The 72,089-nt window shown below is 38.4% G+C and overlaps 2 protein-coding genes and 2 long non-coding RNA genes across 10 annotated transcripts; 2 read left to right on the top strand and 2 right to left on the bottom strand.

The window, feature by feature from the left end:
• The first annotated feature begins 14,734 nt into the window (after positions 1–14,734).
• LOC147504701 (sodium/calcium exchanger NCL2-like) lies at positions 14,735–18,520 on the top strand. The gene is made up of 9 exons (XM_086557480.1): positions 14,735–15,150; positions 15,671–15,889; positions 16,082–16,266; positions 16,716–16,861; positions 16,942–17,197; positions 17,278–17,405; positions 17,510–17,738; positions 17,814–18,119; positions 18,203–18,520. The coding sequence occupies exons 1-9, from the start codon at positions 14,769–14,771 to the stop codon at positions 18,449–18,451; spliced, it is 2,100 nt and encodes a 699-aa protein (XP_086413606.1). The 5' UTR covers positions 14,735–14,768; the 3' UTR covers positions 18,452–18,520.
• A 1,120-nt stretch (positions 18,521–19,640) lies between these two features.
• Positions 19,641–36,733, bottom strand: LOC147504700 (Tetratricopeptide repeat (TPR)-like superfamily protein). 7 transcript variants are annotated; one of them, XM_086557476.1, is made up of 5 exons: positions 34,828–36,733; positions 34,615–34,716; positions 21,166–21,336; positions 20,480–20,838; positions 19,641–20,109 (listed from the first exon to the last, which is right to left on the bottom strand). In XM_086557476.1, the coding sequence occupies exon 1, from the start codon at positions 36,515–36,517 to the stop codon at positions 34,946–34,948; it is 1,572 nt and encodes a 523-aa protein (XP_086413602.1). In that variant the 5' UTR covers positions 36,518–36,733; the 3' UTR covers positions 19,641–20,109; positions 20,480–20,838; positions 21,166–21,336; positions 34,615–34,716; positions 34,828–34,945. The 7 variants fall into 7 exon arrangements, 5 of the variants coding, with proteins under 5 accessions (XP_086413602.1, XP_086413601.1, XP_086413604.1 ...); XM_086557475.1 differs by having other exon boundaries at positions 19,641–20,106; XR_015193090.1 differs by lacking the exons at positions 34,615–34,716; positions 34,828–36,733 and adding an exon at positions 22,008–30,199 and having other exon boundaries at positions 19,641–20,106.
• A 5,491-nt stretch (positions 36,734–42,224) lies between these two features.
• On the top strand, positions 42,225–43,966 carry LOC147504699 (uncharacterized). Its single transcript, XR_015220439.1, has 3 exons — positions 42,225–42,956; positions 43,538–43,624; positions 43,715–43,966. It is a non-coding gene; the product is annotated as an uncharacterized LOC147504699 (long non-coding RNA).
• Positions 43,967–45,173: 1,207 nt separating this feature from the next.
• Positions 45,174–46,001, bottom strand: LOC147504698 (uncharacterized). Its single transcript, XR_015220438.1, has 3 exons — positions 45,728–46,001; positions 45,347–45,569; positions 45,174–45,268 (listed from the first exon to the last, which is right to left on the bottom strand). It is a non-coding gene; the product is annotated as an uncharacterized LOC147504698 (long non-coding RNA).
• Between the last annotated feature and the right edge of the window lie 26,088 nt (positions 46,002–72,089).

Below are 72,089 nucleotides of genomic sequence, written 5' to 3'. Positions count from 1 at the left end.
CAATGCCTACAATCTTTGAGACGCCCTTGTTACCCATTTTTACCTCACCAAACTCACCACAGTTGTAGGTAGTGAAAAATTCCCTGTGCGGTGTGACGTGATAGGATGCTCCTGTATCTATCACCCACTCTGTATCCTGGCATGAGGTACTAAGACAGCACACACCACATTCTGACACAATTCCCACTAGACCATCATCGACTAGTGTGGTAGTGTATCTGCCTGTGTTTTCGTTCCTCTGTACCATGTCTTCATGTATACAGTTATTCTTCTCATCCCTTTTCAGTGTTCTACACTCATACCTGACGTAACCCTTAGTGGCACAATAGTAACATTGTCTCTCTACCTTAGGAGTTCTAGCATCCACTATACCATAATAGGCTATTACTAACAGTCAAAAACCGTTACAAAAAATATTTGTAACGCTTTTTATCCGTAACAGTTTGGGAGTGGGTAATCTGTTACAAATATTTGTAACGGTTTAAAAGCGTTACAAAGCATTATTTTGCTAACGATTTTTTCCGTAACTAAAAATATTTGATAACGGTTTTCTTTGCTCAATTGTATTACTATTTAGTAACGGTTTTATAACGTTAGTAATGCTTTCTTTTGTGTTACTCTTTTTCTAACATTAGTAACAGTTTTATAAAATTAGTAATGCTTTTTTGTGTTACTCTTTTCTAACATCAGTAACGGTTTTATAAAGTTAGTAATGTTTTTTTGTGTTACTGATTTATAAAATTTGTAGCGGTTAATTTTCTTTTGGTAACGGTTTTGCTGCTTCCTAAGTGTTACTCATTGCAAAGCTTAGTTACAGTTTTCCACCGTTACAAAACTATTTCATATGTAAAAAAAATAATTTCCCCCAAAACCACCCTTTTTGGGAGACTACTGAACCTGTATAAAAATACCCCCACTTACTAGGTATTCTACAATAGTCCATAACATAAACAAGAAATTAATCTCACAAGTACATCCAATCACATAATCTTTTATTAAAATAATATCACAAAAACATCTTTCATAAATAGGACTTGCCACGAATGAAATACATATTATTTTCCAAATCAATGGGACTTTTCCTTAAACTCAAACTCTCACGTCATTTGTATAGAACTAGCACCTTTAGTAGTTACAAGCATCAAGGGATGATTTTGGGATGGTATCATCAGAAAAGTCCCTTTCATCCTATACACCAATAGAAATATATAAAAATGAGTCAGGCAGTAGAAAACAAATATGTATAGATATATACTTATATCCTATTCTTAAGTAGTAGCTCCTTATACTCAAACTACGGAATTCAGAAAAGAGAATATGGTAGCAGGCTAGTAGCAATAGAAGCATAGTATAGACATGAAAGTTTATGTAACACCCTAAAACCCTATAACCTTGTCAGACACATTGACGAAAGACATAAAAATTTCGACAGAATCTCCTAGGTATTTTCAACATTTCATATACATAAATCCTGTCATAACATGAAAATCAAATAATATTTTGATTCGTAAAACTAGCTACTCAAATATATATTGATTCGTAGACCCAACTACTTAACCATCTCGATAGCATTCATATATTAAATACTAAAATCAAATAACTAACACAAAGGGCACTACCGATATAAAAAAAATGGCACTACTAAAAACATCAAGGTTTAAGTATCTAGCTATTTACCATTCAAACTATCATGTAAGAGTTGTCATGAAAGCAGGGTGCACCTTAAACCCATTCAAGTAGCTAGGAATTACTTGTAATTACCTAATTAAAAGGAAAAGGATTATAACTCCATTCTTTAATTTAACACTATCACATGAAGGACTTGAGAAAAAAAAATGTACAGATTCAAGATGATATAATTCTCATGTTGATAGAAACTTACCCGTTAAAACTTGGGAGTCTGCGAAGATATGAAACCTTTAAATTGTGCATATTAAGAAAACCATCGTTGATATAAAGCCATGAGCTAAGAAGGATAGGGAATCCATGATTCTGATCACAATTCATTCAGCATCCTCTCATGAGCTAGGAAGAAAAGCCAAACATGGAAATTAATGATAAAGAACCATTGCTTACCGTTAGAAACAACAGGCTGGGAGAAAATACCTTCCAAAAGATCCAAATCCATGGCCTTTCTTGAGATCTTCCAGCTACTCTTCCAGATCCAAAATATCTTTCGGATCTCTGTCATGCTCTTTCTTGAGATCTTCCAGCTACTCTTTCAGTAGGTCTGATACTTTTTCTGCATTACTAGCTCTGCATTCCATCCGTTCAAGCTAGTACAAGAATAATCAGCTATAAATAATGATGAATAAGATAATGTTTGTAGTTACTCACATTTGCACTTATTCTAGAAACGGAAAGCTTCGACTCTTTCTTGAACTGTGAAAGCTTGTTGTTGAGATGTCTTCTTTCCCTCTCTATGGTGGCACAAATATGGTTAAGTTTCTCCTCAATACTCTACATTCTTGCAAAGGTGAACTTCTTTTTGGAACTTCACCTGTACGTCGAGTTATAAAATCACCATGCCATGTGCATGATATGCACAAACTTGTGGATTAGTGTAAATAAACAACCAAAACTATACTTATATTAGTGGTTGTGTGAATGCTAAACCATTTGTAAATCCGTGGTTATTTGGCATGAATTGTCGTCGCTGATCATGTTCTTGTCAGAAAAATAAGTAACGAATCAAGTACATTGATACATAACAACTGACTCTGCAACAAGATTAACCTTTATTTCGCTGATATAAATCCAAGTTCTTTATTGGACGGCAAGGAATAAACTGAACTTCTGTGAGCTTCTTAATGGGTTGGCTTATGAAGAGGGTTGAGGAAAAACATTATGCAAATCAATAGCCAAAACAAAACTAAATTGGATAAATATACTTTCTTCCGGTTTTGGCCCATTAAGTCATAAACAACCACAATATGCATTGAAGATAAGCATATCTTTTAACATTGGTTCCATGTAATCAGAGGGGCCAACATTTCTGAGGCCAATTTAATATGTATCCTTAGAGGTCACTTGAGCTGAGTTGAGATTTGCTCCTCCACCACCTCCAGCTAAAAATAACCCCTAGAAAACCACCAAATTTCGATGAACAAAAGCATTATTAGTTGTTAAACACAATAAAAGAATTATTTCATTTTCTCAAAACTATTAATTTTGAGAACCTGCGATCTTGCTCTTTGAATATCTTGTTCTAACTGAGTAAGCTTTATTCTACTAGATTCTAGCTGCTACACATAAGCCTGCATGCAAAGCACAAAACATAAACAAAAGAAGTATCCAAACTTTAGCCTCTATCTATTATTTTCTGATAAGAACATGCTGCTGAATATGACCCACCTTTTTTCTCAAGCGACTCTTCCTTGCTGCTTCTCTATTCTGAGCTAAACGTCTCAATGTCTGAAACAAACAGTTCACAAACAAACAAAAATAAGAGTCTTTCCAACTTGACAAATGGTTCATTGAATCCATAAAATATTACGAATATTTACGACCAATCATAAAAGTAATACTAGTAAACAACTTAACCACTAAAATATATGAAATATCGGTAAATACTAACATTAGTACTACACGACTCATTACCAATTAGTATATAAACAACAACCTATAAGAACTTCATAACATTAGCTCACATGGGTATATAATAGACTACTCACACACCATAAAATACAAATGGAATAATAAATAGCAAACACACTTATATGTATAACAATCAACGATATCAATATAGCAATACAATGAAGGGGACATACCGTTATTAAAAAAAACATCACAAATCGCACGTTTCAAAGTAATAGCCAATATCGACGTATAAAGTTAAATAACCGACACTAAAATCGACATCATATAAAACAAAGTAAATACCAAAATCTATTCCAACATGTATAACTAAGACTTCAACCTAAACTAGTCCTAATTTATCACTTAATTAATATGTGAACATAGTGTTTCAAGCAATAAAAATTATCCTTAATCATGGGAATACAACAAGTCAATATGAAACATGGAAAATACCCAAATATTTATACAATCACAAACTCAAGCAATAAAAATTATCCTTAATCATGGGAATACAACAAGTCAATATGAAACACGGAAAATACCCAAATATTTATACAATCACAAACACTACACTCAAGTAAGAAATGAGGCAAACAAGTAGAGAAGACTTGGCAAACAAGTATAGAAGACTTGCCTTGGTTACCAGAAAATAAGAGTAAGAAACGCCATGAAAAAGTTCCCAAAGAATTTATCAAAGTCTCCCACCAATTATAGTTTCTACTTCACTTCGTCATCAATTTTTGCCCATAAAAGATCTGAAAAACTGTAACGTCTCCCTACAAACCACCTCATGAGCCATATATCAACGGAAAACTCTTTCAATCTATTTTCTAACAGTTCAAACGGTGTCTAAAACCAATCACTATAGAGAAAGATACAACTGTTTTGGTGAAAGGCGTCAAATCTGCTCCAAAACCGATTTCCCTCTCATTTCTTCTTCTTAGGTGTTGATATACCATAGATATTATAATCAAACAGCCATGAATTCAGGGTATTTGAGGTTCCCATCATCTTCTCCATTTGTTAGTTGTGATTTCGGCCAAAAGAAGGAGATAAGGATGAAGAGATTTCGATACTTAGTGCTGTTTTTTGATACTCAGTGATTTCCAGCAGGGCAACTCTGAACACACACGCTAGTATATCTCTAACTTGTTAAGGGGGGTGGACTATATGGGTAGAAGAAGTGTGTTCATAACTTCATATTCTTCTTAATTGTTCAAGGACTAATCCTACATTCTATCAGCTACTTCAACTTTCAAATACCATAGAACTTACAAACAAACTTCACTAGTTCGTTTAACACTTCCATCCCTTCTATTTCTAATTCCCTGATTCTACACTTCACTCCGATCCATTTCTACGCTAAACTAAGTAAGTATTCAGAGGCTCTTAAAGTTAATAGTTTAATGGAGTGTTGAACTTGATACAGTAGCTTCTAACTTGAGTTTATCAGATCGGAGTCACAAGCTAGCAAATACCCATGCCCAGGGCGCATCCCTAAACATTCATGCTACTAAGCTAACTTTAGAAAAGTCACCAAATGAGCAGAAGAAGTTTGTTAATTATTCAAGGCTATATTTTCCCTAATATCTCTATGAACAATCCATAGCTGACAAAGGCTCACTAATTATACATTCAAAGTCTTTCAAATGCTAATAACAATTGAGTCCCATGTTACAGAACCCATAAACACACATGCCCAACTAGATATAACATAAGAAATCAATACTTTATTTCGTTAACATTAACAAACAATTATTCCTAGTGAAAATACCAATCATTTAACAAATCTGACCTGGCATAAGAGCATTTTCTGAAACATAAGTGGTCTTAGCAAGAAGGGGCAGGAGAAAAAGTGTCAAAACACCTGCAATACAACAAGCAACATTGAAACAAAAAAACAAATAAAAAAAATGTATTAGTAATCCTTTCGTAAACACAAAGGCAGAAGAAGAAATACCCTATTGTAAACATAAAAATAAAATAACAAAGAAATGAGAAAATAATCAAAATTGAAAAACTAGGAGAGACAAAAATTACATTTGAGAAAGCATTCACATCACCATGTCTCCTTCGCATCTGAATGCACCACCACCAAACAAAAAAAAAATGCTCTCTTGAGAAGAGGGTTTGGTGAGAATAAGATGGGATGAGTTAGGGTTTAGGTTTTGAGTTAAGTGTTGGATGATAGAGAAAAATTAAGTTTAAAATGGTTATTCTTCTATTCCAAATTGATCCCCATGAGATAATAATACTTCTTCACCCAAATTAAGGGATTATTGGGCGGCTTCAGCTGAAAGGCAGAAGATGAGTTTTTAGGTTGAAGTGAAACAAAACACGGGACCAAAGAAAAGGGTATTTAGGGTGGCGACGGAAAATGCTTAAGTTAAGACGTTGAGTTTCGTGTTTTTTATTAAGACAGGTGTTTTCGTACCAAATCTTTGAAGAGTCCTACACTTTGTACCTGCGACGGGGTTTTGAAGAATGTACGACGGGTATACAAGTAGTTAATTAAGGATGGTAGAATTAGTCTTATAGGTTCGTCCTTAATCAACAATTCTGGTGTAGTGGATGGTTTCTAAGGAACCTAATATGATGGTATACCATACCAAGTGAACACTGTGTAACAAACTAGAAACTTTAATATCAACACAGACATTTTTTACACTGTATCTAAATAATCCATACTAAGACTAAGCTTTCTCAAGCAGCAGAAACAAGTAGAAAACAAATTGGACCAAAATCCACAAGTGAAGAAGAATCCACAAGCAAGGAACAATCTACAAACCAGGAAAAGAAAACATATCAGCACTAAAATCTTGAACTCTAAGGGGTCTTTTGATTTTAATAAATATATATTCTTCCTTTGGAATGTTTCTTCATGTCATGCAACTTAAAATGAAGTGCAAAAGATAAAAGAGCAATGGTGATTCCTTTAGTACGTAAGGTTGTTAAGACTTAAGACCATTACCAATGGACCTCATTAGGTCATCTCCAATCCAAGTTAGTGTAAAATCTTTCAATTGGTGTGAACATATTTAGCCTAACAATTTAAGCTCTCAACACAGACTATGATAATAGAATATTTATGAATTTCTACCGAAACCTGATCATATGCAAACATCGATCTACTTCCTTTCTGTTATGTTTCCTCTTGAACCCAACCTCAAGAGATTGATTATGTATTTTATGTTCATAACTCAACAAAATCATGCATCATCACTTAAATACTCAAATTTCAATTTTCAGCAAAATAAAAACCTAATTAAAATTGATTTCTCAAAAGAAATTGCTTTTGATTTTTCCAGCAAAGTGGAAGAAAGACTATATAGACACCCAAAGATCTAGATATGCTGCAAGTGGCGAATTGTTTCATGGATGTTAAAACTTGGAAGCTAGAAGGTTGATTCAAGTGATATAATGAAGATTAGGAGATGTAATAATTAAAAGGTAATGCTGGGAATCACAAAACTTTAGCAATTTAGTTAAGCAATCAACGAGACATTTAAGTCAAAATACTTAAACCATTATTTGCCTTTGAATTAACTAGAACATAAAACAAACAATATATATAGGCTTTGAACAATTAAATACTTGATTTCATCGGTGCTTAATGCTAAATATTTATAAAACAAACAACCCCTAACATTCGCCAAAACATGATACCAAAACAGAAATTGAATTTTTTTCATTGAAGAACACAATATATCAAAACAAAAATCATACTTTTGGTTATAACTGAAGCAGCTAGCACCGAAGTTAATATCAGTTGTGAATTGAACACCTAATAGTGTGAAAATAACTAAAAACTATAAATTAGATAATTAAAATATTCAACCCCTTGAAGAAGAAAGTGAGAGAAGAAGGAAGTACTACCTGCAGATGGCGGCGGCGGCAGAAGTATTGAGAGAGAGAGAGAGAGAGAGGTGACATAATAAATAAAAAAAAAACCCTAATATTACTCTATGTATGGGGTGGAGAGAGAGATATAGACCTAGAGTTTTATTTAGTTAGAGTGAGAAGGAGAAATAGAATAGCGAGAGCTTTTATTTTTTTCCCTCTCGCCCAAAATTCTAATTTAGTGATTAATAGTATTCTTTTCACATTTTATTTTCTAATATTTTATAAACCTTTACGGTTTGCTGCCAAAACAAAAAAAATTAATTGCATTACAAATTAATTCTCAATACAGGGGAAATTAATGTAACATTTTATATACAAATATAACGCCTAGAAAACGTTAGAAATTTAGTTATGCCTAAAAAGCGTTAGGAACCAAAAATGGTGTGGTACTAATATCCTATTTTGGTGTAGTGATCACCCCTAGATTTGCTTCTGTCAACACCTCTAGAATGAGATGGTTTTCTGCTCTTTCCTCTCCCCCGCTTCTCTATGACAAGGATCTCTGAGTGAGAAGAGCTGCTTCGTGAACTACTACAGAATGACACTTATACCACTATTTTTAAGTGTGGTATAAATATATTTACCACTGTTATACAACCGTGACAATAGGTGGTGTGGTATATAATAATAGCAAAACTGTGGTATATATGTTTAACGGATACCACGGTTTTTCAAAGATCCGTGGTTTGTAATGCCCATTATATACCACGGTTGTCAACATAACCGTGGTATATAAGCTATTGGAACCGTAGTTTATATTAGTGTATATGTTATAATACTGTGGTATATAGTTATACTAAACACTACGGTTTATGCCTATATATATATATATATATATTTTAATAATAATGCTAGTAACAGTCTTCCACTTAAAAATCAAACCTGCATAACAAAATTTACATAGCGTGCCTACATACAACATTTCCATCTTCCCAACAAATTCCAAAATGTACAATAAACTATCAAACATTGCAAAAAAAGATAATAATAATAATAATAAAAAAAAAACTTCCATTAATTTTTTGAGTGCACTAAGAAAACAAACTTCAAATTCCTTTTCATAAATTAAAAAGGTAAGACTCATAAATTAAACTGGAGGGGTCCGAACATAGCTAAAACTCATCCTCATTCGCCCGAATTTGAAACACCCCATTTTCTGGATGAACTGAATAATATCGAAGTCGAACACCGTCAAGTTCATCTTATGATATGTCTCCTTCAGTTCTAAATTTGTTATCTGGATGAGTCAAAGCACAACATGTGGAGTTACTATATAAGAATAAGGCGAAGTCGTTGAGCCAAATAAAGTGTTTGTCAAAACTTTCGAATACCTTATTTTCAAATAATCCAGTTGAACAAGCTTCTACTATTTCCCTCATAAACTTCATTGTATAATACCCACACACTCAGGCGACCTGGTTGATATGGGCCCTAACATATAGACTCACAACATATGTAAACATATATTTTTCAAAGAAAAAGACAATAATGTGTAGGATTTGTTTACCTTGATCTTGTCCCAACTTCAGCGGAACTCGTTTCCCATCAACCCTTTGCAATATGAGGACCGCACTTCACAATAAGATAAATGCAAAACATTTAATTCACAAGGTTTAGAGACAACCAATAGAACCTAAGCTACGTTCTATTAAGCGAAACATGATTCACTCCCACATAGTTTGTACATACAGGTTTTAACCTCACACATGGCTGCCAAGAGGTTTGAGAATAGATGCATTGAAAGAGAATCGAAGAAACTAGAAAGATTAAAGCAAAACACCACCAGGTAATAGGGGTAAACAAGTAGGTCCCTCATCAGACGATTTACTCCATCCATAAATTAACATTTTTTTATGGTAAGGATGATCAATGATAATCATCAACTTGACACATTATGAAACAAAAAGGAATAAGGTGGTTCGCAGTATCTTCAAAACCAAATTAATATGAATGGAAAACCAGAAAAAAAAAATATCAATCATTTACTTCCTAAGTTGCACTGCAATAAAAAAAAGTAATATCAAAGAGGGTGTCCTTACCGGAGAGTTGATGTAGCTTGCCCCTTGCCCAAAAGATCCCTGATGAGTGAGCTGTGAAATTCAATTACCCGTATTTACAACAACTCTTTAAATCCCAAAAGACATTGTCACAAATGCTTAGACCCCAAATCAATTCAACACAAACAATAACTATTACTAATTGAAAATAAAGAAGGGAACAATTGAAGAAGTTGTCAAAAAGATATTTTTTACTTCAAAATCATTGAGTAATAGAGCAATACTATGAGGAATTTGCAAGTGATTAAAGAAACCACGAAATTAGTAAAAGATCTCACCTGAAAAATTCCTCGCCAATCCCCCAAAAGTTTAATGAGGTTGAAGTTTTTTGTTTATGTTCACTACCTGACCAAAATAAGGAATATGAAATCAAATCAAACACACTACTATATCAAGTGATGAAAGAAAGAATATTGAAAGGGAGGACGAAAAACTAACCCTTCTTTGCGGGATCATAGAAAGATGTGATGGTACATCTATAATTGCTAAATCAAAAACTAACAATAAGAGGATTGGTTTTGCGTGAAGAAAATTATTGGTTATTTTTACTGATCACTTTGCGTTCTAGATGATTAAATTTCTCAGTTAGATAGTGACAGAAATCATCAGGATATCACAAATTCTAACACAACTTTAAACACTTGAATGAGTGCCAAGCATATAGATATGAACTACCATACAAAATTTTGGATAAAGAAGCATTGGATCCCAATACCCAAGAGTCTAATCTTGATGTCCATCTTTCGAATCAGCTCAAGCCTCTCTCTCTCTCTCTCTCTCTCTCTCTCTCTCTCTCTCTCTCTCTCTCTCTCTCTCTCCTGCTGCGAGTAGAGACATATTCTAGTACAAAAGTACTTACCTCAGTATCTCACGCGTCTCTATTGTTCCTGCTTCACTCAGTATGTGAAAACTTTGGCATTGAACTAATCAAAACAAACAATTTGAACACCTTGCTCCTAGTAAATGGCGAAATACTACACAACATATGGAAAATTTTCAAATACACTCTTAGGTTTCCACCAAGGAATATTAGAGACCACAACAGTTGATCTCTAGTTTATGACCTAGGACAAACCACCATTATAAAGAGATAAGAATTGAAGTCAGTATGGAATAAAGAAAATCAATTGTAGTCTACGTATAGTGTGAGAAATTAACTAAGGAATAAGGAGAAAGAAGTGAACTTACAAACAATGTTATTTTAACTAATAAATTTCGTTTAATGAATAATTAGAAAGTAAATAAAAAGGTCGGAGGGGGATCGGAGTTTACCGCCCTGCAGAGTCAGGCGGTCTGAGTGACTATGGCATGATCACGAACTTGCCGATTTTGGGGTAGTCTACGACAGCGGTTGCTAGCTCTTCCAATTGAATTGCATTTCTCATATGAGGCCCCATATTCACTTCGATCGGTGAGAACAATATGGGTGTTGCATATAGCACCTGTAATATCCTTCAAGATATTCCTACTGAAAAAATCAGTGATATCCTAGCAACAAATTAGTCTGAAATAAGCATTGATATATAAATATCATAGTGAATGTCAACATTGTGAGTTCTTGGTACAATTACGGTTGACTTTATCACAAAGGTCACAAAAAAAGAGTATAGATGAAAACATTTCATACCCGTTTAAGGTCTCCTTCAATGGGGGCAGGACGAAGAGGTGCTCCTGTAGCTATCACTTATGCATGTGTCACATCAGTTTGCACCTGCCATCTCTTCCTACTATTTGGTTTAAAATATAATATACCCAGGTTAGAGATGCTTAAGCAGAATAATCAGAAAACGTTAGAAATGATGCTAGGAAAACTGTAGAAATAAGAAACATGGCTAACGTGAACACCTTCTATATGGTCAAAATTCATATGTATACTTGTTATCATTGACATAAGACGATAAGGTTGAAGCATCTAAGCGTCCAGTTATGATCTACAATAAAGAGATAAAGAATAAAAAGTAAACATTGTTGCTAACTGTATAAAAAGGATTGCCCAGACGGTGTCATACCTTGGATCCCTTTTTCTGATAATGGAAGGTATTGTATCTCCTTACTTGGTCGGTGCATATTTGAGTCACTGGAAATACAGAGAAATGTCAAACTTTGTTGTTTCGGTCCCATATAAGGATGAATGATATAGAAAATCCATAACACAACATTTGTAAACTACATCTGTTAAAGACCATTTACTGTAAAACAATGAGCATCTAAAACTAAGATTAGTCTTCACCATCTTCAAAAACCATTATGGTTACGTTCGATAACGACCCCTACTGACACACTTGAAAAGCACTTGCTCTGAACTTTCACCCTCCTCAGAAAATCTGTATCCAATATCTGTTTTTCCATCATCAAGTCGATTTTGAGACAAAAATATTATTGTATAGGATTGATCTAACTGACCCACTGCAGAACACTAAGTGCACTTATAGTTAAGAAGCAAGTAAGAAACATGCTTATTATTATACTGGGATTCACTTTCGAATTTGGGCATAAGTCCTAGGGACAATATGGTTGAAGACCCATTGTGGTCGTTCCAAAAGTCGAATATTTGGCGGCTCCTTAAAGCCCCACAAACTTCAAACTTTAAAAGAGCGTAACCTAAATATGTTAAAAAAGAGTTTTTCTGAGAATAAAATACTATAGAAAAATACATTACACATTGTAAAGGATCATGTCTATCCATTTCATCTTTAATTATGAAAATAATAATAGAAGTTATAGAATTGTGAATACAAACGAAAAGTTTCCCGATTCACTAAACAAAAACTTTCACTATACGATAGTGATTAAACTGAACTGTAATATAATTCTCTAGAACTCGAATGCTTGGTGAGAACATATAGATAAGTGAAAAAGGCGGCAGTAAAATCTTCTTAGGCATTTTCATAAACAATATCATATAGTTAATAGAGAAATGCGGAAGTAAAGTGTTCCTAAGCATTTTGTCAAACAACATAGAGAAAACGAAAGTGTTAAAGAAAAAGAAGAAGAATTCTCAAGAAAGAGTTAAAGAAAAAGAAGAAGAAAATAGAAGAAGGGCGCACTTGAAGAAACCGTTTGCTAATTTGCTCGATTGGTGGGAAGAAATCATTTTAAAACTGATGATAAATTAAGGAATGGCGATTTGAAATGAAAGTGTCGCACTATTTGCAAATGAAGCAGCTAGGTGAAAACTCAACGTACAATGCAATTTCCGCAGAGAAAATTAGAGATTGGGGATCTACAGAGGGGATAAGCCTAAGAATTGAATGGAGAAGACGAATTGCTTCTTCTTGTTTTAGTCTTTGGAAATGGAAAAGAAGCCCGAAATGATTTATATTTCGTGAGATAGTTTTTTTATTTCTTCGAGGTGCTGGAAATGTGCACCTTTGATTCTGAAAATGAAATTAGGGTTTAAATTTATGTTTCGTTGGTTGGGGCAAAGTGTTTGGGAATATCAGGAACGAAGAAGAGTAACGAACGGTTTACACTTTTTTTTTTAATTTTAATTGGGAAACCACGAAACGGTATCTTGTTTTCTGAAGACGTTGAGTTTTATAGTTCTGGAAATATTTAAATTATCGATTTACCCTTCGAATGTGAAGTGTAGAAAATTTCTTTTGATTTAAAAGATTGGTTTAAAATGGAGAATACAGGGACTAATAAACGGGGGCAAGTTTTCCCATTATATATAAGATAAATAAGTCATAAACCACGGTAGAAAGTGGAAAATTTATATACCACTGTTTATGTTTAAGGTAGTGGGGATGTGGAGTACTCTCATGCTGAAAAAAAAAACTAACCATGGTATATGGCCCAACTTATCCTACGGTTTTCATGTAACTGTGGCATATACTAGTAAACCAATGACCAAAGAAATTTCCGCCCTGGTATATAAGTATTTCCCACGGTTTTTGGAAGAACCGTGGTATAAACATTTTTATTGACCGTGGTATATGTGTCATTCTGTAGTAGTCCCTTCTTGTCTCCTCATTCAACAATGCCCCAGTAGTTATCTCCATGGAAATAACTCCATCTTTAGCGGCTCCATTAAGAGAAACTGCTAACGTCTCCCAATTGTCGGGTAGAGAGATTAATAGGAACAAAGTCTTAACTTCATCTCCCATATTAATCTTCATCAAATACAGTTGATTGATGATATTTTGTACTTCATTAAGATGCTCAGGCATTGAAGAACCTTCTTTGTACTTCGTGTTGAGCAAGACCAGTCTGAGCGCGCGCTCAGACTTCTTCACGCAAACAAAACTTCTTTCTTTTTCTTCCTAATATGAGGGATAACTCCAACACTGCCTAACTTATAAACTCTTACCCCCCTCTTTTTCAAGTTGAGTTAAATACTCCTTGTCGGTAACGTGTAGGTTTCAGTATTGACAAATGTGCACGCGATTATATATCAGCTGCTAATATAAGATAATATAATCAGTTAGACAGCTTCACCCATGATGTTGTACCTAAGTAAGATAAACTAATTAAAATATTTAATTTGGAGGTAAACTCGTCGTCAACTACTATTCAATCGAAACGCAAGCTCTAAAATTTCAATTTGAACACTATTAGCAGACAGATCAGCTGTTTGCGCTTACTGTAGAGAAATTCAAGTAATTAAGGAGTTGGTCCGACTAACATTTGGTGTGATCCCGACGTAATTAATTATGGAAAAAAATGATCATACCCAAAAACAAAATACTTGTACCAACTCACCAAGATTCAAATGGTTTCTTGATATGTAAAAAGATTTAGCATATTTCTGCAAAAGCTTACTTTATTTTCAGCTTGTAGAATGTCATACTGGATCAATTGCTGATCCACTTTATAATTCACATATAAAGTTATAAATTTTACGTCGAGGCCGTGTATATAGTATAGGCGCCACTATTTTAAATGATTAATTTCTGCGTCCTTCTTTAATTCCATTGCGCTTAAACTTATTATTTTGAAATTCTTGTGCATGTTCTTCGTGTTGAATACAGCCCATCTGTTGCATGAGCACGTTAACGATTTTCTTGGACATGATTTCAGCTGACTTGTTGGACTTGGGAGTATTGTGACCTCATCACTTGGGAGTACTGTGACCTCACCACCTCATTCAATATTTTTTTTATTTTTTTTGGAAAAATCAACTATACAATCACTTACAATTATGCCCAGTGCATAGAGGCAATGCTATATATATGTTCATTTCAACGTTCTTTGGTATGAGATCCTTGTCTCTCTAGCTCAGAGTTAATGGCGAAATCTAGAGATAGTTTTGCCTTTTTTCTTCTTGTCCTTATCATACAAAAGTGTCAAGGCCGGTATCTGGGTTCAAATTCTTCTTCTGAATTGGTTTCAGATGGATTACATGATATAAACAGTGGCTCACCATCTTTATTGTTTAAGGGGCTGGATTCTTCGGAGGTTTGTGAGCATATGTTTGGGTTCTTACCATGCACGGATAACCTGGTGGGACATTTCTTCCAAATTGTTATGTATGAGTATCTTTTGTTTCATGGTGAATCATATATTTCTGGTGGAAGCGAACGAGTTTTCAAAATCTTGGGCCCTGGTTTATTCGGCGCCTCGGCATTCCACGTTCTTGGTGCACTTCCGCAGTCCATGATTGTTCTAGGTAAGGTCATTAATATTAATCCATATATAGGGTGATGACTGAAAATTATTGATTAAACAAATTCTAGCGAGCTATGGCACTTGTCTTGATAAAATTATATATCTCAAGTCCCTTGTAGCACTCCTGTAAATTTAAAGTGCATTTTTGTTTGATTTATATCAGTCTCTTTTTCACTTCAACCATTGCTCAAAATGGTGTCCAAATAGTGAGAAATACGTAGAAATCAAGTTTCTTTAATTTGGCATGCAACTCATATGTTTGTAGTAAGTCATTGGTATTGAACAACTACGTTGAAGCTATCAAATCAATGAAAAAACACTTCTGTATTACAACAAGGTCAAATGGAGCCTATGCGCTAATCACCATAAGAAAGCGCATTATTTTTTAGTTAAGGTTTGCCGAATTATTGAAGAAGGTGCAGAGTGCAAACTACGTACACCTTGTGTGACTTGTCACTATTGCTTCAAACCACACTCTCTTATGTTTATTCTAGAGTTATGTGATTAGGTCCTTATTGCAGTTTCAGGACTCTCTAAGAGTAAAGAAATTGCTCAAGTGAAAGTCATGACAGGGTTCGGCATGCTCGCTGGATCAACAGTTTTACTTTTGACTCTACTTTGGGGAACTTGTGTCATTTTTGGACGACGTGATTTCTCCCAGGATCATGTCATACTTGAAGATTCAAAAAGCTCCATTTTGAAAGAACCGAAATTTGAAAGACGCTTATCATGGTTATCTGGTTTGTTTTTCTACTTGACCAGTCATTATCCTTATTGAACTTGTAAGTTTCCCTTATTTTATATATAGGTATATATATGGACCAACGAAATTTACAAATACAATTAATATATTTTGACAATCATTGGACTAATCTTTTTTTTTTTTTTCCCGATAACTTGACTAATCCACATTTTACTGTTATATATTACAGGCACTGGTGTCAATATTGATGAAGAGACTAGCTATACTTCTATGATTATGACCGTATCAGTTGTGCCTTTCATAATTGTTCAAATGCCAAGAATTTTCAAATTTTCTTCAATGGCGCGTTCTATACTAATGTTGGCTTCTCTCATTGTCTCGGTTCTATTTTTGTTTAGTTACTTCTTTTACCAGGTAAGGTATGTTTTCCACAGACTCATACTGTGTACTTGACATTATCAAAAAAATAAAATAAATATTGTGTACTTGAACATTTGGTCACGTCAATGCTGGTACCTAAACTCGAAAATTTGGACTCGATTACTCCGATTAGTGATGTTTTCAAGTTAAATATTATTGCAAATTATTCAGTGTGACACTGGACTGTATAAATGTAACAATTTTTGTTTATACGTATATGTGGTGCTTTCACTACGTGCAAGTTCAGTCGGTGCGTAGAAGATTCAAATAGGACTCCCTCTTTCAATATTTATTATTCAAATACATCAGATAAAGTTAATAACCTGAATGTAGTTTCTCCTGCCAGTAAACTAACCTAAACATTTTGGCTCGTTGATTTCTCAAGTCATATAATGATTTACCAAAAAATGTGTGCTTTAGTACTTATCTTTAAATTTTCACAGGTTTTCAAACCATGGATCCAAAAGAGGAGGCTAGAATATGTGAAGAATGATCATCTGATGGTGGACTTTTTGAAACATATTCAAAGGCATGCTTCGGGAAAACTCCTTACAAGACAGGGTGCGCCAAATTTTTTGGCTATACGAAGGTAAGAATTTTTCTTGCTACACACACTACTGAGTTTTTAAATTGCCGTGCCATTGATTCATCAGTTCATTTTGTTACCAGGCTATTCAGGAGCATTGATCTTGACGAGGATAAAACTATTACCCTACCTGAACTCAAACAAGTAGTCATTGAAACGAAGGCTGAAGAGATACAGTTAATAAAGAATGCAATAGTAGCTATAATGAATGAATTTGATCTAGACCATGATCAGAAAATTACTGAAGAAGAATTCGAAAATGTGTGCATTAAATGGCTTTTAAAAAATAATCATGCGATTAACAAGGAGGAGTCCTGTTCTCGAGATGAATTGTACCAGGTAATATGGTTAAAACATTTGCATTTGGTAAACATTGTCTCTTTTTTCCTTATATGATTTACATCTTTTTTGTATTGCAGCAAATAATGAGAGAGTATGTTTGGAGTAAACATCTACTATGTGAGATTTCGAAACATGTGGAGAGCAATATTGCATTAGGAAGCCTCCTTACAGATGATGGTCGACCCAGTATACCTAACATAAAAAGGTTAGTTCATTCATTGAAGAGGATATAGTTCTCATTATTTTGTATGTATGCAATAGTTATAACATTCTAATGAACTTGTACTTGGATCATTTTTTGCGTTGCAGGTTGTTTGAGAGTTTCGATCACGATAATGACAATTATATATCACATTCAGAGTTAGAACAACTGATACGAGGTATGAAGATTGAAAAGATAGGATTCAACAGGGAGGAAGTGGTAGCAGAATTAATGAAAGTGCTAGATAAAGATGGTAATCAAAAGATTGATGAGAAAGAATTTGTCGATGGAGTTGCTAATTTGCTTGGCTTGACGACTGTAGATGACATATTCCTTGTAAGTATCTTTAACTATATGTTTTGGTTTCCAAGACCGTTTTTGTATCTTAACATCTTTAATGTACATACACAGGAAACATGGAAAGAAACTGATAAGGTGTTGGATGATGAGAAGGAAACAAAAGGGCAGAAATATGATGGGCATTTATCAGAATGGTTTAACTCCATTTTGTTGCTATTGGTTGGATTTATTTTGTTATCCTTACTTGCAGAACCCCTTGTAGAGTCTGTTCAAAATTTCTCAGAAGCTGCGGGCATTCCTCCATTCTTTGTCTCATTTGTTCTAGTCCCTCTGGCGACTAATTCAAGAGAAGCAGTTTCAGCAATCGTTTCTGCAAGTCATAGAAAACCAAGAACCACATCATTGGCCTTCTCTGAGGTTTGTCTCTTTTTGCGTTTTTAGTTTGTCTTACATAAGTTGTTGCGAGAAATACTTTCTCACTATTTACATCTTGTTAGCAGATATATGGTGGGGTATTCACAAACAATGTACTTGGTTTGTCTCTGCTATTGTCTATTGTCTATGGACGGGGTTTGACATGGGATTTCTCAGCTGAAGTGTTGATCATCATCATCATTTGCCTCATAATAGGTCTCATTGGTAGCTTGCGGACCAAGTTTCCAGTTTGGACATGCTTCATAGCATACCTTCTTTATCCATTCTCTTTGATGTTTGTCTATGTTCTTGATTACGTTTTTGGTTGGTCTTAAGAAATTTGAAATTGTCTATTAGTCAAATATTTCCTTTCTTTCTCAATAGCAATTGAAATGTGTGATACAGGCTGTACATTCTCATTTCCATTTTGGTGTAACTGAGATCATAACGTCAAATAAAGACACCAACAAAGGGCTTCATATACACTACCTTAAGGGTGGTGTGTTTGGATTAATTTTTCGTCAGGGTGGTGTGTTAGGATTGGAAATACGTTCTTGAGTGTCGAGTACATAAGCGACAGCATAAATATAGCATGCCTTCTAGTTTGTAGGGAGGAAAAAGAGTTTAGAAACGAGTGTCCAACACAACCGCGTAGGTGAAGTCAGTGGAGAGCTAAAATATCTCCAGGTTGGCACTTTTGTAAGTCTACGTCGAGGACTGTCAGAAGTCTATGGATTTACACCTGAAACCTAGAATGTATGTTACTTGCAGAATCTCCAAGTTAAAATTCTGCATTGAATGAAATTACAGATTGCAACGTACGTGCTTAGACGTAAGCTGTTTTGTAGTCCAATTACCAGTGACTGTCTGCAAAAACCTTTGGTTCCACATGTTTTTTGCTAGAGGACTAGAGGTGATGGTATCATGGTAGCTAACTTTATCTCTTGGCTCCCTTCTGAGATGGTAAACAACTAAAATCCCAATTCCTCTGGCAGTAAACTTTTACCTTTGCAAAATAAATACATCAAGTATTAAGTTTAACCGCCACTCCTTATAAGGAGTTGTCTGGTAAATGAGTAAAATCCTTATGGCTAAGTAGCTATTGTTAGACTGTGTTTCTAAGTTTAATCCTTATATCTTTGCTTTGACACGTTTATTGTTGGGATGTGTTTGCGTTTTCTGTTTCTGTATCAATATTTTTGGTCCTTTAAATCCTTCTAAGTAGTCTGTTAAATCTGTTTCTGTTCCAACATCCCCCTCATGATTTCTTGTTCTGGCTACAAACATGCTCTGACTTAAAATGCATTCTAGCTCAACAGTCGTACTACTTCTGTAACTTTTGAAGCCTGAAATTCAGTAACAGAATTCTTAAGGTTCCACACATGTCATATTTGGTTTCAGATAAAATAGAAAAACCTTTTCTGGGAGTGGAGTGGAGCGGAGCGGAGCGTTTAGTGAATTTGAGACGACCCTGTGATCTAGTAAGCTCAGGGGAAAACATTTTGTAGTTAATGGATACAGCTATTTCTAAAATCGATAATAACATGGATTTATGTCTTCACCTCCTCAATTGTTTATTCTTTCAAAGAAAACAAGTAACACGTCCTCTGGGGGATTTGTAGATGTCCAACCTGTAGGATGATTTTTATAGGTACATGTAACCCGTGTCCTTTGCGAGATTTTAGTGAAATTGAGACTACACTGATCTATTAAGCTCAGGGGAGAAAACTCTGTGGTTAACTGATACGGCTATTCCTAAAATCGAGAATAACATGGGTTATGTATTAACATTCTCAACTGTTGATTCTCTCAATGAATATATATACAAGCATAACCCATGTCCTTTGGGGGATTTATAGATGCACCAACCTCGTCATCATTGAAGATAACCCATCTCCAATCTTTATGCACGTGAGCTACATAATAATGTCCACATTGTGCAGAGGTACCAATGTGGTTCACCAATCCCTTGAGCTTGTATCCTGCATTCCTGCTTAATGAAGATGAAATGAGATATCAACAAGTGTTATTTGATAGACTGAACTCATAAACATAAAAAATCAGCAAAGAAACAAGAACTAGTCGGACAGATCAAACCTATTCAATTGGACGCCAGACTATAAGTTTCACTCATTAAACAGGATTTCTTTATCAGGTAATGACAAATAATAACACTGCCATAAGATATAGTCTTTATTAGTGTACTCTGCTTCACTTTATTCTTGAAGTTCGTTTTAGGTCTTGTTCGCATTAGGATGCACAGAAAAGGCAACCAACAGAAGTACTAGCGACCCGCTTCAAGAGCCATAAGAAATTAAGTATATCCAGTTTAAATTAAAAAAGGTAAAAGTGAAGAGACTAACTTCCTGCTCCATCAGGTAGTCCTGCATCAGCTGCGCTCGAACTGCTAGATGTAGCATCCACATTTAAGTCAGAAACTTCTGGATGGGTAAATATCCAATCTGTTCCTTTCTCAATATTCCCACCCTATATATAATTCCATAAAGGAAAAGCAGTTGTTGTGTTTCAGCAAAGAAGTTCCTCGTAGCTACTCACATAGTTGGGGAAATGCTTTTTTGAACAAACAAATATCTCACAGATGCCCCTAATGCCTTCCGAGCAATCTCTCTTTGAAACCAAAACAACATATCAAGTTTTGATTCGTCAACAAAAGATAGATGATCTGCAATTTGCTCCTCCAAAGAGATAGGATCATTTATATCTGAGATGAAAAAATGAATGATTTATAATTAGATTCTCAACTAAAATAAAGAAACAAAGTTAAAGGAAGTATGGCAGCTTTTCTCGTAAAATGAAGATCATCACTGATACACTTAACAGATAAACCCTGAGCACAAATGCATAAATAGTGTGTCCGTATCTGACACGGATACTAAGTATTTGACACGGCGAAATATAAAAAATTAAGGTATATCACACACAATACAATGTGTCCTTGTGTGTCTGACATGGACATGTGGATACGTATCCGATATGGATTTTTTTTGAAATATGGTGTCCATGTAACATAAATAAATAGGCAGAATACCTGGATCTTCCATGTGAGAGAACAACCAATTCGTAGCCTCTTCTACTCCAGAACTGGAGGTGTAAATGGCAGCTTTCTGACAATGTAGATGGCTAAATCCCATGGAAGCAGGTTGAGAAACATTATCCTCATTTGCGTATGGTGTCCGTATCTGACACGGATACTAAGTGTCTGACACGGCGAAATATCAAAAATTAAGGTATATCACACACAATACAATATGTGTCCATGTGTGTCCGACACGGACATGTGGATACGTATCCGATATGGATTTTGTTTGAAATATAGTGTGTCCATATAACATAAATAAATAGGCAGAATGCCTGGATCTTCCATGTGAGAGAACAACCAATTTGTAGCCTCTTCTACTCCAGAACTGGAGGTGTAAATGGCAGCATTCTGACAATGCAGATGGCTAAATCCCATGGAAGCAGGTTGAGAAACATTATCCTCATTTGCGTATGGTGTCCGTATCCGACACGGATACTAAGTGTCTGACACGGCGAAATATCAAAAATTAAGGTATATCACACACAATACAATATGTGTCCATGTGTGTCCGACACGGACATGTGGATACGCATCCGATATGGATTTTTTTTGAAATATGGCGTGTCCATGTAACATAAATAAATAGGCAGAATGCCTGGATCTTCCATGTGAGAGAACAACCAATTCGTCGCCTCTTTTACTCCAGAACTGGAGGTGTAAATGGCAGCTTTCTGACAATGCAGATGGCTAAATCCCATGGAAGCAGGTTGAGAAACATTATCCTCATTTGCTTATGGCATTTCAGGTACTACCACAAAACATGAATAGTATTTTCTCAGTGACAAGCCTACCTAGTCAGCTAGTCGATGTCGACTCCAGTCAACCATTCCACCTTAAAGACACATCCGAAACAAAATCCACGGCATTGTCACAAATTCGGATTAAGAAACAATTCGGTAAGTGGTCAAATTGCAAAATTCGTAAAAGTTCGGTAAAAAGTTGGATGAAATGGTGACAACTATGACTAATTAAAACATCTAATGTTGTGCAGTGTGTGATTGCGTATCATGTTACATGACACTTTGAGGATGACCAGTGGAACTACATTGGTTTCAAATATTCTGGCAAAAGCTTATTATTCTTTATAAAGTCCAATAAATATTTGAAATTATACACATAAATTACTAAAATACGTGTAAAGAAAGCTATCCAGTTATAGAAATTGGTGAAAATCGAGAAAAACCATGATTTTACTATTATTACCATTTATAGATTTTAAAAATCGCTAACGAGTCAATTGGGAGACCTTTATTGAAAAAATCGGAGATTTTTGTGACTACGATCCATGATATATGTCTTAGGTGTAGTACGCTGTAATCCAAAATTAGGATAGAATTTTCAACTAGGAGTGCTATATGTTCACTCTCTTGGGGTTTTACTGCAAACTTACTAGGAAAGTTCATATTTAGATAACCTCACTACTCGGTGTTTAAAACTGATGAACCACATATGTCATGTAAAAATGTGGTTTCTGCAAGTAATTTTTTGATATATCATCTTATGTTCAATAGAAATAAAGTAGTCAGGTGACGAATGAAAATGCAAAATAAATAACACTTTGCCCAACATTTTTTGCATACTTCCTGCCAAAATCTAAACTAGTATAAACATGAATTAGGTCGTATTGGGTAGGAAGTCTAACATACAATTGGCAACTAAATCAGTTGTTGACCAGTCAAGCATATAATTCAAAAGAACATTGTTGACAGAATCTTCGAAACTAAAACAAAGAGGACAATGGTCAGACGTAACACCCAAAATTTCCTCCAAAAAGCAAGTAAGAGATTCCCCCCTCAAACGTCGAGATAATTTCGTGGCTATCATCGAATTTCCACTAAAAATAGATGGAGTGAATGTGCGCCGATCCTTTTCCTTAGGATCAACTCTTAATATCCCCGTCAAACTCTATCGCACTCCGACGGGGAAAGATCGCAATGGATGGACAATTAATGGGTTAAGTTTAGTCCAATTTTCTGATGATTCTTTATTCCTTACAGACTTTTCAACTTGTCAACTTCTAATGATTGAAATGATCCTTACACTATTTGAAGCAGCGTCAAGACTAAAAGCAAATCTACGTAATACCTCTATTATGGGAGTGAGAAAGGTAAGTAAGCTGAACAGATTGGCGAGGGCGATACGCCATTCGATTGGTACACTAAATTGCATATACCAAGGTTTACCTATAGGAGCAAAGTTGCAATACAACGTAGTATGGGACCCGATTATTGAGATATTCCAGAAGAAACTAGGCCGTTGAAAGAGGAAACTACTATACAAAGGAAGTCACCTCGCTCTAATGAAAGTACGTATCCAAACTCCCAATTTATCATGGTACTGGAGTTCTGGTCCAACAAAATAAGAGGATACAAAAAAGGAAAAAATAAAATATACAATACTATATATATTAAGTTGAACTATATACATATCATTCATCTGTTAACAAAGTATCTTCTTACCTAAAAGTTGATATTTCTTATAATTTCTCACTCATTTACAAAGCAACAATCAATTTATCATTCACTACTGTGTGGACCCCATAAATGGTCCACATGGCATTATCTGATCCTTCTCATCTGTGGCCTCGTTGAATTGATTTGTGTGTAGTGAGACATCCAGCTCGATGGAATGCTCAGCAGCACAATGCCTCTATGGACCCGCTGGGCATGTTCTCGGGACATGGCACCTAGACTAGACCCTTCATATCTGCAGGTTTAGCCCTGGTTCGTAGCCAGGGCACAGCATGGCATGTGGGCCAAGCCTCACTGCAAGCCCGAAATCAGCTGAAAACAAGGCCCAGCCGGATCCCATAGAATCCGGAGGTTATGACTATTCAATGTACTTGAAAACTAGGGATAAAGATCCAGAGCCAGAGATTCTCTCGGGTTTCGGGTGGTTAAATATTGAAGGGTCTTTCAAAAGAGAACTACATTAGAAGCTCTATACGCTGTGGACTTTCAGAGACTTGATCCCTCTGGGGTATGTAGGTAGCCACCGAACTAAAAAGTGGTTCAGTCTCAACATCAAAACAAACCAATTCACCATCACTTTGAATATTTTGTGCATCATTCTGTGGGTTGTGATATTTGGAAGGTCGGTTTCTTAAGAGTATCTTGGTAGATCTGTAGCTTACAGTTTTTGCCCCGACATCTTTCGGCGCCGCCTGTGGGGAGCGAACCCACGACCACGTTCTTCTCTTTTATTGAATATCACGATCAATGGCTACTTGTTGATCGAAAAGAAATCCAAAGTTGGCTGACACCAATCAGGCTCCAGAAATTGCGCAAAACCTTCCTCCTAATGCTGAAACAACACAGCACACAGTTGCTGACGAGATTCATGCTCAGCATCAGCATGCGCATCAGATTCCCCCACAGAATCTGGACGCTCAGCATGAAGAAGAAGATTTGGTGGAGAACCTGTGAATTACTGTTCCAGCAGAGGAACAAGATGCAACTAGGGATACTCGAGCCGTCACACGTGGAGACGGATTTGCACCTACTAGGGCAAGACCTTCGATGCTGCCTCAGTGTCTGCAGCAACGCCTTAGGCCTAGGTCGGGTGCTATTTTCACCAAATCTGGACCATCCATATTGCCTAGGCGTTTGCAAGAGCGCCTTGGGCCTGAATCGGGCCCTCAGGATATGTGCCACGATGCTCACCCATCTGATGAAGAAACTCTAATGTCTATGTTGCTCAGGCGAAAACGATCAGCTTAGGAGAAATGACAACAAAAGGCCTAGGGAAGAAAACTTTCAGCAGGAATCTTCCGTGCCAAGGGAGAGCAGGTTTCCACAGAGGAGGCATCATCCAAGGGGCCACACCTCCAGCCGCACCCAAAACCAGGGATTTTCCAATGTGGAACGTTTAGGTGGTGCTAACGCAGTACTAGGACGGATTCGTAGCCCACAGCGTCACCGAAGCAAATCAGTATCAAGATGTTCCTAGTACTCCAAGGAACGTTCAATGTTAGTTTCCGAATATTCCTCTTCGGATCAAATCGATCTAGAGCGTGGCATGCAACGCTCTTGCAGCCCGGTACCACAGAGAAGACAATGCAAACCAACTCGAGGTAACAGAAGATTTGACCGTAGTCCTGGAGGTTCAGATTCCTCAGAATCCGGATACAATGGTTCGAGGAACACTCGCGGGAGAACCAATGGAGAGCTGGAGATAGAAAAAGGTAGACAACAGTGAGCCGAAAGCCACAGAACTCGAGCCTGCCACAATTCTGGGGGTGGTTACGCTGGAAGCAACAGAACCGGAGCCCTCCGTAATTCTGTGGTTGGTTACGCTGGAACCAGAGAGCTAAACCCACGTAAGGCTGAAGCAAATTTCAGGTGATATAGGCACGACTCTGCTGAACCAGGCTGGAGCCCTAAAAGAAGAAAGCCTATCCACAGAGTCGGCACGAACAATGTCACTCTGCAGGAAAATAGCAACAACTTGAATGAGCAGCGAGTCCAAGAACTCATTAGAAATGTCATGGATTCCAAAGCTACTCGGGAAGATAAGCGATATAAACTGGCAGTCAAAGGACCTGAAGAATCTCCTATTATAGACGAAATCAGAGATTACATTTCCCCTAGTTCTTTCAAACAACCTTCAGTTCCAACCTATGATGATGTAGATGGTTGTCCAAATGAGCACTTGATGAAGTACAAATCGTTTATGGCTCTTTTTAACAACAATGATACGTTGATGTGTATAGTGTTCCAAGCTACCCTCAGCGGAGAAGCTTTGACATGGTTTAACAAGCTCCGTCCTCGTTCAATCCATATATTTCCGCAGCTGGCTAACAAATTTTCAAAACATTATCGCTACAATAGGAAGACCATAAAAGGTTCTGGAACTCTTTTCAACCTCCACATGGAGAGGAGAAAGCATTCGAGACCTTGTCAGAAAACTCAGAGTGCTACTCAAGGGGGTCAAAAATGTCCCAGATGACGTTGCGCAAGCTTTCAAAAATGCTCTTTCTTTTGATAAGTCTAGGCTGTACAACTCACTAACTCTGAAGGCTCCAGAAACGGTACAGGATTTGCTGGTGCGAGCAGATAGGTATGCTACTATTCAAGCAGATTCAATGTACAAGCAGCAAAAGGAGTTTGCAAATGATAGAAGAAAGCAGGAATAGCCACAGCGTGACAAAGACAGAAATAAGCAAAACAAAGATGCCAAAACTGGCGTCCCATAGAGTTAGAAGCAAGATGACCGCCTGAAAAAAGATCTTACTCTTCCGGAGCTTAGCGTCAGTCTCTCAGAATTGAATGACAAGCTCAAAGGAAAACTCTCCAAGTCGTTCCCTATGAAACCTGATACTGAGGGAAAGAGAGATAAGTCAAAGAAATGCAAGTATCATAATGATTTCGGCCATACTTTGAATGATTGTTATGCATTCAAGAAGGAGATCTCCAGAATGGCAGATGGGGGACAGCTAAAGGAGTATCTAAAGGGTAGTCAAAAGCTAGCTCATGTAAATCTGGTCGAGCACGATGTGATAGTTGTATGTCATGCTCAGGCGGCTGCTTGCTCATCCAACCGTGAAAGAAAATGGAGCATGAAGCGCAAGATTCAAAAAATTGGTAATTGGAATCATGTAAACAGTGTCAACTTTAAGTCTGGGTTCAATGCTAAGACTATTGTTGAAGGAGGCCTAACGTTTATTGAAGAAGATGAGCGAGGAGTATACTATCCTCACAATGATGTTGTGGTGATTACAACATGGGTTGGCATCCGCATAGTCCAAAGAATTTTGATTGACACCGGCAGCTCGGCCTGTATTCTATTCTCTGGATGCTATTCTGTCATGAATCTCGCCGATGATCTTATTCAGGAAGATGATACTCCAATTATCATCTTTAATGGTGCTCCAACTAAAAAGGCAGAGATTGGCTTCATGAAATGCATGTTGTGGTGTCCACTTATCACCAAGCTATTAAGTTTCCAACAGCAGAGGGAACTTGTAAGATTCGAAGTGACCAGATCACATCTCTGAAATGCCATGAGCATGCGATGGATAATTATAAGTTTAAAGTCAGAGGGCCCACCATTCTCAACACTGAGCAGAAATAGCAATTACAGCAGGGCTAGACCAGAGCACCGTCGAGGGCAGCCAGAGCACCTTGGGAGGCACCAGCCAAGGGACTTCCAACAGTCGATAAGCTGAAAGAAGTGCAGATAGGAGAAGAAGAAAGTCAGACCACCTTCATCTCTGAAGAACTTTTTGAAACAGAGAAAGAGGCTTTGGTGGCCTTATTTAAAAGCAACAGAGTTATCTTTGCTTGGAATCCAGCAGATATGCCCAGAATTGACCGCAGCGTAGCTTGTCACAGATTAGGCACCGACCCGAAAGTCAAACCGGTAAGGCAGAAGCCACGGAGAATGGCCCCAGACAGGAAACTCTTAGTGAACAAGGAGATTGACAAGTTATTGGCGGCTGGATTTATTCGACCAGTTGAATACCCAACTTAGGTTTCCAGCATTGTAGCAGTACCAAAAAAGAATGAGAAGCTCAAAATTTGTGTCAACTTCACATACATGAATAAAGCTTGCCCACTGCATCCTTATCCTATACCCAGAATTTCAGATATGGTGGATGCAACATATGGTTTCAAGAAACTATCTTTCATGGATACAAGCTCAGGATATTATCAAATTGTACTGCACATTGATGACTAGGAGTATACAACATTCATCACAGACAGAGGCCTATATTGCTATGTTGTTATGCCGTTCGGCCTAAAAAATGCTAGGGCAACATACCAAAAGCATGTTAATACTATCTTTGCTGATCTTATTAGGGTTATTATGGAGGTTTATATTGATGACATGGTTGTGAAGTCAAAGGAAGAAAGTGATCATCTTGCTGACTTGCAGAAAGTATTTGATCGACTAAAGAAATACAAAATGAGGCTTAACCCTGCCAAGTGTTCATTTGGCCTATCTTCAGGCAAGTTCTTAGGGTTCATGATGACCCACAGGGGAATTGAAGCTAACCCTGAGCAAATTAGAGCTATTCTTGAAATATCACCCCCTACCTGCAGAAAGGAAATACAAAGGCTTTTGGGCCGTCTTGCGGCTCTCAATCATTTCATATCTCGATACTTTAACAAATGTAAGCCGTTCTTTTAGATTCGGAAAGGTGCATCAACCTGGAATGAAGATTGTGAAAAGGCTTTCGCTGAAGTTAAAACCTACCTTACTTCTCCCCCAATTTTGGTTAGCCCAAAGGCTGGAGAACCTGTGGAAATCTATCTTGTTGCAACTGACTCTGCAGCCAATGCTGTCATTTTTGTTGATGATTTCGAAGAAAAACCGGTTCATTTTGTTAGCAAGACACTAACTGCAATAGAAAGTCGTTACTCCAAAATTGAGAAAGTCGCGTTGGCCTTAGTACATGCAGCTCGGCGATTGAAGCCATCTTTTCAGGGGAGAACGGTGAAGGTCCATACGGAGTATCCTCTACGAAAGACCCTCAGCAAACAGGAGGAATCAAATAAGTTGATTGAATGGTCAAGTTACCTCAGCGCATATGATATTGTTTATGAGCCAAGGATTGCAGAAAAGGGGCATGCTCTAGCCTCTCTTATGGCAGATTTTCCTATGGATGACATCCAATTGAGTCCAGAATTAGTAAAAGCTGAACAACTTCCTGATCATTCTGTTCAGTTCCCTGCACAAACTGAGGAATTCTCAACTAGTACATCCGATTCTGGGGGCGAGCACAGATTTAACAATAATCAAAATCTTTGGACCGTCTTCACTGATGGTTCAAAAAATGTATCCGGGTCTAGTCTAGGTTGTGTCCTTATCAGCCCTGAAGGACAGAAAATTGAAAGATCAGTCAGACTCGGCTTTCCTGCCTCTAATAATGAAGCCGAGTATGAAACCGTTATCTATGGTATGAACTCGGCTTTTCTACCTCTAATAATGAAGCCGAGTATGAAACCGTTATCTATGGTATGAACGCTGCACTTAAGCTGGGGGCAAAGAACATTCAAATGCTAACAGATTCTCGCTTGGTGGCTAATCAATTTGGTGGTACTTTTCAAGTAAAAGATGAAAGGATGGCAACATATTTGGAAATCATACACAAATTGGCTGTGCAATTTGACAAAATCTCTATCAGTCAAAGGCCAAGGAATGAAATCAGGCATGCTGAGGCACTAGCTTACCTCTCTGCAGCTGTCCAACTAGATGAACCAAGAGAAATCTAAATTGATTTCCAACAGGAGCCGAGCATCAATCTACAACCAATGAGACTTCATGAGGCATATGTTATAGAGTGTAACGCATTACAAGTCTATGTTGTTAACACTCGACGAAGAAAAAGAGAACAGGTGGATCGTGCATCTTCAGAATCTATAGATCCAGTTGATGTTGAGGATCGCCAAACTTTGGCATCCTTACGCAAACAACTCAAAAGAAACCATCGCACAGTCAATGATTAAGATCAAGGAATGAACCCTGGTAACCTTGGCAGTATTGGGAGCGACCATGAAGATACTAGGGGCAACATCATCCCCACTGAAAACAAAAAATCTGAATCTGAAGCAAAATCTGAAGAGGAAACTCTTGATGATTTAGAGATAATGGACTTGGAAATCTTGGCACAGGAAAAATCTGACTGGAGGCTACCCTTCATCGAGTATCTGAACTCAGGGAATCTCCCCACAGAAAAAGCTTTATCTAAGAAGGTTAAACGAGAGGCTTGGAAATTCACAGTATTGTTCATTAAAGAAAGAGTCGCTCGACTTTAAAAAAGGCCAATGGGGTTCGGCCCACAGTTAAGATGTCTTACCCCAGAGCAAGGAGAAATGATACTTAAAGAAATTCATGCAGGTGTTTGTGGGAATCACTCGGGAGGTCGCAGTCTTGCCCACAAGGCGTTAACGCAGGGTTATTGGTGGCCATACATGCAAAGAGATGCAAAATGAAACACTCAAATTTGTGTGTCGTGCCAGAAACATGCTAAAGTTGGAAAACTCCCGCATACCGCGAGAATTGCCCAATTCTCACCGGCGGCCTTTTCAAAAATGGGGGCTCGACATCGTGGGACCTTTGCCTAGGGCACCTGGAAGACTCTGTTTTTTGTTGGTGGCTACCGACTACTTTACAAAGTGGGTCGAAGCCACAACTTTGGCTTCAATAACTACTGCAGATGTAAATTGATTTGTGTGGCGTGATATTATTTGCAGGTTCGGAATACCTTCAGAATTAGTATCAGACAACGGTTCTCAGTTTGGCTCCACAGAGATGCAACAATTTTGTGGGTCTATGAGCATAAAGCACAACTTTTCTGCTCCTTACCATCCTGAAACAAACGGCCAAGCTGAGGCTAATAATAGGGTAATCTTAGATACCCTTAAGAAAAGGCTTACTGAAGCTAATTAAGGCAAGTGGGTTCGTCAGCTGTCTGTTGTTCTATGGGCATATAGGACTACTCCTAGAAAGTCCACAGGTTTTTCACCATACTTTTTAACATATGGTGCAGAAGCAGTACTCCCAACATAAATCATGGCTCCAACAACCAGAATTGAAGCAGTAAAATCCGGAATTGAAAATGAAGTCTTAGCTTATGACAAAGCTCTTATTGATGAACGTCGAGATACAGCTCTTCAGCAATTAGTCAAATATCAAGAAAACATGAAGCGCAATCATGATAGAAAACTCAAAGAACGTGTCTTCAAACCTGGTGACTGGGTCCTCAGAAAAGCCAAGAACTTTGATAACCCGAGCGCAGGTAAGTTTTTTGAAAATTGGGAGGGGCCATTCATTGTGGATAGGCTGGCATCTAAAGGTTCTTATTACTTAAAATCTTTAGCCGGCGATGTCATGAGTAAAGCATGGAATGTTTCTTATCTTAGGAAGTTTTTTAAATAAATAATGTACTGAAATCATTGAATAACACCATTAAAATCTTTAGCCGGAGATGTCACGAGTAAAGCATGGGCTTCTCATCTTAGCAAGTTTTTTCTTTATATCATGTACTAAGATCATTAAATAACCACCGAGTGAAATGATCATTTGCTTTCGCTCATTATCTGCCTCATTAAAAGTTAATGTAATACTCTTATTTACATTGCTATGAATTTTGAGCACAGCTACACTACAGAAATCCAGGTAAAAGAGCACAGCGCCTTGTCAAGTTCGGACTGGTGGTTAACCCCTCTAACTAGACGCTTAGGTTAAAGCCTAAGAGAACCTAGGTGGTATAGAAGACTTTGTGATCAAATCTCTATCAACTTTACAAAACCATGTTCAAATGCTCAGCATGCCCGGTCAAGTGAAAAACTCTCATTTTTACTTGCAAAAATTCCAAGCTCCAACATTTTGCACTTGGAATTGCATGGAATACTTCATGCACACTCTGAAGCCCAACTAAATGGCATCAATTGTCTAGTTTGGTACATACCAGAGTGTCCTTCTTGCCTGTTAAAAATCCTTATAATTGACTGAGGCTGGTGATAAGGCAAGTGCTGTGAGCGCGTCAGGCTTGAAAAATGTCCCGTACGACTAAAGTATCGGGTCCAGGTATGGCTTTGACACTCTTGCCTGGCTTCAGCGTGAAACACAAATCCCCAAAGTTCAAAAAGCCAACATACAGAAGCGCATTGTGCGTTAGTCCGAGTAAATTGTGTCGACCCTCTGGCTCAGTCCTATTTGTGAACTGGGTAACTCCAAACTTTTAGGACTTTAAAAACCCAAGTGCTGGATGCAATCTATCCCTTAAAGGCGTTGCCAAGTTTGGATAGAGAACATCGCTTGGTATGGTTGTATGACATTGACCCTCTAAATTGAAGACAATATGCATAGAATTAGACTCTGTGCGTTAACGTCATATCTGAGCTTCACAGCAAAAAAAAAAAAAAAAAACTCAACCTAGCTACGCTTCAAGCTAACTGGGATAATCTTTTCTGATGCTGTCTATGATAACACCTCCAAGGGTTCAACTATATAGACTTATTTATATCTGAGCATTACTACAAAACGCCAACCGGTCACGCAAACGCCAATCGGGTTATTCTTTGAGATCTGATCCACCGTCATTCTAAATATATTCTGAGTATGGCAACATGCTCAGCCCGGTTGTATCTATTCAACCGAGTTATTCTACAAACACTCTAGGCTATTAAATCGTTGAGTACTCGCCGAGTAATCGGTGAATACTCGCTACTCTCTGTTTAGCCGACCGACTAACAATTTAATCCCTGATCACAATCAGGCTCAAAAACTCCCCGAGTACTTGGCCGATTAGGCCCGATTAGCCGATTAGGCGAGTAATTGTGTTCACTATTTCAACTATTTCAATGTTAAACATTGAACTCGACATTTCGCCGATTCAACGAACCCTCGATTCTGTAAAGTTTTGCACTTTAATCATATTTATTTTAGTTTATTTTAGTTGATTGAGTGTTTTAATTGTTTATTGATTGATTGTGTTCTTCATTGGCTTCATTATGTTGGTATTTCAAAGTTTAATATATTTAATAATTATTTGTAAAAAAATATAGTATTATGAAAAATCGTCCGATTAATCCCCGACCAATTACACCTACTCACTATTCGCTCTTCAAACGAGTAGCAACCGAGTAGCGATTTAACTGCACAGACAAACAGAATATTGGTGAATCACCAAATTTCTGAAAAAATCTAGAATTACGGGTATATCAGCGCTGGCATGCCTATTCAAAACAACGTTGTCAGATTCTCTTTCTCTTCTCTGCCATGTGGCTGCTCCGCGTGACAGAGAGGGGCGATGTGTGGACCCTCATAAATGGTCCACATGGCATTATCTGATCATCCTCATCTGTGGCCTCGTTGGATCAATTTGTGTGTAGTGAGACATGCAGCTCAATGGAATGCTCAGCAACACAATGCCTATATGGACTAGCTAGGCATGTTTTCTGGACATGGCACCTAGACTGGACCCTTCATTTATGCAGGCTAAGCCCTGGTTCGTAGCCAGGGCATAGCATGGCATGTGGGTCAAGCCTCACTGTAAGCCCGTAATCAGCTGAAAACAAGGCCCAGCCGGATCCCATAGAATCCGGAGGTTATGACTCTATTCAATGTACCTGAAAACTAGGGATAAGGATCCAGAGCCAGAGTCTCTCGTGTTTCGGGTGGTTAAATATTGAAGGGTCTTTCAAAACAGAACTACATTGGAAGCTCTATAGGTTGTAGACTTTCAGAGACTTGATCCCTCTAGGTATGTAGGTAGCCACCGAACTAAAAAGTGGTTCAGTCTCAACATCAAAACAAACCAATTCACCGTCACTTTGAATATTCTGTGCCTCATTCTGTGGGTTGCGATATTTGGAAGATCAGTTTCTAAAGAGTGTCTTGGTAGATCTGTAGCTTACAGTCTTTGCCCCGACAACTACACAATACTTTTAAGTTTAAAATTATGATATTTGACCACCACATACATCCAATTTTTTATGCCCATATAATGTGATGAAACTTACTCGCAAAAGCGGGAAGTCAGATGAACACCAATGATTTAAATAAAAGACTAAACTTGAATTTAAAGAAAACACTAACAAACAAGATTAAAAATACTCAATTTGAAATAAATCAACCCAAGAATCATCAATAGGAGATAAACAGAATTCAACCCACGGGAATTAACCCTCAAACACTCAAGTTTGTAACTCATACTAATGAACTCTATGGCAAAAGGCCCTATTTATAACATCCTATGGTTTCCAAATCCAAATAGGAAACTAACACTAATTGGCAACTAACATCAATCCTAAGCCAATGAGGAATTACTAAATAAAAGATATTTCCTAAAACTGATTGGACTTCTAAAAACAATTAAATCAACTAAACCAGAAATAACTAAAAATAGTAAACACAGAATTACTATAAAATATAAATAGCACGTCCGAGAGTTAATAAAAATAGCAATTGCAATTTACAGCATATGGACACTAATTTCAATAATTTGTTAAACAACACAAAATTTAATAAGTATGAGGATGCAGGTGTTGGTACAGCCGTACAGGTAAGAGAGTGAGTCCCCATGTACTAATGAAATTTTGCTATTGTCAATATAATTTTTTATTTCTACTAGCACTAATGTGAACGAGTATCCTGGGCATTTTGGGCCCATGTTGGCGATGTGTCCCAGATATCCAACAAAAAAAGGACACTTATTTGGAGTATTTGATACATATGCAAGGAGTATCTGAGTATCCAAGTATTGGATACGGCAAGCCTCATTCGTGGTATGTTGAGTATCAGTGCTTCCTAGCATCTAGATAATTACGTCTCCTATGCGCTCTAAGTTATTAGCCCGAACTATAGCACTCAAAATGTACCAGACAACTAAGGAAAGTAAAAATTTGAAAGAAATCAAACTCAGAGGAAATGGAAATTTCTATATGTTACCCGCCTGCATCTGGTAACAGCTCTTCGCCTGGTTGCAGACCCATTGTGGACATGTGACCAATAATCTAATATCAATTACATCCGGCATGTCTATATAAAAATCTACAGAATCATACAAATACAAGTAAGATATAAGAAACTGAAGTTGCACATAAAAAATAAAAACAGCACAAAATGTTACTTTAGTGGAGAAGAAAGTAACAGGATATGTACCCAGATTTTTCGGAACCCAGCCTTCTGCCAAGTATGTGTGATGGCTTTCAAGACCACTAGGAATCAGAGTGACAGAAAGTGATGAGTTTCATCCCTCCTTCACCATGTGCTACACTTTCTACGGCACATGGAACCCACATACACCACTGTCAGTGCCAATCCAACTGCAACCAGTATCTTTAGAAACTCTCCTCTCCTTCATTAATTCCCTCACTCCAGTTACACCATCCCATTTCCCGGTGGCTGCAAAGGTATTTGATAATGCAATATAAGCCCCAGGGCGCTCAGCACTATTCAATTTGAAGATCTCATTGGCTGCAATACCCGCCATATCTGCATTATCGTGAAGCCTAGATGCACCAAGTAGAGCAGCCCAGACATCAGAATTTGGCTTCAGGGGCATTCCCATTATAAAATCCAATGCTTCCTTTAAGCTTCCAGAGCGCCCCAAGAGATCAACCATGCAAGCATAGTGCTCCATCCTGGGTTTACTCGAGTGATCCCTCTCCATGCTCTTAAAGATCTCCCATCCTTCAGATACAAACCCAGCATGCCCACAAGCTGATATTGCACTCAGAAATGTGACATGATTGGGTTCAACTCCACTTCCACTTTGCATCTTATCAAAGAGATAAAGTGCTCCATTAGGGTTTCCATTCTTTCCATACCCATCAATCATCGATGTCCACGAAAAAACATTCTTGTCATGCATGTCATCAAAGATTGTCCTTGCATCCTCAATTCTTCCACATTTTGAATACATATCTACAAGTGCACTGCCCAATCTCACGTCAGTGAAGATCTCCATCTTCATAAGCTGACTTTGTACTTGATGCCCAACTTCAAATGCTGACAAGACAGTGCAAGCACCAATCACACTCACGAAAGTTGAAATTGTCGACCTAAAACTCAACCGTTGCATCTGAATGTAAACTTCCACTGATCTCGTAGCTGTTTCAATTGATTTACTATATCCCTCAATCATTGCATTGAAAACCACCACATCTTTGTAAACCGTTTTGTTAAAAATCTCTTCAGCCTTTTCAAAACTCCCCTCATTCATGTACCCCGAAATCATTGCTGTAGAACACATCACATTCCTTTCCAACACCTTATCAAAAACCCTCCTCGCATAATCAACCTTACCATTCTTCGCATAAGAATCAACTAAAGCTGTAAAAAGAACATCATCACTCTCAACATTACATTTCACTATCATACCATGAACCTGTTTCCCTAACTCCCTCGACCATAACACACTCGCTCTCGATAACTTCAAAATCATCGATAACGTAAACCCATCAGGTCTTTGGTTAGACAATACCAACTTTCTCACCAACCCCACTGACTCTTCAACTTGACCATGTTTAAGGTACCCAGCAATCATGGAATTATACGACGAAACAGTTGGCTTACACATTTCATCAAACACTCTTCGTGCATATAATAAACAATTTGATCGAATATAAAGAATGAGAAGTTTGATTGAAACATTAGTATTGGGTTGGAATCCTGTTTTTAAGATGTGGGCATGGATCTTTTGGCCATGTGAAGGGGAATCTGATTGAATGTAGTGTTGTAGGGATGAAGAAAGGGTTATGGAGTTTGGGCGGGAAATGTAAACGTTACTTGCTGGGAAAGTTTGGTTTTGTAAAGTTGGCTTCCCTAATAGCCGTAGCCCATTTCTCATCTTTTATTTTTTTTCTGATTTTAATGTGTCAACTTCTTTTTGGCACTACGTTTCACTACTTCAAACTTTAAAAGGTGCAAAATGTCGATATCTATGGAAATGTGAAGAAATATCACCATATGTTTACAGTTTGGTTTTGTATCGTGGATAGTACAAAATATCGTGCCGGACTAATTTATCAGGTATCTCATTTGACAAATATACTGCCAAGAAAAAAAAAACTGCAAAAGGTCGGTAAAATGAGGTTTGAGATTGATGATATCTTGGTAATTTGACTCGAACACTAGAGCAAATATTTATGCTAGCATCACGGGGAAGAATCCTAACGTGGGTGAGCCCACCAATTTTTTTTTTTTTTTTTTTCAAAATTTACAATCAAATTGAAATTACAACTTTGCCCTCTCAAAAGACAAAAAAAAACAAAAAAACTGCAAAATTACCAAACTATCATTATATGTAGACTTTTATCCTATGACGTCATAATTAATAAAAACTATATTTAAAATCAAGCAAAACAGTGCAGACCACATCATCCTAGAGGTTCTACAAGACACAAAAACCAAACTGAGCTCTTTACATTTCAAGATAGAAAGAAGACCTGTACATTATGAACAAGATGGAACCTAAACATTGAGGATAAGAGAAAAGATGTCAGAAAATGTATATGGGAAACTGATGAAGCAGATGTTGCAATTATGAACACTGACGGTATATTGCAAGGGAATGAGAGTGGTTGGGCTGCAGTTATCCGCAACAAACAAGGAGAGGTGATTGCTGCAACACATGGCAAGTCTGATTTCCTACCATCGCACTCATTAAGTTGCAAGGTGTTGAACAAGGGCTCAGACTTGCTAAGAGACATAATGTCAGTAGAGTGAAGGCACAAAGTGACTACCAACGTAATCTCCTTCATCAATAAAGATAGCAACCCTTGGGAAGCAAATGGCCTTATGAGGAGTGTTAACGTGATGAAACTTCAGATGGAACAGTTCACTATATCTCACATATTCAGAGAGTCAACAGGTTGGCTGATGCGTTGGCTTCAACTATACCTAACTTGCTATGTTTTGATATTGATCTTATTACCTTTTTCTGATGAATGTAGGACAATTATAGAAGAGGATGTAAGCTGTAAATAATTTTTCTTTTTTTATTTTATGGACCTTAAAACAACCTTGCTTACCTTTAAAAAAAAAAAATATATATATATATATATATATATATATATATATATATATAGGGATGGGATAGAGGCACAGTCACTGTAGCCACATTCTAGGCACAGTCGATCTAATCCACCGATCTGTTTCCAATAAACGAAATTTCAGCCCTCGGATATTTTTAGAGTTCTGAAAATCAAAATAACTCAATATAAAAGTCGATAATCTTGCGGAGGGTTTTTTCTCTCCTTCTCTCCCCAATTTGCTCCAAATGCACAAACCAACACCTCCAACACAAAATCAAACAAAGATTCGAATCTGGCATGTGTACTTCTCCGTCTCGCATCCTCCAACAAACTTGTCAAATAGAAAAAGAATTGAAAACCCTCACTCTCTCTCCTCGTCTCCTTTACTTGGTGTATGAAGAAGCGTAAACACAACAAATGAGTTTAAAGGGTTCGATAAAGGTGATTTCTCGGGGAGTAAGAAAAGGAAGAAGTGATTGATGGATTGTGTTCATCTTCTAAAGGATGTTAATTGTGTAGTAAGTGAGAGCTCCGAGAGGTACCAATTTACTTTTTATTGTTTTTATGACCTACCAAGTCTCTTGGTCTAGTAGTTGTCTATATCTTGATGCAGAGGGTTATTTCCTAATTTTTGACTTCCAAATAAATGAAATAGATTAAGCGTGACCGGTTTACCAATATTATCATCTTGGGTTGCAACGATTTTTTTTTTCCTTCCTAGTATGTAGATATTTATCTTTTTCTTCCGCTTGCGGTGATGAGTTTCTAGAGAAGGAACATCTTTGGTTTACCATCCGTTTGTTTAGTCTATTGTTTGTGTATAATGATTTTTCTTGCTGTTCTCTTTCCCTGTAGTACCTCTGTGAGGTTTTACAGGAAAAAGGATGGGTGTCATCTATAATGCAACTTGTCTGACATTGTTTCTTGCTATAGATCCCACATCTTCTAGAGCTCGGCATAAATCATAAATGATGGAGGCATTACCCGTTTTTAGTTTGATGGGTTGGAGTTGTAGAGACACCCAAACCTGTAGGATCACATGGTAAGTTTAGTCTCGATTCCTTAATATGCTAGTATATGTGGAAAAATATAAGGAGTCAAAAGTCAAATAGGGATCATGTTTTCGTATTCATTTTTTATGATTTTCCTCTTTGTAAGATCTGCTTCTATATCTATCAATATTTTTTTATGATTAAATCGGCATGTGTTGTGTGGCTCTGTTTTCCTGCAAAATCGAGTTCTATAGTCTTAATAGAGCACAATTCTTAGGTACTAAAACGTGTTCTTAACTTCTTATGCCTTATGGAAAAGACCACACCATGGTAGAACCAGTCCAAAATTTGATTAAAAAGGGTGCTCTATTACAATTGACCACAGTTTAAAAATGTGTTCTATCGACCTTTATGTAGTAGTGCAGGTTGCTGGTGCTATCTGACCTCAGTCATTTCTGTATTTGCGCAAGAACCCAATTATGAGGATCCTCTTAATCATGATGCAACTACAGTCTTGAGGGACAACCCAAATGTTAGAAGGGCAATGAGTGGTGGGTATGTAGGATAGACACGCTTAATCCGGTGCACGTGTTTAGCAATAGTCAGTTCCCATTTTCCTGTGTTTCAAGGTCTAAATGCTGTAAAAATGGTTAAAGGTCAACTTTTGGGTTTCTTTTTGCATTCATGGCCCTGTGAATTTCTTCAGAAAAATTTATAGGAGAAAGATGTGTATGTATACTAGTGTAACTTCAAACTTATTTGTGATGTTGGTTGGAAAGACTGTTCTTATGTCAAACAAGGATCCGTTCAGAGAATGACATAACGTTATTGCATCATTTCAATCTTTTAGTCCATTCTCATACAACAAGATCAAAACTATTTGCTGCATTTTGAAATTGTACTTTTTGAGCCCGCAAGTCAATCTAAAATCCTATTTTCGAAGTCATGGAACAAAGTGGGTGACAAATTCACAATGACCATAAAATTCAGCTTTGGTGTGCATGTTGTAAAAGCGTTATGGCAAAGCACATTCCAAAGAGAAATACGTCGTAAAACCTGATTTTATGTTTTTGTCTCAGATTGGGAGTAGGTATAAATAGCAAAGACACGGAAGGGAGGCAATAATTGTGTATTAGGACACAATATTCTTTTCCAATATTCTTGCATAGTTGGCGAACAAGCAATCAAGAACTTGCATCTAGCAATAAGCGAACAAGCAAATAAGCTAGGATGCATATCATCCATCGCAACTAAAGACACAAAATGTGTAACCATAGCTCTAATATAAGACTTTTGCCCGATCCCGAAAGCAACCAAGGACCTAACATAAATTCTTTTGATCCCATAATATAAAGATGACGGATTATCTTTAATCAACAACAAGGATGCTAGTCATTAAGTCAGGTTTATTATATTTCAATTTACAACTCGCCTCACAAGTCACAAGTTACAAAAACTAAAAAAATCCATCGATTGGTTTGCTAAACACCTTTACAACAATTACCCGAGAGCGAGGTAAAGCAAACTCTTAAGCAGAAAAAAAAAGCGAAGAAGAAAAGAAACTTGAACATAAAATTCTGCCATTAACAACTCGTCTACAAAAAGGCTTTTCCGGTGGAAAGAAAGAATCACCTCGTTATCATGAATACTCTCTTGCTCTTTCAAAACTTGCCAGTCGAGCACTCTCATGGTCTCGTTTATATGTAAGATACAATGGGCTATAAAACAGGTTGCACAAGCCAAATGGCAGGGCCATCACAGAGAAAAGACCTCTTGAAAGTGCAAAAGCCTCCTGTTTGGACCCAAACAGTGGATTCACAAACTTTGGATCATACCCATAAATCTTCTCTGAAAGAATCCCAACTATGGGGGCTGCAAATGATGAGAAGGATCCTTCGAAGGCACGATCAAATGCATATATCATCGTCCGATGCTTAGTAGGAACCACCTCAGCGAAGATTGGATTATTTGCACAAGTGGCACACCAACTAATCATAAGTCCCATGAAGAAGAGGGTTGTGGCAACGGTGAACCAGCTATTTATTTATTGTCTGTGGAATAACAATCAGAAGGAACCATGAAAATGGTATGCCCATGAAGGTACTAAATTGGGCACACATGATGCGACCTGAGTGTGGATAAATGCGAGACATCTTATCTGCTATTACTCCACCAAGAAAAGATCCCATAGCACATCCAATTGCGAACAAGCAGAGGAGGCCAGCCACATTGTTATTGTTAAAGCTTGCAATTAGTAAAACGTAATATTTTATCAGGCTGGATTAACGGTACAAACTATTAGTTCAAACCAAATTGTAAAGACCCTACTTATTTGAATTTACATCTATGCTCACCAATTAGTTTGAACCGCATTATAAAGAACAACATGGCAGTCCACGGTAGTGACCCAACAATGCCTTGCAAGACAATAATCTTATTACAGCTTTCATGGCTATCCAGGAATCCATCCAAACGGATGGTGAACCAGCATGTTCCTTCTCTAGAAACTCATCACTGCAAGCGGAAGAAAAAGATAAATATCTACATACTAGGAAGGAAAAAAAAAAAATTGCAACCCAAGATGATAATATTGGTAAAAGAAGTCCTGATCAATCTGTTTCATTTATTTGGAAGTCAAAAATTAGGAAATAACCCTCTTGCATCAAGATATAGACAACTACTAGACCAAGAGACTTGGTAGGTCATAAAACAATAAAAAGTAAATTGGTACCTCTCGAGCTCTCACTTACTACACAATTAACATCCTTTAGAAGATGAACACAATCCATCAATCACTTCTTCCTTTTCTTACTCCCTGAGAAATCACCTTTATCGAACCCTTTAAACTCATTTGTTGTGTTTCTACTTCTTCATACCTGTTAAAGGAGACGAGGAGAGAGAGTGAGGGTTTTCAATTCTTTTTCTATTTGACAAGTTTGTTGGAGGATGCGAGACGGAGAAGTACACATGCGGTCGAATCTTTGTTTGATTTTGTGTTGGAGGTGTTGGTTTGTGCATTTGGAGCAAATTGGGGAGAGAGAAGGAGAGAAAAAACCCTCCGCAAGATTATCGACTTTTATATTGAGTTATTTTGATTTTCAGAACTCTAAAAATATCCGAGGGCTGAAATTTCGTTTATTGGAAACAGATCGGTGGATTAGATCGACTGTGCCTAGAATGTGGCTACAGTGACTGTGCCTCTATCCCACAGCCCGGCTCCTAAAAGGACCTTAAATAAGTACCAAATCTAAAACACCCATAACTTCACCTACAAAATGATTTAAAATCTAATCTTTTGTGCATATGATATACTAACCATAAAGAACATCTCTACAAAAATTCAACCCGTTTGACAATTTTTAACATTGGCAAAAGATTATTGCAAAAACTAGACATTTCTGGACCTTTATATATTTTTTCAAAAGTGGAAAACAATTTTATCTAAGTTAGAGGATATCAAATGAGTTGAATTTTTGTAGATTGAATTTTAGAGGCAAAATGGTAATTGTGCTCTTTTAAATATATATATATATATATATATCGGTTAGGCTAGGATGACATACTTAGGGTGACATACTTAGAGTGACATACTACTGTTCATGTCCTTAAAGCCCAGCCCACGAACCAACAAAACACAAAACAGAATTTTTGTTTACAAACCTTCGTCAAACAGTTCAAACTCCAAACTCCAAATTCAAACCGAAACCAAACTCCAAAAACTCCACACTCTAAACTCCAAATTGATCACCCCACTCCGGCATCTCCCGTCATCGCAAACTTGAAGAGGACAGGTTAGTTACTTCCCTTGTTTTGGTATTTTTCGAGTTTTGATATAGTAATGGCTATTGTATCAATGTTCACGACATTTGATGATGTAGAGTGTGGACTGTAGTTGAACAATACCGTATATCAGTGTATGGACTAAAGCTGCTAGAATTTTTCATGCAAAGGTGAAATTTTGCATGAGTTTGGAGATTTTTTGAACAATACCCAAATTGAAAATCAGCTGCTAGAACGCTTTCAATGGGGTAAAAATTTTGATGATTGAGTTTTCAATGGGGTACAATCCCACGTCATCGTATATGAAGCAGCTTTCAATGGGGTAAAAATTTGGAGTTTGGAGCTTTCTAAATGCTTGCTACGGATAATTCGAACTACATTGTTGATTTGTATTTCAAGACGCCGATTAAGGATGCAGGGTCAGCTGGGAAGGAGATTTCGTCCTTGGAAGGAGTAGTGGAACATGGGTTGAATTGTTGAAGTAAGACATTCTATGCTTCCTGAATTTTTTTTTTTTTTTTGAGCTGTTATAGTGTAGTTTGTTGTTTAATTATATGAAACTTATTGAGAAGTCTGTATTTTTGTTGTGCTTTTTGTTAATTTGGAAGTTGAACTTCATTGATGTTATTGGAATCGAATAATAAGGAAATCTAAGGAAATGGAGATATTCCATTTGAATGATTAGACATGTAGATTATAAACTTCATAGATGGTCTTTGTTCAAACGCATAACTTTGTCATTGTACTTGGTCATTTTTTTTTTTCAAAGCACAACTATTTGGGAGCCTCAATGTTTGTGTAGAATTGTGCCAATATGTTATCTATGTTTATATCTTTGTGTACACATTCCTATTGTATGAATCACCTTTGTTGTTGTTTTGATCCGGGAATGATCAGCATTCTTGGGTTATGTATTTTAAAAACCTCATTTTATTTATGGTTTGTAATTGAGTTTGAACTAGATGAAACGTGGGAGTGTGGGAGGCTCACTTGTTGTATGCAGAAAAGTTGGAAATCTGTTCAAGTTATTGACTTAGGCCCTCACATATTTTTGTTTCACAGAATGGGTTAGATATCAAGGTGGAGAAGTCGAGAAAACAATTGAAGGAGAGGAAGAACAGGGCTAAGAAGATCCATGGAGTTAAAAAGGTAACTACTGTAATTTCAAATATGTGGTTGTACAGGACTCCGTGTTTCACCTCTAGCATAATTCTTACGTCATCTTTTCCTGTTTTGCAGACCAAGGCTGGGGATGCTGCCAAGGGTGGAAAGAAGAAGTAAAGTGGATGATCAAGATGTGATTCTGGCTCTTGTTTTTGTTGCACTTGGTTTCATTTTCTTAAGAGTAGGAAATAGACAGAATTATAAGCTTGGTGATTAGAGTCTTATCTGTTAATTTTAAGGTTTTATGATTCTCTCCTTGAGTTTTGTTGGTCGGTACTAATGGATTTTAAATTGCATTTATAGCAACTAATTGAGTGGTTTTGATCATTCATTCTATTCCCCTACTATACATAAATCCAATTAGTCAGGTATTTGCCCTGTATATCAGGCTCAGTTGATCCAAGCAAGAGAATATATCCACATTGAAAGTTGGTGAATAACAGGCACAACACAACATCTCATAGAACTATTCTTCAGTTTTTGATAGAATCAGAATCCAAAGTAACATAAGTTCAAACCTTTTAAAACCTCTAGGGCTCTAAACAAGTAACAGATAAGGTCAACAAAATAAAAATGACGATCCTCCGCACAAACAAAACTGATGTTTCCACTACTCAATCTCAAGCGGTCTGCTTCTTCAACTTAATTAGCAAGTTCTCACCGACCGCTCCGGCTTTTCTGCAAATGGACAAATCTCCCCAAGAATACGAAAATATCCTATTATCAAAGTTTCAAAGAGTACAATTTAAGCCTGTTGATAAAACTTCCTTAAGACATAACAAAATAAGCCAAAAAAACATCCCTAGGCTTGAAGCGACTAAGAAAGCTAAGGCCTAAAACATTGATGAAGATCAAAATTTTGCTCGGGGACACATTAACAAACCTTGATTTTAGCGACCATGAGCTTGAACCTATCAAAATCATTCAGAGAGGCTCTTCTCTTACGCACAATTAGCTTCCCGCTTGGGGAGCTCTTCTCCCACTTGTTCTTGACATCTAGCAACACATGATAAAACTATTTTCAATAAAATTGGACCACGAACACTAAACCTACGGGGGAAAAAACAAGGATATGACCGCTCACCTCCGGCCTCCATGGCCTCAATCGAGAGACTTCTTTTTGGTACTCTACCAATGTCAATCTTGATATCACGTTAACGAGAGTCTCTTGAAATTCATTTGGCTCCTCACCATATCGGGGAGCATCGACAAGAGCTGCGCCAGATTATTACATTATTAAGAAAGTCGGACCCGGTGAGATAGGAAAACAAAACTCAAACGAGAACATGAGCAGTAATCTTCATAACTTTTATCGGGGAAAAAGAAGAGTAATCTTCATTATGTAGAATGGTTAAAACCCGGTGAAAATCTACCGGTGGATAGACATCACTATTTAGATACCATAGCAAACAATTTAATAATAATTTTACATTCAACTCCTAAACTCTCATCAAACTTATAAAAGATACATACATTTCGTGAGTCGGCAATATATGTTACTTGAAATGAATTTACTCAAAAACATACCCGATTCGATCAATAACGTCAACGATGACAACGAGGGCGACCATAATCTTTCCCGTAGTTGACAAGAGCAACTCTCCCTATCTTAACATATCGCTTGAAAGGCTAAAACAGTAAAATAACAAACAATAACGTTATAAAACAAATGAAACAAGATAGATCTACAGTCAAAAAGAGACTTACCATTTTCAACCTCAAAATGATATGGATGTTTATTCGTCAAACAGTTCAAACTCCAAACTCCAAATTTTTACCCCATTGAAAGCTGCTTCATATACGATGACGTGGGATTGTACCCCATTGAAAACTCAATCATCAAAATTTTTACCCCATTGAAAGCGTTCTAGCAGCTGATTTTCAATTTGGGTATTGTTCAAAAAATCTCCAAACTCATGCAAATTTTCACCTTTGCATGAAAAATTCTAGCAGCTTTAGTCCATACACTGATATACGGTATTGTTCAACGTAGTCCACACTCTACATCATCAAATGTCGTGAACATTGATACAATAGCCATTACTATATCAAAACTCGAAAAATACCAAAACAAGGGAAGTAACTAACCTGTCCTCTTCAAGCTTGCGATGACGGGAGATGTCGGAGTGGGATACCGGGAGTGGGGTGATCAATTTGGAGTTTAGAGTGTGGAGTTTTTGGAGTTTGGTTTCGGTTTGAATTTGGAGTTTGGAGTTTGAACTGTTTGACGAAGGTTTGTAAACAAAAATTCTGTTTTGTGTTTTGTTGGTTCGTGGGCTGAGCTTTAAGGACGTGAACAGTAGTATGTCACTCTAAGTATGTCACGCTAAGTATGTCATCCTAGCCTAACCGTATATATATATATATTTAAAAGAGCACAATTACCATTTTGCCTCTAAAAAAACTGCAAAATTACAATCTTGCCCCTATGACATATGTGCAAACACTGTTCATCAACTCCAGATTTTTCTATATAGTAAAAATATCATATAGTATCAATGAAAATAGCAGTAGCAACTTGCCCCGAGGATTTAGATGACAAAGTTATGGACTTATTTATCACTAATGAAAATGAACTCACATCATTCCAAATCTAATAAGCACTTTTGATGGAGTACAAATCACATAACTTATAATTACAAATTTAGACTCAGACATATAATATGTATATACACTGAAATTGAAAAAACTTGAAGAATATAAAGGAAATTAAAACCGACAAACTGACTGTTATCTACTTATCCTCAATTAATAAACTGATATGAATTGTTATTGTATTACACACCAGTTATGGATACCTATCAGCTCTTCTACTCACAAAAACTTGAACTAATTAAAGAAGATGTGTAAGTACCTTCCATTCTACACTACAACACACGTGTCCACACACCAGGTCGTACTTCACCAGTTTGCACCAAGTAATCAGAACGTATAGTACCGACAACCCAAACCCAGGCCGTCCCAAACACCAGTTACAGCTATATATGGAAGCAAATGATCTAGCGCAATCCTGGAGCTCAGTTAACACACCAATCAAGGAAACAGTTACTTTGTAACATCAGGAGTAATGTCGAATCATCAAGATAACACAAAATATTGATCTACACTTGACAACGGTCTGGAGCAAATAAGGAAAATCAGCTCAAACATCTATAAGTAGAGAGAGATGAACTACGTAAGGCTTGATTCAAGTTTACCCCAAGAAATTTGATACGTAGGCAACATTTGTCCTAAGTAAGAGTGCAACCATTCCCTATCAAACAGAACATCAGGTCGTTGACTTCAAAATACTATCCTCTACATTGGCACCGTCTGCTGGTTCATTTCCTTGAGAAAACCAACCATACTACTTTTCTCAAGCCCACGAAGCTGGTCAGAAAACCACAATGGAAGCACAACTACAAGCATTAGCAGATCAAATGAAGACGCTCCAAGATTCCTTTGTTGCCCTTCAACAAGAAAACCAAACTATGCGCGACCAAGCCACCTCCAACACCAACAACGGCACTCCAGACGCAGTGGAGAACAACGCAGTCACAGCCCTCACCACCACCACCAATCAACGGCTAGAAGACTTCGCCCAGAGGTTAGAGAAGTCGAACGAAAAAATCTAGCGCAGTCCAGATCGCTCAAAAGATGTTCCAGTCATACAAGGCATCACCATTCACCACTGAAATCAGGGACAAGTAGCCTCCCTCAGAGTTCATCTAACCAAAGTTCCCACTGTATGACGGTAGCTCGTGTCCAGGCCAGCACATAGCTCGTTTCTGCCAGATCCTCGCACTCTAGAGTACTCCAGACTATGATTACCTAAAGTGCAAACTCTTTCCAGCCAGCTTGAAGGACGGAGCACTAGACTGGTTCTACACGCTCACCCCCGATTCAATCAACAACTTCGACAAGCTGGCTGAGACGTTCTTAGCGGAGTTCGTCCACAACAGGAAGAAACAAGCCGACCTAGACTCCTTGTTTCAACTTAAGCAAGCACACGATGAGACGATCTGCACTCTCCTAAGACGTTTCAAGAAGAAACTCATATCAATGGAGCCAGGCCTCAAGGACAGCTTTGCAACTTCTGCATTCACCAACGCCCTCCTGGATGACTTCGACCTAACAAGGTCTCTAATGTGCAACAAGCCAGAACGCTTAGACGACTTATACCACAGAATTAACAAGTACATCAAGTATGAAGAATGGATGGCCCAGCGCAAGGGCAAAAAAGTCCTCGCAGTAAGCAACAAGCGAGGACCCAAAGAAAACAATCACTACTCCGGCAACAACAACAACAACAACAAGGGCTCCAGCTCCCACAAACCCTCATACACCAAAAGAGAATTCTCCAACTTCTCCAGGACGCCAAGCCATATCCTGAAAAAGATATATACAGAACCATACTTCAAGCCCAACATCAACAAAGTCATAGTAATCCAAGGACGTCCATACTGCCATTTCCACAAACTCCACCACCATGACACGGATGAGTGTTGGAGCCTCAAGCACTACCTCCAAGACTTAGTCGAAGAGGGAAAACTGAAAGAGTTCCTACCAGAAAGCAACCTCAGGCACAAGCTAAATGCCAATCGCAACAGGAGCAGAAGCATGAGCCAGAACGACTTGCTCGCAGAAAAAGTAGAAGCGCGCAGAACAACTCGACAATCTAAATTTCCAGGTCGGTCGAGGCACAACAGGAGACAACACTCCTCCGATCACAATGAGGAAAAGGTAATCAACATGATTACAGACACCTCCAACAACGAGACTTCAGGTCGGTAAAAGCACAAGCGGGTAGGAGCACTGCAAGAAATCTACCACCTCTCCCACAAAGCTGAGGTGATCACTCCTACCAGCTTTCAAACAACAATGGCAATTTCATTCACAGATAAAGATCTAGACAAGGTGTGCCTACCCCACAATGATGCCCTGGTAGTGTACGTCAAAATCAACGGGTGGACAGTCAAAAAAGTCCTTATCGATCCAGGCAGCTCCTGCGACATTCTCTTCTAAAAACATACAAGGACATGCACCTGCCAAACTCAGTAATTATATAATCAAATGCACCACTCTATGGGTTCAACGGAGACTATACAAATATCATTGGAGACGTCATCTTACCAGTCTCCATTAGAGAAAATGAGGACATGGTCAAGACCTCAACACGTTTCAGCGTGATTGATGTTAAGTCGTCCTACATTGCCATCTTAGGACGTAGGTGGATTCACAAGATCTAAGCAGTTCCGTCCACCTTACACCAGGCGTTGCGGTTCCCCGGACCCCGAGGCATCATGGAGCTCAGAAGCAACCAACTAGAAGCTCATCGATGTAATCAAGTCAGCGCAATAACAACGGCTAAACCTCAGGTTGTCCAAACAAAAGAAAGCCAAAAGCTGCAGGATCCTCAAAGTTCCAGCCCTCCAGCACCAACACCAGACAAGCTCAAGGAAAAGCAAGCACAAATCGAGCCTAGAGAAAAAGTCAATTTGGGCACAAATAATGACCCAAAATTTGTATATGCAGGGGCTGATTTAGACCCCAAGCTCAAAGAGCAACTTGTCAAATTTCTATCTCTCAATAAAGATGTTTTTGCTTGGTCATATATCGATATGCCTGGAATTGATCCATAGGTCGCTTGCCACAAATTAAATGTAGATCCATCGGTAAAGCCTATCAAACAATGACCTAGGAAACTGGAACTCAAATTTCAAAAAGCCATCAATTAGGAGATAGAAAAACTAAAAAATGTGGGATTCATCAGAGAAGTCGAGTACCCGACCTGGCTAGCTAACATCGTAGCCGTTCCTAAGAAGAACGGTTAGGTACGACTCTGCATAGACTTCACCAACGTCAACAAGCACTGCCCAATGGACAACTTCCCCCTACCAAGGATTGACATTCTGGTAGATCAAACTTGTGGACATGAGCTTCTATCATTTATGGACGCATACAGCGGGTACAATCATATACCACTTGTAGAAGAAGATCAGGAAAAGACGTCCTTCATAACTGAGCAAGGCACGTTCTACTACAACATTCTACCATTCGGATTGAAGAACGTCGGTGCGACCTACCAAAGACTGGTCACAAAGATGTTCAAAGACTTGTTGGGAGACACTATGGAAGTTTACATAGACGACATGGTAGTCAAAAGCGAAAAGGTTGGAGATCACATTTCTCACCTCCAAGAAGCCTTTGAAATGTTGCACCAAAACAAGATGAAGCTCAACCCAGTAAAGTGTGTATGTGGAGTAGCCTCAGGAAAATTCTTAGGATACCTCGTTTCACAAAGACGCATTAAAGCAAACCCAGAACAAATACGAGCTCTCCTTGAAATGCCATAACCAACTACAAAGCAACAAATCCACAAGTTATCTGGCATGGTTTCAGCCCTCAACAGATTCATCTCACGGGCATTCGACAAATGCAGACCATTCCTGCAAATACTCAAGAAAGGCGCAACATTTACATGGACAGACGAATGTTACAAAGCTTTCAAGGACCTGAAAGCTTACTTATCAACTCCGCCCGTCATGTCCAAGCCGAATGACAGAGAAACACTGGGGCTTTACCTTGCAACTACCGACTTTGCCATCAGCTTGATCCTCTTTCGCGAAAGCAAGGGAATCGAAAAGTCAGTCTACTTCACCAGCAAGACATTGGCAGATGCAGAAAAGCATTACTCTGCAATGGAGAAAACAATGCTATCTCTGTTGTACTCCGCTCGAAAGTTCCGACCTTACTTTCAGGCTCACAACATCAAGGTCATAACAGATGTACCCATCAAGCAGGTCTTGAGTTCTAACAACAAAACGGCCCGCATGGTGTCACAGCCCGAATTTCTAAACAATAACAAAGTGAATATTTGAAATATAATTATCTCAAACATCACTAGGTTCACTTGTTTAAAACCCGGCATCATGACCCGGAGAATACTACATATACAAACCCTAATATCCATGTCATAAAAGAAACAACTTTAAATAAAATAATCCCAATAATTATCCGAAATCTCTTTATTAAGATTACATCCTTCCAAATAAAACATCAAACAACTCTCCAAATAAAATTCATCACTACCATGTTCTCATGCCATGAAAAAGGCATAATACGTTATTACATTCTTCCAACAAAGAAATCAAACCTAAAAGAAAACTAACGGACCGCTCCAGGCACGAATCCCAATCACACGCCGCGGTTCCACTGCCTTCCACCTATGTTCCCAAGAACACACCCACGTTGCCAAAACAAAGCAAACATGGGTCAGCAAATTTGAATTTTTGGTATGAGTGGACTAAACACATATAAACATTTTAAACTTTTCTTATCCAACTAACACTTTAAATGCTATCATAACCTAATCATTCTCAGCTTGGAAGACAAGTAGTTCCGTCATCTCAAACGGCATAGTTTCTTCCCAAGCAAAACTTCCATTTTATTAACTTCCATCTCATTAACTCATTCTAATAACTCCTTTTTAATATCTAAATAATTGAATTACAACTTACCGATATCCGCTGCTGTATAAGGGTAGGACCGCGTCCCTGCACAAAATATTATTTAGTCCTACCCTCCTGCAAAAGAAAGTTAGCACTTGTATATAACCTATGTAGATATCCTCAATGTATTCAAAAGTAAGCCCAACACACTCACATAATCAAATCAATTTCCCTTATAAATAAATCAATTACTTTTCTTATACGTCCACCCTTTTTAGTACCTACTCCACGATTTGCACTCCACACATTTGCCAAATCACACATTCCCTGTGTGTGCCTCTCCCAATCGAATATCACAATATCATAGCCATCTCTCGGGCTTTCATACACATATTTCACGCCTCTTTGGGCACAAAACTTCAGTCATTCATGGCACATTCAATGAATACCTATCATATCACTAACGGGCCATTCATGGCACATTCAATGAATGCCCCGGGTCATTCCGCCACATTCAAGGAATACCCAATCCTACATTCCCGTTACATTCAAGGAATACAACTAACTAACATTGCATGGCGAATACCTTAGTTCCTCTTTAGGGGCAGTTCACTAAAACGGTCATTCATGGCACATTCACGATGAATACCCGGGTCATTCATGGCACATTCAATGAATACCCTTATATAACACTAACGGGCCATTTATGGCACATTCAATAAATGCCCACCTACATATGACTTCATCGGTCATAAACTAAATTCTAAAACTTGAGTATGGAGAGTTCTAAAAGGGGCGCGGTAAGTTTTGTTTATGCATTATTGTATTTTATTGTATAGATTATTTGAGAACGTTAGAAAAACTTGATTCAAATATTTTTGGTTTACGCGTTATTAATTTCATGAATATATAAGTGTCATAACGTTGTGTATATCAAAAGAAAAAAATCACAAAGCAAGAAAAACACGCATATAAGTATATTTATAAAGGTCCTAGCCTAAATCAAACATGCTAATAGTCCTAGACTTGTTCTAATAGACCGAATCATAATTTTAGGAAAAAGTCAAATTTCCGGGTCAACTGGTCAAAGTCAACCCTGGTCAAAGTCAACAGTCAACTCTGGTCAAAGTCAACAGTCAACTCTGGTCAACAGTCAACAAATAACTGGTCAAATAATATTGGTCAACCTAGCCTAAAATCCAAAAAAACCCAAAAGCCCACAGACAAAAGCCCATAGTCAAAAAAATAAAAAAAACAAACAAACACATATAGCCCACCACGATTTGGCCCAAGCCCAAATCGTGGTCACTGTTCATCACCTTCTTCACTAACTTCAAACAAAACACCACCGACCACCACACAGCCACCACCGGCCACCCATCAGTAAAACAAACCCCGCGGTTTGGTTCCTCACAAAAACCCCCATCTACCCATATCAAAAAAACATAGTTCTGTCATACTGAGAAAAATCGACCGACGCCATTAAAGCCAATTCAAGCTTCAATTCTCAAATTTTCCAACACCCAAATCAACCCCCAACCATCAACATTAACCCAACAACAATCAGCAGCAAAATTCCTACCCAACAAACATTCCAAACAACACAAAAAATTAGGACGGTTTGGGTTCTTGTTTGAACAGCCATTAATGGCTGTTCAAAGCTTCTCACCGTCCATAACATACCTCCACCACTGCCCGTCATTGCCCGGCAACCCACACAACCTATCTAACATCAATAACATTCACAGTAACCATTTCACAGAACAAAAATAAGAACCATACAAAAAAAGAACCAATAACGGTTTGGTCTTGATGGCGACGCCATCGCCCCTAGTGTCCGTCCGGACTTCGGGGTTAATTGCCAAGAGTCGTCCTAATTCCTCTATTGTGGTTCCAAAGTGTATCTAACCCTTTAACAGAGTTTACAAAAACGCAGGTAGAAAAAAAACGTCATTATGGTGTGTTTAAATCGAAACCAAATAAAATATGATATAGTATGACTACTCACCGTTAAAAGCGAGAATGAACGACTCTCGAAATCGAAAACCTCCAAAGCCCAAGTCGACAACGATCTTTCTTGTTCAAACCCTTTTTTTTTTTTTCTCGATTAAAACTCTCACCTTTTTTTTTCTTTTTCTCCAAACTCTACGTGAGAAACCCTTATTTTCTAGTTTCTCTCAAACCTCTCCGAAAAACCCGGGTTTTAAACCGATCTACTTACTTACGGGCTTTTATCCTATCTACTTACTTTACGGGCTTTTTTTTTCTAACAAACTGGATATCCTATTTATGTATTCTATTTACATTATTATTATTATTAATATTTATATTATTATAGGAAAAATGCAATTAAAAGGCGGGGTGTTATAATATACACACCTTAAAAGGATCTCGGCCCCGAGATTCAAGGTAGAGTGTCGTCGAGAAGAGTTCGTGGTGCATCGCCTTTATCTTATCTTCAAGTTCCTGTGTCACGCCATTTTCCCTTTCACTCCACTGCACTTTTACCAAGTTTACAATCCTCCTCCTAAGGTGTTTCACATCCCTATCTACTATCATGATAGGCCTCACTGTAAAAGTTACATCATCGTTCAACTCTAGCTCTGGCTGGCCGGACAACCTCAAGAGGATCTTTCACACATTTCCGTAGCATAGACCGTGGAATACATCATGAATCATCGCCAAGTTAGGCGGCAAGGCAAGACGGATGCGCCAAACTACCAACGGAGGCTACTATCTCATATGGTCCAATATATCGTGGACTCAACTTTCCTTTCATGCCAAACCTCATAACTCCTCTCATAGGGAAACCTTCAAAAACACAAAATCGCTTCTGACGAAAACTCTACCCGTTTCCTCTTCAAATCTGCATAACTTTTCTGCCTACTGCTGCGGCCGTCTTAATCCTTTCTCTAATGACTTTAATCTGCTTTCGGATGTCTCTCTCACCATCAGGGCCCAAGCAACACTTTCGGTCTCCCACATCGCCCAACAAGCGGTGATCGACATGGACGCCCATACAAAGCCTCAAAGGGTGCCATACCGATGCTCGACCGGCTTGTTATTATATGCAAACTCCACCAAAGGTAAATGCTCCTCCCATCCTCCACCAAAATCCATTACACAAGAGCGTAACATATCTTCTAATATCCGATTCACCCTCTCCGATCCGTCCATCAATGCGAGGATGATAAGCAAGTACTCATCGCCAAACTAGTGCCCATAGCGGCTGAAAACTCTTCCAAAACTTCGAAGTGAACAAAGGATCTCGATCTGAAACAATACTTTTGGAATCCCATGTAACCCGACCACTTCCCGAATGTACAAGGAAACTAACTTATCTCAGATTTCTACGTACGTCAATAGGAATGAAATGAGCAGATTTCGTTAGACGATCAACAATAACCCAAATAGATTCATTACCTCTCCGAGACTTAGGCAAGCCATCAATGAAATCCATAGAAATGTGCTCCCATTTCCACATGGGTATCTCTAATGGCTGCAATAATCCAGAAGGCCTCTGATGCTCTGCCTTAACCTGCTGACAAGTTAAACACTGAGAAATATATTCTCCGACATCTCTTTTCATTCCTTCCCACCAAAAGGTCCTCTTCAAGTCTTGGTACATCTTCGTTCCTCCAGGATGAATTGTAAACCGAGAACGATGAGCTTCATATAATATTTCCTTCTTTAACTCGTCATCATCTGGTACACATAATCTCTCATGGAATCTCAATCCTCCATCAGAATCTACTGCCCAATCAGACGGACAATCATCTAAAATATCAATGACCAGATCATCCAACCGACTCAAAAGAAATCGGTCTTTGTGTTGCATGGCAATCACTCTCATCGAAAATCACCTACCGACCTCCAAACTGCATATATACCCCTCATCCAGATATGGTGTAGTCCGGACATCATAAGCTGCTATAGTCTCTAAACTCTTCCACTCTTGCACCATAAGAGTGGTCAAAACACCCAGTAATCGACTAAGTGCATCCAAGAACTACATTGCCCTTTGCCCGGGTGATAATGAATCTCAAGTCATAACTACTTATGAACTCCATCCATCTCTCATTGCCTCTCATATTCAACTCCTTACGTGAATACAGATACTTCAAACTCTTGTGATCGTGTAAAGCTCGAACTTCTCACCATATAAATAATGTCTCCACACCTTTAAAGCAAAAAAACTTTGCCGCTTAACTCCGTGTCATGAGTAGGATAACGTCTCTCATGTATCTTCAACCTGTCGTGAAGCATACGACACCACCTTCCGGGTCTTGCATTAACACACAACCCAAACCAGTTCCACTAGCATCCAGTAAAACCACTAGCTTTCCGCCTCTAGTCGGGATTACTAGAATTGAGCCGTTGTCAACCCTCTGTTTCAATTCTAGGAAAGCTTTCTCACAATCATTAGTCCACATAAACTTCACATCTTTCCTAGTTAACTTGGTGAGCGGAGCTGCAATAAGTGAGAACTTCTCAATAAATCTCCGATAATATCCAGCTAACCCCAAGAAACTTCTAATCTCTGTAACAGTGGTTGGTTGTTTCCATTCCTTCACTGCAGCAACCTTTTCAGGGTCTACAGCAATCCCTTCACTAGATACCACATGTCCCAAGAAACGAATTTCTTCTTCCCAAAAATGGCACTTGCTAAACTTAGCATACAACTTATGTTCCCTAACGCATGCAGATCATTTGTCTTCAAATGCATCTTATGTTCTTCTGTGTTTTGTGAATACACTAAAATATCATCAATGAAAACAATCACAAATTTATCCAAATAGGGCCTGAATATACGATTCATCAGTCCATAAAGAGAGGTGCATTCGCCAACCCAAAAGGCATCGCGAAAAACTCATACAACCCATACCGAAGTTCTAAATGCGATCAAGGGAATACTCTTTCTTCAACTCCCATCCGGTAATAACCGGTCCTTAAATCAAACTTTGAAAATATCTTAGCCCCTTTCAACCGATCCAACAAGTCATCAATCCTAGGAAGCGGATACTTATTTTTATAGTCACCGATTCAAATCCCTCAAGTCAATACACATCCTCAAAGTACCATCCTTCTTGGAAACAAAGATAGCGTAGCACCCCATGGTGAGTTGTTTCGGTCGTATGAACACGGGTCATACACACCTTAAAAGATTCAAACCCATATACTCAAAAAAGATATGGTTAAGCCAAAACAAAATCACTAAACATTAAACTCTTTACCCTTTCTTGAGTAATTCCTCGACTTGCACTTTCATTTCGGTCCAATAGCTTAGGTGCCAACCTCGTAAGCCCGACTTTGAAACCGTGCAGTCCCCGTAACAAGTCTATCTTAAACTCCACCTCCCTCTTGGGTGGCAACCCCCGAATCTCCTGAAAAACATCTTGAAGTCTCTCACTACTTCCACATCACCGATATCCCTCGTGGGTATCTCTATAGAAACACAGGAAGCTAGACATCATCGAAGTCCTTCTTACTGCGGGTGTGAATCAACCTCGGCATGCGGTGTATTCACTATAACCTCCCTCCTCGCACAATCCAAGGTAACATGATAACGTGTCAACCAGTCCATACCAAGTATGAAATGGAAACCCTCAAACCCCAAAACGATCAAGTCTACCATAAAGACACGCTCTAAGAAACACAACTTAAAACCTTTGCACTTTCGTCATATAAGGTAATGTAACCTCCTAACGATTGTCTCAACACACAAAGGCTTAGGTAAAAAGGGTAGTTTTAAAACTTTCTTTCTCAACATACTGACGAGATATAAAGGAATGTGAAGCACCCGAATCAAACAAAACTCTGAATGTAAACTGAGATGAACTAAAGGTACCTTCAACATTCCTGTGTCCTGGCGCATAGCCAGATAGGCTCTAAACGACGAAAGTGGTCGGTCCCGGTGCTCGGTTCTGGCTGATTACCCGCTTTGGTAGGGCAATAACGAGATAAATGCCCCACGCTTACACTCCCAAAGAAGCCCTTTCAACGGGAACTATGGTTCGAGCATTGGTCTTTGTGCGGGTAAAAGTAATGCTCGCCGGTCGATACGGAAGAAGAGGGAGCTCGACCAAGCCGGGGACCCCGCCTCGCCATCGATTCCCCGAGGTCTAAAGCCTCGGTCGCCGGTGGCCTATAACCACCCTCGGCCGATGAAATCCTCCCGGGTCGGAATACACCCTGGCCGATGAAATCCTCCCCAAACCCCCGGGATGGTGGTCTCTGAAACGGAACCCTCTGAGGTACATCATAAGGCCTAAACCGATTCGGCTGCCTGCTCTCAAAAGGCCTAGGACCAACAACTGGTATCTCACCAAACTTCCTCTTCCCCCTCGACTCTCTTAGGGCTGCATTCTGCTCCTCATATCTCAAGGCCAAGTCCAACACACGATCAAAAGTGTCCCCATCAAAAGGAATCAACTTGCCGGACAAGTGACTCTCTAACCCACGTATGAACTTTTGGTTTTTCTTCTTGTCAGTATCCACAAGATAGGGAGCAAACCTCGATAACTCATTAAACTTGGTCACATACCCAGTCACAGACTTCCCATCTTGAGTCAACTCAGAGAACTGTTGAGCCAACTGCTCTTTTACTGCCTCAGGAATGAACTTACTCTCAAATCTAATCTTGAAGTCTTCCCAAGTCAAAGTTCTAGTGTCCAGACTAGGAGTGAGAGCTCGCCACCAAAACCTAGCAGCGTCATCAAGTTGGTGAGCTGCCAACTCCTGCTTCTGAACCTCAGTAAGCTGCATACGCTCAAAAACATTTTCACAACTTTGAATCCAAGACTCCGCTGCAATCGTGATTCCCAAACACGAAGAAATCGCTGCCCACCAAGAGTACCAAACTCCTTGGCGGCTTTAGCAAAAGGATCTCCCTGAACTGGATGGTTATTCCCGATAGCTTGCAATAAGCGATTCAAATCAACGTACTCGACATCTCAGACTGGAGTGTTCACTGCAGTCCAAGAGGTATTTCCATTCGTGGTCTCAACCATGATCTACAGTTCAAACAAAACTCCCATTAATATTCACATATATCCAAAACTCTCAACATTATAACCCATATTCCACATCCGAGGATCACTTAGACTTTCCAACACTAAGCTAACCCAGCTCGATACCAAATGTCGCGGCCAATTTCTAAACAATAACAAAGTGAATATTTGAAATATAATTATCTCAAACATCACTAGGTTCACTTGTTTAAAAACCCAGACTATGACGGAGAATACTACATATACAAACCCTAATATCCATGTCATAAAAGAAACAACTTTAAATAAAATAATCCCAATAATTATCCGAAATCTCTTTATTAAGATTACATCCTTCCAAATAAAACATCAAACAACTCTCCAAATAAAATTCATCACTACCATGTTCTCATGCCATGAAAAAGGCATAATACGTTATTACATTCTTCCAACAAAGAAATCAAACCTAAAAGAAAACTAACGGACCGCTCCAGGCACGAATCCCAATCACACGCCGCGGTTCCACTGCCTTCCACCTATGTTCCTAAGAACACACCCACGCGTTGCCAAAACAAAGCAAACATGGGTTGACAAATTTGAATTTTCTTTGGTATGAGTAGACTAAACACATATAAACATTTTAAACTTTTCTTATCCAACTAACACTTTAAATGCTATCATAACCTAATCATTCTCAACTTTGGAAGACAAGTAGTTAAAAGTCATCTCAAACGGCATAGTTTCTTCCCAAGCAAAACTTCCATTTTATTAACTTCCATCTCATTAACTCATTCTAATAACTCCTTTTTAATATCTAAATAATTGAATTACAACTTACCGATATCCATTTCAGATAAGGGTAGGACCGGCCGTCAAGACAAAATATTATTTAGTCCTACCCCTCCGCAAAAAAGAAAGTTAGCACTTGTATATAACCTATGTAGATATCCTCAATGTATTCAAAAAGTAAGCCCAACACACTCACATAATCAAATCAATTTCCCTTATAAATAAATCAATTACTTTTCTTATCGCCCCACCCTTTAGTACCTACTCCACGATTTGCACTCCACACATTTGCCAAATCACACATTCCCGCGGTGCCTCTCTCCACCGAATATCACAATATCATAGCCATCTCACGGGCTTTCATACACATATTTCACGACTCTTTTTGTAACAAAACTCAGGTCATTCATGGCACATTCAATGAATACCTATCATATCACTAACGGGCCATTCATGGCACATTCAATGAATGCCCTGGGTCATTCCTGCCACATTCAAGGAATACCCAATCCTACATTCCCGTACATTCAAGGAATACAACTAACCCGCAAGGCGAATACCTTAGTTCCTCTTTAGGGCAGTTCACACAATCTGGTCATTCATGGCACATTCAATGAATACCCGGGTCATTCATGGCACATTCAATGAATACCCTTATATAACACTAACGGGCCATTTATGGCACATTCAATAAATGCCCACCTACATATGACTTCATCAGTCATAAACTAAATTCTAAAACTTGAGGCGTGGAGAGTTCTAAAAGGGTGCGGTAAGTTTTGTTTATGCATTATTGTATTTTATTGTATAGATTATTTCAGAGAACGTAGAAAAACTTGATTCAAATATTTTTGGTTTACGCGTTATTAATTTCATGAATATATAAGTGTCATAACGTTGTGTATCGCAAAAGACTGAAAAAAATCACAAAGCAGTAAATACACGTACACAAGTATATTTATAAAGGTCCTAGCCTAAATCAAACATGCTAATAGTCCTAGACTTGTTCTAATAGACCGAATCATAATTTTAGGAAAAGTCAAATTTTCGGGTCAACTGGTCAAAGTCAACCCTGGTCAAAGTCAATAAATCAACTACGGTCAAAGTCAATAAATCAACTCGGTCAACGGTCGGCAAATCAACTCACGGTCAACAGTCAATATTGGTCAACCTAGCCTAAAATCCAAAAACCCAAAAGCCCACGCATAAAAGCCCATAGTCAAAAAATAAAAAAACAAACAAAACATATAGCCCACCACGATTTGGCCCCAAGCCCCAAATCGTGGTCACCGCTCATCACCTTCTTCACTAACTTCAAACAAAACACCACCGACCACCACACAGCCACCACCGCCACCCATCAAGATAAAACAAACCCAGCGGTTTGGTTCCTCACAAAACCCATCTACCCATATCAAAAAACATAGTTCATCATACCGAAAAAAAAAATCGACCGGCGCCATTAAAGCCAATTCAAGCTTCAATTCTCAAATTTTCCAACACCCAAATCAACCCCCAACCATCAACATTAACCCAACAACAATCAGCAGCAAAAATTCCTACCCAACAAACATTCCAAACAACACAAAAATTAGGGCCGGTTTGGGTTCTTGTTTGAAACGACCATTAATGGTCATTTCAAAGCTTCTCACCGTCCATAACATACCTCCACCACTGCCCGTCATTGCCGGCAACCCACACAACCTATCTAACATCAATAACATTCACGGTAACCATTTCACCAGAACAAAAAATAAGAACCATACAAAAAAAGAACCAATAACGGTTTAGGCTGGCGATGGCGGCGCCATCGCCCCTAGTGTCCGGACCGCAAAGGTTAATTGCCAAGAGTCGCCCTAATTCCTCTTACGTGGTTCCAAAGTGTATCTAACCCTTTAACAGAGTTTACAAAACGCAGGTAGAAAAAACGTCATTATCGGTGTGTTTAAATCGAAACCAAATAAAATATGATATAGTATGACTACTCACCGTTAAAAGCGAGCGGCCGAACGACTCTCGAAATCGAAAACCTCCAAAGCCCGGAAAGTCGACAACGATCTTTCTTGTTCAAACCCTTTTTTTTTTTTTTTTCTCTCAATAAAACTCTCACTTTTTTTTTTTCTTTTCTCCAAACTCTACGTGAGAAACCCTTATTTTCTAGTTTCTCTCAAACCTCTCCGAAAAACCCGGGTTTTAAACCGATCTACTTACTTACGGGCTTTTATCCTATCTACTTACTTACGGGCTTTTTTTTTCTAACAACTGGATATCCTATTTATGTATTCTATTTACATTATTATTATTATTAATATTTATATTATTATAGGAAAAATGCAATTAAAAAGACGGGGTGTTATACATGGCCAAATGGACTGAAGAACTCGGAGAGCATCACATCGAATTTGTTCCTAGAATGTCTCGCAAAGGCCTTGTCATTGCTGACTTCCATGCGGACTTCCCCGTCGAAGACGTCAACTGGGAACCCGAGCCCATCACTTCATTCCATCAACTAACCACCCCAGACACATGGCACCTCTACGTAGATGGAGCGTGCAACAACAGCGGTAGTGGATTGGGGGTTGTGCTAACTTCACCAGAAAGAACACAGCTGCAAAGTCAATTAAAATTGACTTCGCAACATCCAACAATGAAGCAGAATATGAAGCATTAATCACAGGCCTCCGCATGGCAAAACAACTACAAGTTCAAAAGCTCAAAGCTTACAGTGATTCACAGCTAATCGTCAAACAGATCACCAAAGAGTATGTAACAAATGGAGCAAACTTAGCCAAGTACGCTCAGGTCATCAATGACATCATCAGCTCGTTCAAAACATTCTCCTTGGAACATATTCCCCGAGAGGATAACAGACTTGCAGACAGCCTGACTTTCTTAGCCTTGAAAACCCAAGAGGCATGTCCCAGCACAGTCTACATTGACATCCTGGAGAGGCCCGCCTACTAGCAAGAAAGCGTCAACAGCCTCACAGACTTTCAGCCATCATGCGAAGAAGAAATCACTTAATCTTGGATAGGCCCATTTCTGAAATTTATCTTACATGGTGAGCTCCCAGCAGAAGCAAATAATGCTCGTGCCATACAATTTCGAGCTCCCAGATACACCATGATCAACGGAAGATTGTTCCATAAATCCGCAGGAGGACCTCACCTATGGAGCATAACTCCACGCGAAGGCCAGCTCATCTTTGATGAAATTCACAAAGGCGAGTGTGGCAACCATGCAGGAGCAAGATCTCTGGCTCACAAAGCAATCGCCCATGGGTATTATTGGCCAGGCATGCACATCAAGGCAAAGATGTATGTTCTCAAATGCCACCAATGTCAAATATTTGGTGACAACCATCTAAGTCCAGCACGAAAGTTGATCAACATAGCCAGCCCATGGCTCTTTCATATGTGGAGGCTAGACATCATGGGACCATTCATCCCACAAAAGAAAACAGGACTCAAATACGTCCTAGCAGCCACATATTACTTTACCAAATGGGTTGAAGCAATCCCACTAGTTCAAGTCAAGGAAGTCCATGTCATCAACTTCATATGGACCAACATCATCACAAGATTTGGTCTATCCTACACCCTTGTCATGGACAACGGAACCCAATTTGCTGGCATAGAAGTCAAGGAATTTCTACAAAAATGGCGCATCACTCAAGCATTTTCTACACCTAGATATGCACAAAGCAATGGCCAAGCAGAGGCCACAAACAAATCCATCAAAGAAAATCTCCAAAAGAAGTTGGAGAGCAAGAAAAGCCAATGGCCAGAACAACTTGAGAACATTTTATGGGCATACAGAACAACAGCTAGAGCCAATACTAACGAGTCTCTTTTCACACTTTGCTTCGGAACAGAAGCAGTCATACCATCAGAACTCACAATCACAACCACACGATCCGACATCGTTGAATCAGGAGAAAATGACAACATCTTAGCCAAAGAAGTCGATCTCCTAGAAGAGCGAAGGGAAACAGCTGCAATATCCCTAGCTCGGTACCACCAAACAATCCAACGATCTTATAACAAGAAGGTCGTCCCAAGATCTTTCCAAGCTGGTGACTTAGTCCTCAAAAAGACATTAGCTCCAGCCAAGCTTGACCCAACATGGGAAGGCCCTTACATCGTTCACAAAGTCGTTGGCAATGGAGCATATTGGATCAAAACTCAGCTCGGTGATGTACTTCCCCGACCTTGGAATACAGCTATACTCAAGCATTTTTACCAGTAATTTGTCTTCAGATGTATAAATCAATATGAATGAAAATCCGTCAGCATTTCGCGAATAAATGTTATCCTTGCATTACATGAGCACTACACATCTTGCACTAACAATTCGACCTGAGACGTCAAACCATCAGGTCGTACACAAACACCATGGTTAAGCACAACCCAGCTATAATTACCACATAGTGGTTAATTATCAATCAAATTCAATCCATGATCCCCCAAAAGGACCACAAATCAACTTAGCACCAATGCCAGGGCTAAGCATGATTCAACTGTAATTGCCACTCAAAGGCCAATTATCAGTCAAATACAATCCCAGGGACCCCCAAAAGGACCCAAAGTCAACTTAAGGCCTTTGAAAGGGTTAAGTTTGGCTTAACTATAATTGTCATTCAAACGTTAATTTTCACTCAAGAATCAATAAGGAGTTCCCCCAAAAGGAATGACTCAACCAACATATACACCTAAGGACACGAGGAAGCCTAAGTGCCAACTACATGCATATATCAGGTCGTACACAAACGATCACAACCTATTACCATCATACAACCTAACAAAGTTCAGCAGGTCGTCGATTCTACTAATGTACAATACAGGACATCAAACATCAAAGCAATATAAGCAATCACATTCATACAAACATCAATCTTAACAAGTAAGTAATTTAAATAATTTTTACTTCATGCAAATGTGTTTAGATGCTAGAGGGCCCCCAAGTTATCCTGAGAAAACGACCTCAGCACCCCCATCATAAAAAATATCACGTATCAGTATAAAAAAAAAAGTATTTAAACATTGTTCAAGAAATCTTCATCCAAGCAACAAATCAATACCAGAAGATCAACATCAATCAACACGGGAAAGATGCTCCATATTCAGGGGGTCCAGTGCGCAGCCCTCTTCACCAACAGGGCCACAAGCTGGATCACCACTCATATTCAGCACGTCGGTGGCAACATTTTCAGTTGGCTGAGCAGCTGGAGCAGCACCCTAGTCGGTTGGCATATCAGGTCGTCTATTAGCATCTACAACAGCACTTTCAACGACTACTATTACAGCCCCACTTTCAACCAACCTCTTGAGGGTTTTGCATTTATGTTCTAGCTCCATAAAGTCATCAACCATAACGTAAACATCACCACTCTCTACCAAGTCGACTAGCTTGTTGTATTCATTTTGAGCACGTTCAGCGATGGCCTGCACATTTTTTCATTCCGCAACCCAATGCGCCACCTCCACCCTTGAAGCATCAAGTGATGGTTGCAGCAAGGCCACCTTCCCAGCCAACTCCCTGACCTGAGCCTTCAGTCCCACCACCTCAACTCGCTCCATCTCTTGCACCGCCAGCAGCTTGTCATAGGCCTCCTTGGCAGCATCCATCTCATTCTTGTATAGGTCGGAGATAGTTGTCATCTCCTTTAGCTTCCTATATATGGCCAGGACCTGACAACCAACAAAACAAATCAAAAAGCAACATATCAAAGCACAAAACAAAAGCTCAGGTCGGAAGGACACTTACAAAGTAGATGGAACGATCCATATCTTTCAAGTTCTCATCCAAATCTTTTCCACTCTCCAACTGGTGCCTATCTCCATCCAAGGCAATACTCTCCAGCAGCCCTCCAACAACTAGTGTGGACTTGAAACTATAATCCCGGCCCTATTCTTCACTAGTTTCCTCAACCCACTAATTGGGTCAAGGTAGGTGACAACCTTATCCAAGACGTCAGAGTCACCACCCTTGTTACTTGGGGCCGTACTTCCCGACCCCTTGCACTTTTGGGTTGCTAGCTCAACCTCACCAATCTTCTTCTTACCCCGGACTCAGCCACCCCCACATCCACAGCCAAATCCTTCAAGTTCATCTTCTTTAGAGAAACTCGACCTGATGAAGTACGACCTTCCACCATAGCAGGTCGGTCTTTTCAGACTCAGTTCGGGTCCTCTTTGCCCCCTCCATCTCAACAACCTCAGAACGCCTCTTCAAGTTAGGCTTCCAAAACTGAGTGGGAGCATCACCACTTCCCCTAGCACTTCCACCTACACCACGACTAGCTCGATCACCATCACCCCCCTCCGAACGTCTAGATGCAAAGCAGCTATCAGCAGCTCCTCTAATTGCTCTCACTCCAGAAACAGGCTGCCTCCTTTGGCTCTCCCTCTCCATCTCAAGATCCGAGTTAGAATCAGAGATATCAAGAACAAGCTTTTGAGCCCTCTTCTTCTGCTCAACTTTCTTCTTGTTAATCTTCGCACCGCCTCACCTCTTGAAATAGTGCGCAACCTCCCCCAACAAGGGCGTTTTCTCTTCCCAAGTCAGCTTCGCAAGCTCTTCAATCACCCCCATAAACGTATGACCCCGGATTACGACCTTTGCAAAACAAATCAATATCAGAACATCATCATATCAACTTATAACCAAAACAAACGACCTACGACCTACAACATAAAACGACCCACATCAAATAAACGACCTACCATCAGTCCTTACACTACGATTTTCTACCACACATCCAGGAGGACAATAATTCCCTACAATTAACAAAGGCCTACGCTACCACTCCTCCTTACTTATACTAACAATCACCGGTGATTTACCTTTCATCACTTGAAAACCAAATTTCAAAGCAAAAGATATTTTCACAGTGAAATGCTCCAACACGTCAGACAAACAGATATTATAACCTCTGAGTCTCAACAAATCCAGAACGTGAAGCACCCTCCAACTATTTCCCACAAATTGCAAGGGTGGCTTACCACAGAAGTTCAGAACATTCAAGGTCAGACGTGAGAACGGCAACCTCAACCCCGCCTTCAGTTGGTCATACGTAATCATAACCCCACCATCTCGAGGCATATAATTCGAGCCAAACACGTTCTTCTCACCACTCAGGTTATATATCATCAGGTCGGGGCTATCAATCCCAAACTCTCTTCTCAAGTCCCCAAAGTTATCAAACACCGACCTATTCACCACCTTCTCAGTCATCGTCTCCAATGAAGAAGATGAAGACGCCTTACCTCCACTACGTGCCCTAACAACACCATCATCATCACTCAAAGTTCTCTCTCTCCACTGATCCACCTCAACTTCCCCACTCAAACTATCACTAGTGATCAACATTACAAAAACAAAAACAAAACAAAAGATCAAATTTTTTAGATGAAAGTGACGCACCTAAAGACGAAAAACTAGAAAAGTTTTTTTGCTCTGCTTTTTTTTTCGTCTGTTGAGATGATAGAGTGAAGAAATGAAAGACCGCTTTCTCTAAACCCTTCAGCTGCACAAAACCTCGAAAAAGACAAAAATGTTTGGGTTTCCCACACAGCACAATCATAACTCGCCCACAAACCGCCGCAATTTTGGGCCCATGGGTAAGATCCAACTATTCCCGCACATTTTCCAAACCAAACAAAGCCAGCTGTGCGACACATATTGAACGCTTTATTTTATCTTTTCTTATTCACATCACAGTTGTCCAAAGAATAAATAAAATAAAGGGGGTTGTGTAAGTACCCTTCGTTCTACACTACAACACATGTGTCCACACACCAGGTCATACTTCACCACCTCGTACCAAGTCATCAGAACGTACCGACGACCCAAACCCAAATTGTCCCAAACACCAATTACAGCCATCTATGGAAGCAAATGATCTAGCGCAATCTTGGAGCTCAGTCAACACACCAATCAAGGAGACTTTTACTTTATAACATCAGGAGTAATGTCGAATCATCAAGATAGCATAAAATATGGACCTACATTTGACAACGACCTGGAGCAAATAAAGAAAGTCAGCTCAAACATTTATAAGTAGATAGAGATGAACTACGTAAAGCTTGATTCAAATTTATCCCAAGAAACTTGATACGTAGGCAACTCTTGTCCAAAGTAAGAGTGCAGACATTCCCTATCAAACAGAACATCAGGTCGTTGACCTCAAAATACTAACCTCTACAAGATGCAACATATATAGCAGAAGAATGTAATACATATATAAAAATGAAGAATGATAATTGTTTTTGGACTTTGGGAAAAAATAAAAAGAGATGTGAAAACTTGATTGCAGTTTCAGTCTCGCAAAGGTAGAATTGTGTTGCTTATAGAGATCATCTCATTGGGCGTTCTTTTCTGTGGACATAGATTATAACACCCCGTTTTATTTTATTTTTTATTTTCCTAGTACCATACTAATAAAAAAAAATAAGAGATAAAACAAAAATAGGATAATATTAGTCAACGATAGGAAACCCTGTAGGTAAAGAGATAAACCTTCATTCCTGTTTTTTGGGGGGTTTTAAAAACAAAAGGAGTTCACACGTAGAGTTTATTTTACACAGAGAAGAAAAGAAAAAAAAAAGAGACAGAATGGAGAGTAACACCAGTGAGTGGTTGTTGTTTGAGAGTAAAAAGAAAAAGTTTCGAACGAGGAAGACCATCTTCTTCGCGCGATAGTCGACTTCGGTTTTTCAGATTTTTCCGCTTTCGAAAATCTAGTTGTTCGGTTAACAAATAGTGAGTAGTCTGAGCCTTTTTATTTTAAGTTTTTAGTTGATTGATTAGCATATATTATATTTTTCTGGTTAGTAATCTAATTCGTTGATTTTCGTGGAACCTTTATATATTTAATTTGACCCAAAAGCATATCGCATATTTTTTTAGTCACTAACAAAAAGCTCCTGAAGTAGACAGTGATATGCAAATGTTCATTACTTTGAACTGTTACATAGACTTGATATTTGAATTCCTTTGTTTTTGGTTTAGCTATTGGCACAAGTTACCTTTTCATATATATGTTGGATGGGTAAGGTATAATGCCGAATAGAATTGACTTGCAGTATTTAGCTAGTTTTATTGTCAACAGCTTGGGTTTCTTAGGAAAAGTTCAGTAATAGCTATGGGTCAGAAACTTGAGCCCAGAAACTTTTAGGTTATGATTTTTGATGGTTTGATTGTTAACTACACTTTGTTTTATATGTGTGGATGTGGTAGTAACAATTGTTGGTCTTTGGGTTTTGGGTTAATGTGAAGCTTTGAAAATTCATCAATGGCGGTCGAGATCAAGTTTTTAAGGAGTGAGGGAATTAAAAAAAATTTAATGGCAGAGAGTTGGGTTTTTGAAGAGGGTGAAAACCGAATGATTTGTAGTGGTGGAGAGTGGAGGTTTGTGGTGGCTAATCCGGGGGTGGGATGCGCTGGTGAGGAAAAAGAAGAGACTAACGATTCTGTTCTTTTAGTTGGGCTGGGCTTTAGTTTCTTTTATTTGGGCCAAATTAGAACTGTTGGGCTTGAGTTGTTTTAGATACATGTGGGCTTAAGTTTAGTTTATGGTTTTGAGTCTTGAGTCTTGAGTTGTTGGGTTGGTTTCTATTTTTTTTTGTAGGTTGGGTCCTTTTTATTTTAAGTGGACCGGATTATATTAATTTAGATGGGCTTTGGTTAGAGTTTGTTTTTGGGCCAAATCTGTTTTAGTTAGGCTTGGTCTAGTTATAAGGGACAGTTATTAACTTTGTGTGGGCTGGGCTTTTATCATATTAAGTGTTTTTATGTGGATCTATTTTAGTTGTCATGGGTAGGGGTTTTTGTTTTAGACTTTTGGGCTTTAGTCTTTAGTTATCTTTTGGGTTTTAGTCTTTGGTTTTGGTTAGTTGGGTTTGGTCCATGAACCATGACCTTAACCATGAACCATGGCTATGACCTTAACTATGAACCATGGCTATGACCATGAAAATGATCTATTGACCGCGACTAGGACTGTTGACTGTTAGGCTTGACCCGTTGACCGTTGACTTTTTGAATGTTGACTTTTCGGACTTTTGACATATTGAACTTTGTGAACAAATCCAATAATAGGATGTTGTCAAAACTTGTATAAACATGTTTGTAATTATCTAATAAAGATTTGACGTGGTATTATGCAAATATATATATTGTCACTGATGGATTTTGACTTTGACTATGTGGCTGATAAGAACTATGAAGGCTTGATTCCAATCTTGAAAGATTTGGATACGTATGCAGTTTTGAGCAAAAGTGCAGCCACTATACTATACTATATTATATATGTTATGAAATCCGTGGACTTATATGGATGCCCACCATTGATCTGTGTTTATCTTGATAACTCTCTATCTAGTGTTTATCCTGATAACCCTCTATCTAGGTTTTATCCTGATAATCCTCTATCTTGGAAATGAGGTTACCTAGTTGTATATAAAGGTAACCTCCTCCCATTTAGACTCACCTCAATAAATAAGAATTCTCTCCATCTCATTCTCTTAATGATTCAATACATGTTAAGTTAGTGTTAAGTAAATGTGGTGTTCTCTCTAAGTCAGTTTAATTCTAACACGTTATCAGCACGATAGTCTCTAGCTTTGGATTAAAGGTATGTGTTTTATTTACGATTAATAGTATGTGTTTAACTTGTTATTATGAATCGTAATCGATACTATTGAATTTAAAGTCGTATTTTGGTATTAAATTCGTTAATGTCGAATTTAACTTTACTACAAAATAACAAGCTTTAAGTCACGGGTATGTTATTAAGAGATATTTATAGTTGTGTTGACACAATGTTAGCGTTATTGATTAACCGAGTCCATTTGTCTAGTTTTCATGGAGCTGATACCTTTGACCTCTTGTATTCTTGTATTGATTCAGTAATTGAATTATTTTGATATATGTGGTCCATACTATATACTGTTAAGCATTATCACTCTAGATTCGCTGTCATGGAGTTGGTCAGCTGGCCATTGTACACTATTAAATGTTGTAAATGAAGATTAGATGTCATGTATTTTGCCACTAATGCCGTTATTACACTTGTGGATGATTGCTTCACAATTGGTATGCAATGCGGGATACTCTGTATTGTATAGAACATGAAAGAAGGTTGGTTAACTGGGATGGCAGAGTAGCTACATCAAACCTCTAGACTGAGGGCAATTTAATATTTTAATATGCTCTCACAAGGTAACAAGCTTGCTTTAGTTGATGTGAAATAGGTTAATCTTGGTTCAAAATTCTAATGGATATGGTTAATATCACTGCTAAATCACCGTTCTTAAATGCGAAAATATGTTAATAGACTAATAATTAACTTATCTTAATTTGAGTTTGAATTAGAAAGTATTAGTTATTATTCTGTGATTCTCTAATTACGTTAATTTATTTTATTCTATGGTTTTCTCTATGACGGTATAGATCGTGGAATGCATGATTGTGATAATAACTTATGTCTAGTCGACAATGCCACATCACACACAATACTGAAAAACCAGAAGTTTTTCTCAGAGTTGGTTTTTAATCCACAAAATGTATCCACCATAGCGAGACCGATACAAATCATTGAAGGCTCCGGCAGAGCCCATATTATGTTACCAAATGGTACTCATATTCATCAAAGTAGCATTGTTTTCAACTAGTTCCAGAAGAAACTTACTTAGTTTTAAATACATCAGAATGAATGGGTACCATATGGAAACCATAAGTGAAGAAAACAATGAATATTTATACATCATCACTAGGTGGGATGCCAGAAGCTTACACTTGAAAAACCACATGCTTTCTCCTCGGAATTATACTATACCAAAATATTATATGTGGAATCACACTCCGTCATGAGCCAGAAGCTCAAATCTGGTCAGAAACTCAAGCTAAGTCAGAAACTTAGTGATACTAAAGCGTTGACTCTTTGGCATGATAGGGTAGGGCACCCTGGGATGAATATGTTCAAGAAAATAATAGATAACTCTAACGGGCATTCTTTAGCAAACCATCAGTTAATTTTTCCAAATGGATTTTTCTGTACACCGTGTTCACAAGGTAAATTCATCACGAGACCTTCTTTCACTAAGATAAATTTAGAATCACTAACTTTCCTTCAAAGGATACAAGGTGACATTTGTGGACCTATAAATCCTCACAGTGGACCTTTTTGGTATTTCATGGTCCTCATTGATGCTTTAACACGTTGGACATATGTTAGCCTTCTTTCTTCTAGAAATATGGTTTTTGCTCGTCTATTGGCCCAAATCATTAAACTTAGAGCTCATTTTCTTGACCAATCTATTAAGTGTATAAGGCTTGATAATGCTGCTGAGTTTACTTCTCAAGTTTTTGATAACTATTGTTCATCCATAGGGATAGATGTTGAGCATCATGTTCCACATGTGCACACACAGAATGGTTTGGCTGAATCTCTCATTCAACGCCTTCAACTTATAGCAAGGCCACTACTTATGCAATCTAGATTACCAGTTAGTGCTTGGGGACATGCTATCATGCATGCATCAATGTTAATAAGGATTAGGCCTACAATCTATCACAAATTTTCTCCTACACAACTTGTCACAGGTAATCCACCGAATATCTCATACTTGCGCAAGCTTGGATGTGCGGTTCAAGTCCCCATCCTACCACCTCAGCGCACTAAGATAGGCTCCCAATGAAGGTTGGGGATTTATGTTAGTTTTGACTCGCCCTTTATTATTCGGTATCTAGAACCAATGACCGGAGATGTGTTTACTGCGCGCTTTGCAGATTGCCATTTTGATGAGACAGTATTCCTGCCGTTAGGGGGAGATAATAAAGTTCTTGAAGAACGCCTTGTCCTAGCAGGACAACCCGTTCCAGAAGAACGACGAGAATTGAAGTGGAATACTCCCACTCTGTCTCATCTAGATCCCAGAACTCCTCAGTGTGAATATGAGGTTAGGAGAATATTGCATCTACAAGAAATTGCAAATAAATTGCCTGATACATTCAATGATGCAGAAAAAGTGACTAGGTCACATGTTCTAGCTATAAATACACCTGGTAAGATTAATGTCCCCGTTGGACAAAGTTTGAATATAGCTGCAAATGAATCTGTTGCACGCCAAAAGCATGGCAGACCTATAGGCTCCAAAGACTCCGCTCCCCAGAAGAGGAAGTCCACTAAAAAACTATGCCCCAATAATACTCTAGAAGAAGTTGTGCACAACACTCCAG

The sequence above is a fragment of the Coptis chinensis genome, chromosome 4 (genome assembly GCF_015680905.1).
Source record: "Coptis chinensis isolate HL-2020 chromosome 4, ASM1568090v1, whole genome shotgun sequence".
In the NCBI taxonomy this organism is placed as follows: domain Eukaryota; kingdom Viridiplantae; phylum Streptophyta; class Magnoliopsida; order Ranunculales; family Ranunculaceae; genus Coptis; species Coptis chinensis.
Note: the sequence above shows the minus strand (reverse complement) of the source record. Positions and strands in the feature narration are given on the sequence as shown.

Excerpts from the sequence above, each read along its gene's own strand:
- LOC147504701 (XM_086557480.1), top strand. The coding sequence starts at position 14,769 with ATGGCGAAATCTAGAGATAGTTTTGCCTTTTTTCTTCTTGTCCTTATC. Across the intron at positions 16,267-16,715 it reads TTAGTTACTTCTTTTACCAG|GTTTTCAAACCATGGATCCA; the intron begins GTAAGGTATGTT and ends AAATTTTCACAG. Across the intron at positions 17,406-17,509 it reads AGTATACCTAACATAAAAAG|GTTGTTTGAGAGTTTCGATC; the intron begins GTTAGTTCATTC and ends TTTGCGTTGCAG.
- LOC147504700 (XM_086557476.1), bottom strand. The coding sequence starts at position 36,517 with ATGAGAAATGGGCTACGGCTATTAGGGAAGCCAACTTTACAAAACCAA.